The sequence below is a fragment of the Hordeum vulgare genome, chromosome 7H (assembly GCF_904849725.1).
Source record: "Hordeum vulgare subsp. vulgare chromosome 7H, MorexV3_pseudomolecules_assembly, whole genome shotgun sequence".
NCBI lineage: Eukaryota > Viridiplantae > Streptophyta > Magnoliopsida > Poales > Poaceae > Hordeum > Hordeum vulgare.
In genome coordinates, this window is record NC_058524.1 from 26172242 (window position 1) to 26244330 (window position 72089).

The 72089-nt window shown below is 42.6% G+C and overlaps 4 protein-coding genes across 6 annotated transcripts; 1 reads left to right on the forward strand and 3 right to left on the reverse strand.

Annotated features, from left to right (window-relative positions):
- The first annotated feature begins 13975 nt into the window (after positions 1-13975).
- On the forward strand, positions 13976-27112 carry LOC123408094 (ribosome production factor 1-like). Of its 3 annotated transcripts, none has more exons than XM_045101290.1 (13): positions 13976-14226; positions 14309-14397; positions 16332-16603; positions 16710-16790; positions 22462-22557; positions 22681-22764; positions 22849-22918; positions 22993-23075; positions 25332-25411; positions 25500-25598; positions 25944-26040; positions 26645-26734; positions 26833-27112. In XM_045101290.1, the coding sequence occupies exons 3-13, from the start codon at positions 16355-16357 to the stop codon at positions 26869-26871; spliced, it is 1068 nt and encodes a 355-aa protein (XP_044957225.1). In that variant the 5' UTR covers positions 13976-14226; positions 14309-14397; positions 16332-16354; the 3' UTR covers positions 26872-27112. The 3 variants fall into 3 exon arrangements, with proteins under 3 accessions (XP_044957225.1, XP_044957223.1, XP_044957226.1); XM_045101291.1 differs by having other exon boundaries at positions 13995-14226; positions 14318-14397; XM_045101288.1 differs by lacking the exon at positions 14309-14397 and having other exon boundaries at positions 13977-14226.
- A 5734-nt stretch (positions 27113-32846) lies between these two features.
- Positions 32847-34370, reverse strand: LOC123408093 (probable O-methyltransferase 2). Its single transcript, XM_045101287.1, has 2 exons — positions 33412-34370; positions 32847-33351 (listed from the first exon to the last, which is right to left on the reverse strand). The coding sequence occupies exons 1-2, from the start codon at positions 34216-34218 to the stop codon at positions 33052-33054; spliced, it is 1107 nt and encodes a 368-aa protein (XP_044957222.1). The 5' UTR covers positions 34219-34370; the 3' UTR covers positions 32847-33051.
- Positions 34371-44327: 9957 nt separating this feature from the next.
- LOC123408092 (probable O-methyltransferase 2) lies at positions 44328-45836 on the reverse strand. The gene is made up of 2 exons (XM_045101286.1): positions 44953-45836; positions 44328-44870 (listed from the first exon to the last, which is right to left on the reverse strand). Exons 1-2 carry the CDS (start codon positions 45760-45762, stop codon positions 44571-44573), a joined length of 1110 nt encoding a protein of 369 aa, XP_044957221.1. The 5' UTR covers positions 45763-45836; the 3' UTR covers positions 44328-44570.
- A 9406-nt stretch (positions 45837-55242) lies between these two features.
- On the reverse strand, positions 55243-56558 carry LOC123411022 (probable O-methyltransferase 2). Its single transcript, XM_045103937.1, has 2 exons — positions 55703-56558; positions 55243-55587 (listed from the first exon to the last, which is right to left on the reverse strand). The coding sequence occupies exons 1-2, from the start codon at positions 56507-56509 to the stop codon at positions 55288-55290; spliced, it is 1107 nt and encodes a 368-aa protein (XP_044959872.1). The 5' UTR covers positions 56510-56558; the 3' UTR covers positions 55243-55287.
- Between the last annotated feature and the right edge of the window lie 15531 nt (positions 56559-72089).

The window sequence follows — 72089 nt, forward strand, 5'->3', positions numbered from 1 at the left end:
GCAGGCAGGTCGGTGCACTATGCAGAGAGGCTAGGCGGAGATGAGAGGGAAAACGGGCAGTCCGGCAACAAGGTTTTAAACACCGAAAATGTCTGACGTTTGGCCGACTATAGTGTCGCTATAGGTTTCACGGTTCGGGTATCGAACGAACTCATATTGCGACGAAATTTGGCCGGCGGCCTACCTACACTAAAACAAGACCGCACGCCAACTTTCATCCCAATCCAAGAAAGTTTTATACACACTTTTAAAAACAATATTTTAATGATGCCACACGCACGTGCGAGTGTGGTTGGTCTCAAAACGGTCAACGGCAAAACAAAGAGAACCAGCAACTAATAATGGATGCAAGTTTTGAAAAAATGATGGCAACAAAGTGTCGATGCAATACAGATGATGCGAATGATGCGACGATGAATGCGACAAACAAATAGATCACACGGCGGCAACGAAATAAAAGGGGAATCTTCTGGAGCGTTGTTCTCGGGCTGTTACAATAAACTTCGAGAGGAGAGTGAGATTTTGACTTTATTTGCTCTTATTTGGTTTTAAATTTTTTGGTCTTTTGGATGACTTTATCCCGTTATCTGTGTTTGATCGTACGCTTTGCTTGGTTGATGCTACATTATTATCCTCTTAGCTATCTTTGTGATGATCATTCACTTATCTTGTTGGTGTCCTGTGCATTGCTATTCATTCCTATCTTGTATGCGCACCACCAATATGTATGGGACATGGAAGAGTGACCCATGATCCTAATCGATTGTGCATTTGCATTCAAATGCAAATTTTAAATAATGCACAAATTTAGGGGGAGCTCTTGCTTGTCACATACTTCTCAAAGAGTGGATGCTAATCATTGATTGTATCTTTTGTCAAAGCTTTGATCTATATGTTGTCACACTAGTAGAAAACAACGCTTTGGTTCACGCGAGAGAAGGGCTATAATCTCGGTTCTGTTATGAACCGGGACCAATGGGTGCATCAGTCCCGGATCTTGAGCCCAGGGCGCCAGACGGGTCCTGGTTCGTCTCACCCCTTTGGTCCCGGTTCCAGACAGGAATCGGGACTAATGGTCCTCGCTCCTGGCACAACGCCATTAGTCACGTTTCGTGTCTAAAACCGGGACAAAAGGTGAGTCTTCTGTCCCTTTTTCAATTTCGAGGTCATTTAGCTCAAAATAATCAGTAAATGCATGAAAAAAAACAAATGAAGTCAAAAAGGGTTGAAAATTGATGACGTGGCTTTGAATGGTGCATGTTGAACGCACAAAAAGTCTGTAGTTGAAATAAGTTCAAAAAGATGAAATCCCTTTGTAACACATGAGTTTTCGTCCGAAACCCTGATACTTCAAAAGAGATTGTCCATTTTGTACACGAAGTACATCCAGTTTTTTCCATAACCCTCTCAACTTTTTAGCACATGCTATGTAGGTGAAATGATAATACCATGCCAACTTTCAACAAATACAGAGTTCATTTGTAGTGCTTTTCAATTTCAAGGTCATTTAGCTCAAAATAATCACTAAATGCATGAAAAATACCTTATGAAGTCAGAAAGGGTTGAAAATTTATCATGTGGCTTTGAATGGTGCATGTTGAATGCACAAAAAGTCTAGGGTTGAAATAAGTTCAAACAAATGAAATCCCTTTGTAATAGATGAGTTTTCGTCCGAAATCGTGATATATACTTCAAAAGAGATTGTCCATTTTGTACACAAAGTGCATCCAGTTTTTGTCGTAACCCTCTCAACTTTTTAGCACATGATATGTGGGTGAAATGATGATACCATGGCAACTTTCAACCTATTCAGAGTTCATTTGTAGTGCTTTTCAATTTCAGGGTCATTTATATCAAAATAATCACTAAATGCATGAAAAATACGTAATGAAGTGAGAAAGAGTTGAAAATTGATGATGTGGCTTTGACTAGTGCATATTGAATGCACAAACAGTCTCGAGTTGAAATAAGTTCAAAAAATGAAATCCCTTTGTATCACATGAGTATTCGTCCTAAAACCCTCATACTTCAAAAAAGATTGTCCATTTTGTACACGAAGCACATCTAGATTTTGCCGTAACCCTCTCAATGTTTTAGCACATGATATGTGGGTGAAATGATGGTATCATGCCAACTTTCAACCTATTCAGAGTTCATTTGTCGTGTTTTTCAATGTTAGGGTCATTTAACCCAAAATAATCACTAAATGCATGAAAAATACCTGATGAAGTCATAAAGGGATGAAAATTGATGATGTGTCTTTGAATGCTGCATTTAAATCGCACAAAAAGTCTGGAGTTGAAATAAGTTCAAAAAATGAAATCCCTTTGTAACACATGAATTTTTGTCCGAAACCCCGATACTTCGAAAGAGATTGTCCATTTTGTACACGAAGTGCATCCAATTTTTGTCATAACCCTCTCAACTTTTTAGCACATGCTATGTGGTTGAAATGATGATACTATGCCAACTTTCAACCTATTCAGAGTTCGTTTTTAGTGCTTTTCAATTTCAGGGTCATTTAGCTCAAAAAAATCACTAAATGCATGAAAAATACCTAGTGAAGTCAGAAAGAGTTGAAAATTGATGATGTGTCTTTGAATGGTGCATGTTGAACGCACAAAAAGTCTGGAGTTGAAATAAGTTTTAAAAAATGAAATCCCTTTGTAACATATGAGTTTTCATCCGAAAGCACGATACTTTAAAAGAGATTGTCCATTTTTTACACGAAGTGCATCTAGTTTTTGGCGTAACCCTCTCAACATTGTAGCACATGCTATGTGGGTGAAATGATGATACCATGCCAACTTTCAACCTATTCAGAGTTCATTTGTAGTGCTTTTTAATTTCAAGGTCATTTAGCTGAAAATAATCACAAAATGCATGAAAAATACCTCATGAAGTCAGAAAGAGTTGAAATTGATGATGTGGCTTTGATTGGTGTATGTTGAACGCACAAAAAATCTGGAGTTGAAATAAGTTCAAAAAATGAAACCCCTTTGTAAGAGATGAGTTTTCGTCTCAAACCCTCATGCTTTGAAAGAGATTGTCTATTTTGTACACGAAGCATATCCAGTTTTTTCCGTAACCCTCTCAACGTTTTAGCACATCCTATGTGGGTGAAATGATGGTACCATGCCAACTTTCAACCTATTCAGAGTTCGTTTGTAGTGTTTTTTCAATTTTAGAGTCATTTAGCTTAAAATAATCACTAAATGCATGAAAAATAACTAATGAAGTGAGAAAGAGATGAATTAAAAATAATCAAAAAATGTTAACTAAAATGATCAAAGTATTTATTTGTTAAAAATAATGAACAAAAAAGAATCAACTAAAATATTAACTAAAAATAATCAACTAAAACATTAACTAAAAATAATGAACTAAAAAGAATCACTAAAATTATCAAAATAATTTTTTTAAAGAATGAACTAAAAAGAATATAGTAAAACATTAACTAAAAATAATCAACTAAAAAGAATCAAAAAATATTAACTAAAACTATTAAAGTATTTATTTGTTAAAAAAATGAACTAAAAATAATCAACTGAAATATTAACTAAAAATAATCAACCAAAACATTAACTAAAAAATGAGCTAAAAAGAATCAACTAAAATATTAACAAAAAATATCAAAGTATTTATTTGTTAAAAAAATAAACTAAAAAGAATCAAGTAAAAGTTAACTCAAAAGAGTCAAAAAAAATAACTAAAATTATCAAAATATTTTTTTTAAAGAATGAACTAAAAAGAATGAAGTAAAACATTAACTAAAAAGAATGAACTAAAAAGAACGAAAAAATATCAACTAAAAAGAATTTTCATAAAGTTTTTTAGTTAAAATCTTTAGTAGCAAACTTAAGTAATAGAAAAAATGCAACCTAATGGGTCACCACGGCATGCATACGACTAGAAAACCCTACACGCTAGTTGGGCTAGGATGGAGGCCCGCAGTAGGCCCAGTAGGCCCTCAGGTAGAGAGAGTGCTTTTAGGCCTGTAGGCATGTGTAAGAGAGGAGCTCGAGAGGGCTGGCGAAGCCGCGCTTATAAACAACTATCGACGCTTCTCACCTAGCGAGGTGGGACTAAACATCCACGCGCCCGAGGCCGTGCAAGCCGCAAGAGTTTAGTCTCGGTTGGTGGCCGCAACCGGGACTAAAGGCTTGCGGTTTCCGCCCTTTGCGCTCCTAAAAATGCGCTTTAGTCCCGGTTGGTGGCTGCAACCGGGACTAAAGGGTGGCCTTTAGCCCCGGTTGTAGCCACCAACGGGGACTAAAGGTGGGGCTATATTAGCGGGACTTTGCAGTTTTCCCAAATCCATTGCTTTCGATCTCCTCCTCTCCCCCGACGGCTCCAAGACCACATCGATGCCTCCACGCTGCCAGACCTCATCGTCGCGTCCCTGAGCCCTGCCCCGATGTCGTCCCCCGCTCCCCTCACTCGGCCCGCCCTACCCCGACGTCGTCGCCGTTGCTTGCCCTGACGTTGCCCTCGCCACGCCCTGCCCCGATGTCGCCCCGTGCGCTCCCCTCATCATCGGCCGACCCCTCCATCTCCATCGTTCGCAGCTCCCGGTGAGCTCCTCCATCTCCATCGCTTCCCGCGCGCTTCCCTCTAGATTTCGTTTTTGATATATTTGTTCGTATATTCCTTGCATAATCACCTATGCATGAGTCCTTTTAGAGATGAATGTACACTCTAAATTGTGTGTATATACATCCGTATTTAGTCCTTAAGTGAAACCTCTAAAGAGACTTATATTTACGAACAGAGGAAGTACTTTTGTGTACGAGTACAATACACAACAAGAATTATTTGGGTGAAATTTTGTATATGCTCGAATTTACTAGGTGTAATTATCTGAGGAATTTTTTGGCCAAATAAAAAACTTGGGGCAGCGGAAGAGAGACGTTGCATATAGGAAGAGAGGTACAACACATGTGGGCCTTATGATAACCTACAAAACAACTCAACGAAGAAGAGTGGTAACTAAGTATATATATGTTTGTGTCATAACTCATGACTATTTATACATGCATTTTAGAGAAAATTAAGCATTGTGTGGTTCAAAATAGTGTGTACATGAAGACTTGTCGAAATCATAAAAATATCATAGTATTTCAACTTTAATGTTGACTAAGCAATATAAACATGCTAGTGTGGTTACACAATTCACTTGTTAGATGTCTAGCTATTTCTTGCTTAATCAAGTAAAAAAGAGCAACTACAACAAGGGACAATGGCCAATCACATGCCCCATGTCCTAAGCCTTTTTCGATAGTGTTCGACATTACTTGAGGAGATTTTCCAATATGAGGTATTTAAAAGTCATCCAAGTGTATGAAATCCTAAAGATGCGTGTTAGATATGATTAGTGTAACTATAAGACCATGTATGCCCCCACAACAATTACTATGCATTTTGGTTTGTCCTTTATTTAAAGTTTTGATGCTCATAGCATCCTAGTACATATTTGTTTCTCTTCCTGCTGCTACCTAAATTAGAATTTGCAAACAAATCATCAACGACATATATTAATTTTAGATTTATTCTCTAAATAGTTTTAGAAATTGTTCTCAACGTCGATGATGCGTGTCATGCATCCTCGTCGTCGACTCGGTGGCGATAACCTGCTTGAGAGGCGCCATGTCCGGGACTGGGCTCCGCCGGGCTGGCACTGAGAGGTGCTACTTTCTGGGGTGCGCATCTTGGTGAGGAGCCAGGCTCCCGTCGTCGACTTGGAGCTTCTTTTGTGGCGGTCGCGTGAGCCACTTTTGGTGCGGACGCAGCCGACCCCCGAGGAGGAGGTACTTCGTCGTGTCAGGGAGGAGGACGAGCACGTCCATCACTACTTGGTTGCGTTGGACGCCAGGTTCTCCAATACCTGGCAGGTTCTTCAGGGATCTCACACGAGTTATGATCCTATGATGGTTCCTTCTCTGTGGGTGTCAACCGCCCGCGCCTCAGTATAACAGCAGCTCTTTGGGTGATCAGTTTGATGAGGAACCGCGAGTGAACTAGATTATACCAGAGATGTATTCGAGATTATATTTGATAATATTCAAGATTTATTAAGTTAATTATTGGTTGTAACTGAAAGAGAACCTTTTTGTCTCTTGAGATCTATTGCAGGACAAGCACTTTTGACTTTGTTGCTAGAAAAAATTAAGCTTCTTAGTGTCGGCAGGTCCATCATTGCATGATTTTTGTTTTTTTGTTGTTGTAGCCTTTAGGATGGGTTTTTATTTGTCCAATGTCAGTGATTTTTAATCTTATATAGAATTATGAACACAGGAAATAACGTGGTCTGATGACGATAGGATCTCCGTGTGCCATTTTTGCTGGGATAATAGGGGTATATGCGATCATTATCCTCACCTAGATAATGATACGTTATTCACCGTCAAGCTGACGGATGACTTCCCAATTATTACGGTATGTAAAGATGGCATGTATTTTTTGTTAGTCAAGTATGACGTGTGCTTCTTTTCTTTAGTTAACCTTTAATTTTCTTTTGTATAATTAGACTAGTGTGTTCCCTGCCATGCAAGATTTGCTGTCTTGGACAAGTTTCATTTTAAAGAGAAGGACAATACAGAGCCTAAGATAGCTCACCTAAGAACGGAGCATTTCACTTTTGTTGTCAAGGTAAAAAATAATGAAGATCACACATATTTTGGTTGTTCTAATTGAGAGCATTTTGCAAGGCATATGGGTTGAATGAGGACACGAACATTACCTTCGATCTTGGTACGTAATGATGATGTCCGTGATAATAATATAGAATTTTGGGTGCATGCTGAGGATGACTTGATTCCAGTTCTACCTCCAGGTGTGTTTTGTCAACATATTTGTTAGGTATTTTTTATTGATTATTGAAAAGTATCTTGTACTCACCCCAATTAAATTTCTTTATTTTCAGTTATTAGCTTATTTCCATGCTACAAGAACTACATGGGAGATAGTAGATCAGACCTACTACAGTTTTGGCTCCAACCTTACTTGGTTGGAGAAAAATCATCTCACCTCATTTATTCATGATGTTGACAATCATGCTAAAAATTACATGACTCGCAACATTTATCATCAATATGTGCCACTAGTGCACCAGTTGAACCCTCATAACATCACTTCAGACAACTTTATAAGATTTTTATACCATTGCGTCACTAATCCATCTTTTTTATACATTCTTCTTAAGCAAAACTAGTTTGCTAACTATATTATTATTACTAACAGGTACTCCCAAAGAGATCGTGCCTAAATGGATGTTTACCACCGATGATTTGGAAATGGTTAGCCTACGGCCAACCCCGATTAATTACCGTGGTAAATACATGATATCTCAAAGTGAAGACATTCTGAAATCAAAGGATGGAGAAAGTAATACAAGCATCCATGATACCATTTGGAGAGGAATCCTTGCGCATCCCACAAGTTGGAGATAGGTTGATCTGTGTTCTTCGATACGGAGATGTCAGAGTTCGCCTTTATTTTTATTTTTTTACCTAGGAGAGAGTAGTACTTAGTGTTTCAACCTTGTGATAACTTGGTCATTTGCTACTATGATAACAACTAGAATGATGAGGAGTTCATCTTTTTATGCTATTTTACCTAGAATGATGTAGAGTTTTTTAACTAGTATGTACAATGATGAGGAGTAATATAAGATGTCGTGTAATGCTTTATGTACGTACTAGCTAGCGTCTAGTTGACACCGACCGAAAACACCAACACGCATAAGGAACCAAAGATGATGGACACAAAAAGAAAAAGGGGGAACACAATATGAAACCCCTAATAAAACCCTCCAAAACCCCTAACCCCCCCTTTTTTTTAAAACGCAGCGCCCGGAGGTCCTGACGTGTGGTTGCCTTTGGGTCCTGGTTGGTGTTACCAACCGGACTAAACGTCCTCCTGCCTGGGCGCCCCGTAGCGGTCAGGTGGACCTCATTTGGACCCGGTTCGTAAGCCAACTAGGACTAAAGGTTTGGGCCTTTAGTCCCGATGGCTTTGTCCCGGTTGAAGAACCGGGACTAAAGGCCCTCTGGAACCGGGACTAAAGGCCCTCTGGAACCGGGACTAATGGCCCTTTTCCTACTAGTGCATCAATTGCCAAAAAGGGGGAGATTGAAAGCACAATTGCTCCCTAGGGTGGTTTTGATAATTGATCAAAACATATGCATCATTGGACTAATATGTTTTCCAAGTATATTTCGAAAAAATTCAAAAGATTCTATGTCTAAAGGCTTATGTGGAGAGGCCCCTTGATGCAAGAAAGGACCAATATTGGCTCAAGCTTCAAGATAAAAGACTCTTCATTTTATATTTGTATAAATCACTTTTAGTCCATAGGAAAGCCAATACTATTAAAAGGGGGTGAGGTAGTAAAATGAACTGATTGCTTAAAGTGCTCAAAGTTAGCCACCAAAATACTTAGTCATTTTCCCACATATCCATTCTGTCAAATTCCACATACTCAAATTCGGTGTCACCAACTTCCACATTTTGGACTCACGGAGTTTGACCTCAAACAGAATCCCTAGCCATTCCCACCAAATCGATGCAACCGAATCCGTATTGGTGCTACCGAGTTCAGTGTGACCAACATTTTGTTGCCTCGGTACACAAAATCGGAATTTTCGAGTTTGAGTGTCGGTGCCACCGAGTTTGGGCATCTGACTGTTAGCCACCTTTTCGGTGCCACCGAGTTGTGTATATCGGTCTTACCGAGATTCAAAAGTTCTGCCTTTTGTGCTAATTGGTACCATCGAGTTTATAACTTCGGTGCCACCGAGTTTGCCACTTTAGGTGTGCGGTTGGATTTTGTGTGTTGCCTATATATAGCCCTTCACCCACGTCTCATTCATGGGAGAAGCACTCAGAACACACACTTCATTGCGAGATCCATTTTCCGAGAGAGAACCACCTACTCATGTGTTGAGACCAAGATATTCCAATCCAACCATTTGAAACTTGATCTCTAGCCTCCCCGCACTACTTTCCACCAAATCAATCTCTTCTACACATGCATATTCTGTGAGAGAGTGATTTTGTGTTGAAGAGACTATCTTTAAAAGCACAAGAGCAAGGAGTTCATTGATCTACCACATCTATTACCTTTTGGAGGGTGGTGCCTCCTAGATTGGTTAGGTGTCGCTTGTGAGCCTCCTACTTAGTGTTGTGCAGTGAAACCAAGATGTTTGTAAGGTCAAGGAGATCGCCTACTTCGTGAAGATCTACCGTGAGTAAGGCTAGTCCTTCGTGGGCGGAAGCGGTGGTGGAATAGACAAGGCCGCTTCTTTGTGGACCCCTTATGGGTGGAGCCCTCCGTGGACTCTCGCAGCCGTTACCCTCCGTGGGTTGAAGTCTCCACTAACATGGACGTACGATAGCACCACCTATTGGAACCATGCCAAAAATCGCCGTGTCAACCTCATGCATTTGATCTCCCTACCTTACTCCTGTACTTTACACTTGCATGTTTTACTTTCCGCCGCTATACTCTTAGAACTACATGTGTAGGGTGTACTTGACTTGCTATAACTGCCGAAGTTGCCTCTCAACTAAAATTGGGAAAAGGCAATTTTTTTATCTTTTCAAGTAGTCTAATCACCCCCACTACACATACTTTCGATCCAACAAAAACAATGACCATTCAGTGACAAATATTGATGGTAACAAGTTGACATATTTCTTGTAGTGCAATCAAATAACATACATGTGGCTGATTTTTTCAATGTACCCAATGACAATGATAACTACCAAGGGAATAACACCCAAGGTAATGCTTTGCGAGATGAAATTGCAATGCAAATGTGGAATGAATTCCCACATAACTAACCCTTTGTAAGTTTGTGGATCTAATGGACTCTTTCTAACTCAACTGATTGATTGTCTTCAGTTTGTGTGTTAATTGGCTTTTACCTAAACAAATATGTATGCAAAAGGATGTCCCAAATTCAACTTGGCACAGGTTGCTGCCTTATTAAGAAAGAAAGGTCTTCTTGGTGCTAAAATGGATTCACCAAAGGTTACCAAAAAGAGTTCTCCAAAAGGTATTCTTGTTTGTCACTATGATTTCTTCATGTCACAAGTATTTTTATGCACATAGCCATTTGATCTGGATTTGAATTTTCCAAAAAAGATTATTAGCCTCGTGCTTTAATTGGCTTTTGTAGATGTGAAACAAAGAGCACAATGGATTTTAGGAATTGAAAAAGGTTTGGTGGAGATACTTATGAAGCAAGATACTCCTTACCACCGAGGGAAAAATGGAAGGAGCAAGGAAACTTGGAACGTTATGGTGACAAAATTCCATGCAAAACACAAACATGTGAAGTTATCAAAGCCTCAAATTCAAGATAAGGAGAAGGAGGTCAAAAGAGAATATAGGATGTTAAAAGAAGCTCGAAAGCAAAGCAGTGTTGGCTGGGATGACAAAAGATGTATGATAGAAGCTCACACCGACCTTTGGGACAATCTGTTGATTGTAAGTTCTTTAATTCCACCCTTAGATATGGCTACAGTTTTATACCAAGCTAATACTCATCTATTACTCTGGTTCTTTGTAGTCATATCCAAGTATGGGGAAATTCAAGAAGAAATCGTTTCCTCTCTTTGACTTGATAGGAGAACTCTATGATGGTAAGTTTACCAACTTCTATTGCTACCTCTTAACTCTTAACTCTGCCTATTGCTTGGTTACTTACATGCATTTTGTAGGGCACACAGCTGAGGGTACCTATAATTTCACATCCATTGCACAACCATCACAAATTGACGAAGACTTTAAAGATGAAATAGAGGTTGAGGAAATAAAAAAAAAGATGACTTGGAGATGATGAATCAAGTGCAACATGATGAAGATGACTTGCAAATGCTGGATCAAATGGATGTTGCACATAGGAAGGGGGATGTCAATGCAAGTGAAGAAGTGGGTCGTACAATGGCTGGTTCAGGAAAGATGCCCCAAGAGAAGCCCAAGAAGGAGAAGCCCAAGAACAGTGGATATGTGATTGCTGGAGCATTAGAGAAGTATATAGAGTTGAAGAAAAGGCAAGTAGATGATGAAGCTACATACTTGGCCAATGAAAAGGTAGAGGCAACAAAATTACATGATTTCTCTATCACCAAGTGCATGGATGTGTTGAAAACAATGAAGGATGTCACCCTTATCGAGAAGATCAAATCATTCAACGTCTTCAAGGATGCTGCAAACTGTGAGATTTTCATAAATGCCGCTCATGATGATAAAGAGACCGCTGTTATGTGGCTTCAGAGCCAGATGTCCCATGAGGCATGTTCAAGATTTGAGCTCTCAAGTGTTGACTATAATGCTTTGTTTTATTTCTAGATGACTTTCTGTTATATGTAATATGTGCTGGAACATACAAAGCTATTTAGTGATCCCCTGCATGAATTTAGCAAATATCTATACATTTACAGAACAAGTGATATATGTTTCCCTCAAAATAAAAAAAGCTACATATAGTGTCTTTAGCTTTCAAATTCCCCCTCTTAAAATTGTCTATAGCCAGGATACTTATTTCAAGTTTTAGAGGAATACTAGCTAGGCTACCACATCTTCTTGTGAGGACACAACATCTGCTCAGGTTTCAAAGTAGAGTACAGATACCTTATAGTAAACTTGCCAACCCTATTTTAGTTAAAAGTCTTAAAGTGTTTATCCAAATTTTCTGTTAATTGGACAACTGAGCATAAAGCTTTCTTAAAAGCCCTATTATTAATAACGTTTGTAAAGATTTTAAAATAACATTGATAAGGCAGATAAGCCTATACTATTGTAAACTATTTGCACTAGCAGATTTAGGTAACAAAGTTACAAATCCATAATTAAACCTAGCCAAATACAACTTGTTCTCATAGAAATCTTGAAAGAGAACTAAAAGATTACCCCCTGATAAGTCCCACAAGTGCTCATAAAACTCTACTGGTAGCTCATCTAATTTTTGCAAGGAGCTTTATTATGTTTCATACTGAAAACAACCACTCTAATTTCTTCTAGATAATTTTTTTGCAAGGGCTTTATTATCTTTGCAATAAAGCAATATTTTGAGTTATCTAGGATTACAATTCTGAAACGATTATTCTGCTTGCTTTGAACTTAAACATTGGCCACTGATTATGGTTGCGCAGATCATATATACCATTCTTGAGTGCAAAAATGGATTCACGAAAGATTACCAAAAGGACGACCATGACATCAAAAGAGCAACTCATCTCCATTACAACATCATTTCTCATCATTTCTTGGTTTGTAATAATACCCAGCCTTGGACGCAAACATCAACAAAGGGCAAGCTATTGTGTGACTATGTTGCATTATTATTGTTGCAAAAGTTTGTCGTGAATGTGATGTAGAATTATGTTGTTGATGTGATGATCTGCAAAATTAAGTCATGCAAAATTATGATGTTGCTATGATGCAAAGATCACATTTTTATTTTGATTATCCAATAATCTTTGTCCCAAAATTATGTTATGGTTGTGATAAAGTGTTGTTATGATAAGATACTGATTCCAAGGCATGTAGAATTATGTTGTTGCTGTGATGATCTACAAAGATCACATTATTATTTTGATTATCCAATAGTACAAAGACAATACCCACCTATGAACGTAGGGGATTTGAATGAATGGGAATGTGGGGGATTTGGATGAAAGGGGATGTGGGGGGATTTAAAGGGATTGGGTGAAGGCAAGCAAATCATCAAATCCCCTACAATTCCCAACCCCTGGTGGTTGGAAAAAAGCTTGTGCTGAACAAGGCCTTAATGATTTCGTTCACAAGTGTATTGAGGGGGATCATCCGAGCCCATCCCAAACGAAATCACTAATTAGCGAGCACACCTTTCAACGATTACTCTCACCTCCACAGATTGCGACAAGTGGCGTACTGCATGCGTGCCACTTGTCGCAACCTGGGAGTTTTCCCTTTTTTCATAGATTCGTATTTTCAATACGCTTCATCTCCTAAACCGTGCGTCCAAATCTCAAACCGTTTTCATCGTTGGCTTTCTCACGTCTAGATCTTCAAAACTACATCCCATGTTGATATGTTTTGACGAACATATTTTTCACGAAAAAACCGGACGGAAAAACCATGCCTCTCACGGAAAAAGAAAGAGAGCAGAAAACACGTTTTTTCCCTTTCGGGGAGAGGCACGGGCTGCCTCTCATGAAGTCAAAACCATGCCTTTCGTGGAAGCAAAACTGTGTCTCTCGTGAAAAAACAAACAAACAGAAAACACGTTTTTCCCCTTTCCGAAAGGCACGGGTGTGCCTCTTGCAAAGGCAAAACCGTGTCTTTTGCGGAAGCAAAACCGTGCCTCTCGCAAAAAAAAAGAAAACGCGTTTTTTCCCTTTCCGAAAGACACGGATGTGTCTCTCGCGAAGGCAAAACCGTGCCTTTCATGAAAACAAAACCGTGCCTCTCGCAAAAAAACAAAAAATGTGTTTTTCCCCTCCCCGAAAGGCACGGACGTGCCTCTCGCGAAGGCAAAACCATGTCTTTCGCGGAAGCAAAACCGTGCCTCTTGCAAAAAAAAAAAAACGCGTTTTCCATGCCTCTCACGAAGATAAAACCGTGCATCTCGCGGAAACATAACCGTGTCACTCGCAAAAAAAAGCAGAAACGTGTTAAAACACATTTTTTTCCAAAAAAAATCTATCCAAAAGTTACGAATGACTCGTGAAAAAATGAAACACCAATTTTTTTTACAGAAAACCATTTAAAAAAGACGAAAATGCGTGCGAAAAAATAAAAAACAAAATTCAAAGAAAATGTTCAAAACGTGTCAAGTAGCGACGCGCCGGAGCGATCGCTACGTTTCAAAAAAAAGCGCTGGATAACTAGCTGCTCCCCAACCCAAAACTCCGTAAAACCCCCAACTCTTCATTTGGTGGGCCGGTTTTAGACCGGATCAGCCCAGCCCCCGTAATCCCCCACGACCCCCACCCTCGTTTATCCTCCACCCGCCGCCACCGCCTCCATCCACATCGGCCGTAGCCGACGCCTCCATCCACATCCGCCGCTGACGCTGCTCGCCCGGCGGCTCCATCCTACGTCGACTCTCCTCGACACGAAGGCCAGCCCGGCGGTCTCCCCCCTCCCCCCATCGTGTGCTGCCTCAATCCCTACCGTCGCTGGACGCCCCTCCTCCGCAGGCCTCTTCCCCGGCGCCACAACCGGCATTATCTCCGGTAGTCCTCCACCTCATCCCCTTTTGTCCTCCTAGGTTTCACTGCCACGGTCTCAAGAAGATCTCACCATGGCTGCGGGCAGTCTTTACAGATGATTCTTTGGATTCCTCACCATGGCTGTACGCAAGAAGACGGAGAAAGCCTGCATTGTAGTTTCTGTCAGCGTATACTGTCAGTGTACACCTTTTCATAAACTGTCAGTGTATATGGTCAGTTCATTTGGTTAGCTAGTTCATGCTAAGTTCTTGGTCAGAAGCGAATGATAGTTCTGTTGATTACTGTACTTAGTTTGGTACTTTCTCTAGTTCCACTGTCATGTTCATGCTAGTTTGTGCAGACTTTTGTTTGGTGATCTTATATATTACTTTCGGGAGAAATAGTTTCATGCTAATTTATGAGTGAAGACACGGACTCGTTGTTGCTCGTCGTTTGATTTCTGGAGATGAGAAGTCACAAATTCCACTTATCTTCAGCTACAGAGGAACATGTGACATGTCTTCTCTCATAAACTTTGTCTTGTGTACTACCACTAGCATGTATATGTATACAGGGGGGTTTGGCTTAAAATTCGACAGTAAGATTAGCTTGTACTAAAAAAAGTTGTTCTACAGCTTTGTGAGGAGGGTAGGTATTTTAGCTCCTGAACATGCATGTTTATGTTTTATTTCTCTTTTGATTGCATGTTGACACATATCATGTTCCTTAATACTTGTTGACAATAATGATTAACTTAATTGCTGGTGCCAGAATTAGTTTGCAATCTTGCATCAAATTCATATAGAACTTTTGATAATATTTATAATCTCTGTTTCAAAGTGAGAGCATTTAGCTATGTGATGCTTTCGCTACCTTAGAGCTAATTTATCTATTTTGCATCATATTTTTTGTCATTGGCAGTACCATTTGCTATTAGCTATGTGATGCTTTCACAACCTTAGAGCTACAAGGTTACCCTTATAAAAAAAATGTGCATACGACCATTGTCCTTTAGCTATATGACCTTTGTCCTTCAGAATTTCTATTAGATGTTGAACATTGATCTGAGGGCTAAGGGTTGTTGGCCAGTTCTTTTATTATTAGACATTGGGGCAAGTTGCAACCGACAGGTGTTTTAATGTCCAAACATATATCGTGATCTGAATAAATATCAGAGTATATGTTCTTGCAGTATACGACATTGCTGTTTGTGTTAGCCAAGAGAGTGCTTTTCATTTGATTGTTCTTGCATAGTAATCCATATGCGTGCATTCCACGTGAGAAGGGCTGTTTTATATTGTCCATCTAGTCGACAACGACGACATAACCTACTTATTATAGTTGTATGTTATAGTTGCAGTGTATTCGTATGATTAGTATTTTTGCTCATTATTTCTTATCCAACCCATGCTTATTGGCAGATGAGTGAAATAGGCATGGTTGATGAGAAAGAACAATCTTTTTCCTATTGTTATCTTTGTCAAAGTGTTGAAATGTATGGAGCAGATTCCCACCTTTTCCAATGCTTCAACTCTTGCTTCTATCCTTTTCATTGTGCTTAGTGCATCCACACTCTTGTTACGGCACAAATATTGCGACTTGTGTATGTCAGTTTTCTTATTAGTTGTTATTATCTTTGTTATGCTTTCGCAATCGTCATTCCTTGTTTAGCCCATTTCTTACCTACGTAGCAAATTGCATGTGAAAGCTGTACTCATGTATTCATATTACTCTGCTTGTCGTGCTCTGTACGTGGAATACTCCAAAGTGCCTGCTGCTGAATTCATATTACTGTGCCAAACCAAACACTGTCAAGGGATCTGTTACCTTTATATAGCAGAACCAAACAAAACATGGTTTGTTGAGTCTGGAGCTGTTAAACTGGGTAATCTGTTTCCCTTTACCCTTACGTTACCACTCATGTAAACAAACACTTCCTTAGTGTGATTCTGTGAGCAGAAAATACGTATCAATATGTGCGTTTCTGTGGGCATAAAAAACCTGCATATATATGTTTGATTCTATGTGTAGAGAAATGCATGCATATATTTGTACGGTAGGCCATATGCATATGCATTTTTGGTGGTGGATTTGGCAACCAAACACCCTCTAAACCCATTCCCGTGCAGAACCTAGAACGGCGGCGAAGGCGATGGTGAGGGAGGACAGGAAGCGGAGGCAGCCCGACGATGAGGCGGCGGACGAGGACGAGAGGAGGGGGCGGAGGGATAAGAGGCCCAAGGAGGAGAAGTCGGCGCCGCCACTGCCGTCGGAGATCAGGAACAAGGAGAAGCGCAGCGAGGTGTACGCCAAGCTCAAGCGCGAGAAGAAGGCCCAGAAGCGCAGGCTAGGTCGTGAGCGTGGCCAGGCCGCCCAGCGTGCCGCCGAGCTCGGCGAGGAGGCAAGCGCCATCTCCCCCTCTTTCCCTCCCCAGAAACGAATTTCCCGTGGGGTGCGAGGCTCTAGATGGATTCTGACGGTCTTTTGGCGTGATTGGGTGTTTACAGGTGCCGGAGAAGCAGGTGCCCCGGACGATCGAGAACACAAGGGAGCCCGACGAGACCGTTTGCCGGCCTGACGACCAGGAGGTTCGTACAATGTCTTTCGTGCTATTTAATTGATAAATATAATCAGTGCGGGGGTCCCTAGTATTGAAATGATTGCAGATTTACACCTTACAAATAAATGGCTTGGCTAGTTAGAGTTCCAAACATCAAATCTAAGGGTGCTTATGCTATGTTCAGTTTATAAGAACAGTAGAACTAGTCCCTTCTTATTTCTGACTAGTAGAATGCCCGTGCGTCGCTACTGGCCTTCAATTTCTTGTTCTGATCACATCGTAGTATACCCCCATATTGTTGCACAAAAATCGATGAATATTTGGCCCTTGCCAATGACATCGCCTTGACCTTTGGTATTATGATGTATACATATAATTATTTGTATGCATCTCATTTGATGTGTATAACTCGATGGGTTTTTAGTTCGTTCCATCATAATTACGTTAGTTACTTTGTCAATTGAGAGATGACGAATGTGTTGAAGAAGAAGAAGAAAGACTTGGTTAAGCCATTGATATTAAATATAATATATGAACATCAATTATTAGCTTCAATTTTTCGTGAGGACGAACATGGAACTATATGGTTTGAGGGTCGTATCTTTGTGCCCAATGACCCAGAGCTCAGGAAGTTAATACTTTAGGAGGCCCACGATTCACCATACTCGACACACCCAGGCAACACACCAAGATCTATCTGGACTTGAAAGAAAGTTTCTGGTGGACAGGCATGAAGATGAAGTCAAGGACCTTCTGGAGAGGATCAAGAACTTGAAGACTTATGTGGCAACTTTGGAGGAGAAACTCGACCAAGGAAAAAACCTTTACCTAGATGATGACAAGGGTCCCTTCGTCAGCAACGATGATGACTACGAGGAGAGCACCACTGGAGGACGCACCACCATGGAGTTCTCAAGAGCACCCTTAGTCATGATCGCCATGTTATCTTTATTTTCTGGTTGATCGCTTGACCAAGGTAGCTCACTTCATTCCCATGAAGACCACCTATACCAATGCTAAGTTAGCCAAGATATATATGACCAGGATCGTATGCCTGCATGGAGTTCCGACGAGTATTGTACCAGATAGAGGAACACAATTTACCTCAAAGTTTTGGCATAAGTTACACGAAATTGTGTGTTGCGTGTATAGATACACAAATTACTCTGCGTAGGGCAAATTATCATCCCAGGTAGATCCATAGTCTAGCGCACAAGCTCTCAACATGTCCTCCAGAATCTGGTTGACTCTCTCGGTCTGTTCATCTGTCCATGGATGAAAAACTATACTGAACTCCAATCTTGTACCCAAAGTTCCATGTAACCGATGCCAAAACTTTGAGATAAATTGTGTTCCTCTATCTGATACAATGCTCCTCGGAACTCCATGCAAACATACAATCCTGGTCATATATATCTTGGCTAACATAACACTAGTATAGGTGGTCTTCACGGGAATGAAGTGAGCTATCTTGGTCAAGCGATCAACCAGAAAATAAAGATAATATGGCGGTCATAACTAAGGGCCCTCCTGAGAACTCCATGGTGGTGCGTCCTCCAGTGGTGCTCTCCCCGTAGTCATCATCGTTGCTCACGAAGGGGCCCTTGTCATCTTTTGGGTGAAGGTTTTCTCCTTGGTCCAGTTTCTCCTCTTGAGTTGCCACATAAGTCTTCATGTTCTTGATCCTCTCCAAAAGGTCCTTGACTTCATCTTCATGCTCGTCCATCAGAAACTTTTCTTCAAGTCCAGATACATCTTGGTGTTGCGTGGGTGTATCGGGTACGGTGGATCGCGGGCCTCCAGAAGTATTAACTTCCTGAGCTCTGGGTCATTGAGCACATAGATACGATCCTCAAACTATATAGTTCCGTGTTCATCCTCATGAAAACCTTTGGCTTTTTCGTTTTTAGTTCTTTCCATCATAATACAGTTTAAGTATAATCAAAACAGAACACAAAACCGAATGAAACAAAGTCGATGTCAGAATTATTCAGTGGCATATAAGAAAGCAATCAAAACAAAGATAACAACATCCTATACCCTAAAGCAAAGTAATCTCCCTTCTAAAAGATACTAATAACTACCAGATTGAAAACAAATCCTCGCATGCAACTATAATTGGCAACAAATTTCAATTTTAAGAAGGTGAATGAGTAGATCTCGTCGAGGTAGCATGCAAGGCACACAAACTTGACTTTGACATCGGTCTCACGGTGCCTCATGGGCAGAGGAAGCGGTTGTGTCGATCGCCATTGAAAGGCATGGCAGAGTCAAATGAACTATGACATTCTCACAACTAAAAATACAGTCTTTTCTCTTACTCATTTCACTTACTAAATGGCATAGAAGCAAAGTCCACTCATTGTTCAGATAACTTGGAAAACTAAATTCAGAAGTGTCTAATAAAAGGATGTAGAAAACACTATTCGCTACCCTTGATTGCATGTTGTTTACCGGAGAGGAAAAAAAAAGCAAAACATGATAGAATCTATGGAAGCAAGCAATAATCAAATGGATGGCCAAACGGTTGTTTTGGCAGTATAATGTTGCATGTCTATGGTTCCCAAAAAACATTTGCTCTGACATTATCACTTCACATGTTGGTTGTCAGATGCATAAGTATGACTTAACAGAATAATGACGAGTAATATCTTAAATTCTACAATATACAGTGCCATTAGAATTGTAACAGAACTAACTTGCATCCTAGAATCAGGAAAGGTCCCCACTAAAATTTGAATAACATAGGTTTAATTTTTTCTAATCAAGTTAAATCAATAAACACCCGAACCACATTGTAAATTCTAGAAATAGTTGTACTGCATCCAGTAAGCTAATAGGTCCTCACTAAAATTTGAATGACACAGGTTTAATTTTTTCTAATCAAGTTAAATCAATAAACACCCGAACCAAATTGTAAATTCTAGAAATAGTTGTATCGCATGGAGGAGCATGACCCACAATTTGGCCCACAAACGTTAAGAATCTATTACCGAATTGTTAATGGTTAAAATGAGTAGAGTGAAAACCTACAAGTATGGAGGCCTCCTTGCTTCTCCTTTTCTAGTGAAACCATTCAAAGTAGAGAAAGCATGAGGCGGAAGCTGCAGCTCCATTATTCTGCCTTTCAATTATAAAACATGACAATGCCATTAGCTATGTGAAGTTTTTAACTCAACAAACAAGAATAATTAATTACAACTCTGAACTCTACAGGATCATAACCTCTACAGCTGGTCAATAAAAGGACCAACTCTAAAGTCCATTACTGTGATTTGCATGTAGAAAGTGGTAAAAGAAAGGAAACATAAACATGGTTGATTCTTACCACAAAAAGTGTATCCGAAGCCTGCAGTTTTGAGCTAAGGAATGTTAGCACCAATGCTCGATTGATGTCATCCATGGAGTCACAAGAAATTGATGGTCTTCAGTTTAGCAATTCTTGTTTCCGAATCTGCAAGAACCCGACATATAGGTGGGGTAACAGAGCAGAGGACAATCAGTGTGGCGGCCGTTGCTGTGAAATTAATCAAAAGAGTCATCTCCGAAGGCACCGACGGCTACTACAGCTGGCACTTGCCATTGCTATCGTCGTAATCCAAGGAGGTAGATGCACCGAGAGGATCAGGAGGTGCAACATGTATAGCAAGATTTGTTGATTGCTGGTCACTCTTGCTGTGGGGTGGAGTGCGAGATGTTTGGATCGTGTTCGCTGCACTATACCCTGCTCAAACAAAAAATACAGGTCATTTTGTCATTCAAGGAGAGATAACAGAGAGAGGACGAAAGTGTCCGTCACAAAAAAATGGCTCTCCTAGCAAAATCTGTACAGAATTCTGTACATAATTCATCCAAGCACAATCAAGCACGCACGCACTAAGCACTGACGCATGCATCGCCCTGGCTTGCCCAGTTGTCATGCACCCTGGCTTCTCCGCCTTTGCGACACCTTCAAATACGAGAGGGAGAGGAGGGCCTACCTGGGTCGCTGCTGCCACTCGCAACATTTTGGCCGCCGCCCCTACATCTTGATCTACCACTTTGAGATTGATTCAACTCACCTCCCATCGGCAACGATGAACTTGGCGGCGGCGCATGGAGGCTTCGAGAGACATGCGGTAGAGAAGAGATAAGGTGGGAGAAGAGCAGAAGAGTGATGGGTGGACCTCATGGGGCACGTAGCGTGTGGAGGCGACGGTTTACGAGAGAGAAATCAGTCGGTTGATTTAGACGATTTCCCCATTGGTTTTCCCTTTTTTGGAGAAGTATGTCGTGGCGGGAGGATAACAAAAGGAAAACATGTGTTTACGTATCAGATTTCTTAAAATCCATTATTTGTTTCCTAAAGAAAATTGCACTGATGGAGGGATCGACTGATTTGATTAATTTAGGAAAGTTAAATCCGTGATTTTTTGTATGTTAGGAAAGTACTGATTTGTAAGGAAAGAGTGGAGAGGAAATAAATCAGTGGATTTTCTAAAGAAAATTGCACTATTGGAGGGATCAGTTGATTTGGTTAATTCCGGAAAGTAAGATCTGTGATCTTTTGTATGTTAGGAAAGTATTGATTTGTAAGGAAAGAGTGGAGAGGAAATAAACCGGTGGACAAGAAACCAGCGTGGAGGGGTGATGGTGGGAGGTGAGACGGGAAAAATCAGACAAATAGATGTTGGTGGCGAAAAAAATCGGACGAAGGTGGAAGGAGAGACGAAAATAAACCAGACGAAGGTGGGAGGAGAGACGACAATAAACCGGTGAACGCCGGCTACCAAACCTACCATCACGACGGCAGACTCCCCCTTGAGGAGTAGAGGTAGCATGACTAAATATGAGAGAGTAGGTATGGACATGAGGCTGGAGGGAGATATTTCCTTGTTTGATATGGTTGGGTGAAGTTAGGTGTGCATTTGGGTGGTTACCATTCGTTGACTGGGCTGCTTGCTTAGGGGATTGTTTTCAAGTTCAAGTGAAAGCAAACATTTGGGTGCTGGAGATTTTGATCAGAATTTGTGTTTTGGCTGCTGCAGTATTGTGCTTAATTCTTGTTATTAACTTGCACAATTTGAGTACACATGTCAGTTGTGTAACATTAACATGACACACATACTGCTTAATTGTATTTATGGTACTATTATTTTGCGATAGATACAGTACTTATGGATTTCCAGAATCTCTTCGGTAGTAGCATGCTAATAATACAGAATCTATTCTGTAGTATTCAGATTTTCAGTAATTTCACACTTATAATTATATATATTGGGTGAACGATTACAATAGTTCTAGTTAATTAACAGGTCCGAAGTTAGATTTGCAATGCTCGTGATGCTGTTGTACCGGGTGTCATTACGACCATTTTTTTATATGATACAATGTACACATTCACATTCCTCTGTTATTATCAATACGGTTATATTAACAGCTGCTTTTGTAGTTGTTGAATACTTCAATATCATTGTTTAGAACCAAAACCAGTATTTTCTGATCATCTTGTTGACTTCTTACCTCACTGTCAGTGAAAACAAACTGTGAAAGCATTAAGCGCTTCTTTTAGGTATGTTAGGACATGTTATTTAGACCACTACCACTGTCTTTATTCTGATGTATCTATAACGTAATTCTCTCCATGGACAAATGCTTATGTAGGCTAGAGTCAACTCTACCCCGTCTATGTATGCTCTAATAATAGTTCCTGTGTGCAGCTGTTTGCAGGGAATGATGCTGATGAGTTCAATGCAGTGCTTAAACAAGTAGTAACCCCGAAAGTATTGATCACCACATGCCGCTTCAATTCAGGCGTATGCATTTTTTACCTCCTCGTCACTGATTTTGTGCTCGATATTCTGAATCTGTGATAATTTGATAACTTGTACTAAGAATTTATCATCTGACGATGTATGTTCTGCTCCGTATGCTCGCAGAGGGGACCTGCTTTTATTAAGGAGTTAATGCAAGTGATTCCAAATGCTCAATATGTTAATAGAGGAACTTATGACCTCAAGAAAGTATGATTAGTTCTCATGTTATGTTCCTTTCATTTAGTCCAGTTATTCACGTCTTCATATCCATAGTAACACTGTTATTTTCAGATTGTGGAATATGCAAATAACAGAGAGTTCACTTCAGTCATGGTTGTCCACACAAATCGAAGGGAACCTGGTTAGAATTCATCATTTTGTTGTCTTTTTTAATATTCTTCTTTCTGACATCTCGTGTTGGCATTTGTGTAACAGATGCGCTGCTGATCATCAACCTACCTGAGGGCCCTACTGCACATTTTAAGCTATCCAAGCTCGTTCTGCGGAAGGATATAAAGGTACTATATCTGTACTTTTTATACTAATATTAGCACCATAGTTTTTAGTATCTTCTTTCATGTCAAGTTATTACATGTGTGTCTTCCATTTTTGATTGCTTGTGTGCATTTCCTTACTTGTGTCTTCTTTGCTGTGCATAGTACTTGAATAGAGGTTTATTAGTCAATGAACAAGATCTAGTGATTCTAGTCAACTAGTGAGCATAACTGCATACTCTCAATCTCTTTTCTTAGATAAATTGTTTGAGGTTTTACTGGAAATACCGAAATAAGGACCCATAAATTTGTGAAGAATTTGTTGAAGTGCTTTATTGTTATCACTTATTGACATCAGCAGTTATAATGACTGTGAGACCTAGTCTTGAGCATTTCTCTTCCGGTCTTCCCTCTACCTTCTTGCTATGAAACTACGAAGTATTATTAAACATCTATACCAATATAAAAAGACTCTTAAGGGGCAGATCCAACCAATCTCGGCCATCAAACCATGTCAATCCAACGACCTAGATTGCTCCAATGGCGAGCGCTCAACATGTTTAGCATGCCATTAATATCATATTGAATATCAATATCAGCATTAATCACACAATTAGCATGTAATTAGTATCCTACCTAATATCAACTTGTAAATAATATTCTACCAAATAACAACGTGCAATACTAGTGCTAACCAAGTATAACCATTTTTTGTAGTAACCTAGCATAATTATTCTCCAAAGGGAAAAATGCAGTAATGCTGTGCTCCGTGTGCTAAGCTGTCTACTCTTAAAAAAATAGTTGCTGTATGAAGGGCGGAACCTTTAATTTCTCCTCTCTAATAAGTATTGCGCATAAGGGCAAGCTAGTGCTAGTTGATTGTTGAAAGGACGCATCTTCTGTGCTGATAATCCCATATTGCTTTTATTTATATAATTGGCATAACTATTTGATGTGATCAAGCTGTCAATTGTGACCCCATAAGCAACCTCTATGTACTGCATAAAAGGACATAAAGCCTCTCCCTTCCTCTTCCTTATTTTAAAACCTGTGAGGCATTTTAGAAAATGTGAAGTGGCTTATCTTGTCAGATTGATTTTTTACAGCAAGATGGTTGTTTGCTTAGTGTTTTGTCTTTTATAGTGACTAAAGATCAATATATATGCTACTTCCTGCTTGCCCTAGGTTCTGTGAAGATCTTCACCTTGTTAGCTGCATATAAGAACATTGTTTTTGTTTTTAGGGATTTAGAAAAAAGTTTGGTATATATTACTCTTATTTCTACATCCTCTGATCCATATTAATTGTCGCTCATTTAGTACAAAGTTGTACTAAAATTAATGATCAGGGGAGTAATTTATTAGAAGGAAGGAACTGCATTATACTAGTATTCTCTGTGCTGGAAGGAGGATTGCTTTATATTATTCTCTGTTTTCTATGAGACTCCTGCTGTGTTCTAGTAAGGCAGAAATGTTAGAATCGACTGTGCAATGTTATTGTTAAGTCTTTGTTTGATTATTTCAAAAATAAGTCTTCAAATTTGATCACGGTTCAGATAGCACCAGCAGTTGGGAATTTCTGGTGTGTTCTAGTAAGGCAGAAATGTTAGAATCGACTGTGCAATGTTATTGTTAAGTCTTTGTTTGATTATTTCAAAAATAAGTCTTCAAATTTGCTCAGGGTTCAGATAGCACCAGTAGTTGGGAATGGTTATGTCATAAATACATATATTACGGTGCTTACCTTTTGAACTAAAGTTCATTGAACATAAAAAAAGTTAAGTTGCCATCATTTGATCATCCTACTTGTCTCTAGCTTTTCTCTTGTCTCTAGCCTCTCTAGTTTGTCTTAGACGTGTTACATTTGTCTACGCAAGACATATTTGCATATGTCAATGTTCGGTATGTCATGTCTGCTAGAGACTGGTCCATGTCTCTCGTCTGACATATCCATGTTACTTGTTTTAATTTTGCCATGCTTTACAGCATTTGATTTGTACTTATTGCAATGAAGGAGTTGGGCTCATCTGTTCATGGCTATGTAGATGATCTTCTAGATTGATGGGACGCTGAAAAGTGTAATAGCAGATAGGACATCTTGATATTCGCTTTCTGTAATCACGATATTTGTATTTTGATGTGCTCTTATTATACGACAATATGTGTTGTTGGGCATTTTGCAGTTTATCTGTATAGAAAGCTAGTTTACTTGAAACCTCCAGTACTGACCATTGAAGATAACCTTCATTTACCGTTTGGTTTATCTTTCTGTGTATGACAGAACCATGGGAACCCTACAAGTCATAAGCCAGAGTTGGTGTTGAACAATTTCACTACGCGGCTTGGTCATCGTGTTGGGAGGTGATTCGAGAGTATGCATTCCTTTCACAAAAGGACGACCTTATATTCATGTTCTTAACACGTCTACTTTCCCATCTTGTTTATTCAGGATGATACAATCTCTTTTCCCTCAAGACCCAAATTTCCGCGGCCGACGAGTTGTGACCTTCCATAACCAGCGAGACTATATATTCTTCCGTCATCACAGGTGAATATATATGAAAACACAATTAACTCAGAAGCACACTGCTAACAATTAGAGATGTGAAAATTTTGGTTTTCACGAGTTCATACAATAGTTTATATATTTGTATATCACATGTGTAAATGTGCAATGCAACCAGGCAGTAGCGTGTGTTACAAGGGTGTCACAAGTTTGTAATTCTGCATACTATTTTATCTAAAACTTCCCCGTCTAGAGCTACTCCTCAACCTAGAGTAGCTTAGTGTGGAAGTAAAATCAACCCTATATATGGGTGTCACAAGTCTGTAATTCTGCATACTTTTTTATCTTCAGCATTTGAAAATTAATGATCTGCAATTCTCACTATAGGTACATCTTTGAGGAGAAAGAAAAGAAAATTGTTTCAAAGGACAAGAAATCGAAGGGTGAAACCAAAACCGAGAAGCAAGTGAACTGTCGCCTTCAGGTACTTGAGATACACTACTACATACCAGAGTGTTTTTTTTTGTGTGTGATTGCAAGAATTTTCATTCACAGTACTGTAATTGACCAACCTTGAAAGGACCAAATCCTCGCAATCCTTCTTTGTTGCATATGTTTAGATAGTGATGGTTGTTTTCCAAAAAAAAAGTTCATACTAAGTGAAAAACCACAAGTTCATGTACTCCCTCTGTTTTTATTTACTCTGCATATTAGCTTTGATTGAAGTGAAACTTTATAAAATTTGACCAAGTTTGTAGCAAAGCAATATGAACATTTACAATAACAAATTTATATGATGTGAAAATATATGGAATGATGAATCTAATGGTATTATTTGGTGGTGTATATGTCAATGTATTTTTCTATAAACTTGTTGAAAGTATTTAAGGTTTGAGTTTATATAAACCTAATATGCGGAGTAAATAAAAATGGAGGGAGTACCTTGACTATCCTGCCCGTTACATGTTAGCGATGATGGTATTTGACTACTGCTGATGGAGTCCATTCTAGAATAGCAACCTTTTTCTACCTTGGCCGCTTTTATCAGTAAGCCTGAACTATTATTTGTGGCTTTGTTGATGATATAGGAATGCGGCCCTCGCTTCACACTCAAGCTGCTCACATTGCAACACGGGACCTTCGACACGAAAAGCGGGGAGTACGAGTGGGTTCACAAGGTACTACTATCATCATCATCATACATTCACCATTCCACTCTCCTCGCTGCATTATTAATCCCCGTGACATAACCCGGAACCTTGTTTGCAATTTGCAGCCTGACCTGGACACGAGCAGGAGAAGGTTTTTCCTGTGATTTGGCCCTGTGCTTTACCCACACACACGAAAAAAGTAACCTGTAGTAAGACGGATAATTGACTTCTAAAAGTTGAATTAACCAGTTAATATGTCCCTAGAAATAGGACATACCTAACCTGCCTGATAACAAGGGGTAATGCTTATTTTTGTTTCTCCATGTTGACTCAGGAGTTTCTAACAGTGTGACTGTGTTTCCTCCCTTCTCATGATATTCTTGCAGTGCATCTAGCTTTCTCGTTGAAGTTGATTTTGTGAGTTCAACGATGAGAATAAAACAAATATGTGTTTCCTACTCGCTTGTAGATATATCTTTCACACAATGCATTTGTATATAGTATCGTCCTCTCCCAAAACCACTGTGACAGGTGATATAAAAACGGATTTGCTACTTCTCATATAGATGAAAAATAGCCATGTCACATCTAAGTCTTTCACCATCCGATCAAAACGCTTTAATCAGGAGGCGGGAGCCTGCTGCTCGTCGCGGCCTCTTGCCTGCATATCGGAATTTGCTGTTCATTTCCAGAAGCTTACTTTTGTGCATTTCCAGAAGGGTACTTTTGTGGTTTTTTTTTAATTTGAGAGGGTGTCGTTTAAGAGAAACCTCGAGATCCGTGACACAACTGAAAGAAGATGAAAGCTGATCCAGTATATGCCCCCATTGTTTGATAAGCACTGAAAAGGGGCTCACTCGCCCAACACCCTTAGCTTAAAGGAAGTAAAAGGAGGAGAAAGATAGGAGCATCTGGTGCTTTGCCATGATGGAACTGAGTGCTTGGCCATGGCTATGGCTTTAGCGTTCCAGCTCACTGCAGAGCTTGTCATCAGTGACTGACATCGGCGAAGTTTTGAATCTGGAGCCGCGCTTGGACAGCCACAAAGGGCAGTGGCGCAGCGAGGAATAAAATGATGGGTGTGCACACTCCAAAATACAGTAATTGATTGGCTTGTTGTTTATTATGCTTGAGTTGTTTGAAATGATTATTTTGGCCAAATTTCTATATGGTAAAAAGAATACCTGAAAATTTTGGGTACTGACAAAGGGTATCGCATCGAACAATGGTGTGGCCGCCGCCATTTTATCCTTGTCGCAGAAAGCAGCACCATGATAGCAGTGCGGATGGGGTAGCCCAGGATGAGATTTCTCCCTTGCTTTCAGCTGGTTTAGCCGAGTGCCAAAGCTTTGTCCAGGCATCAGGAGGATGCTAGCTAGCTAGATGTACTACTACTTGCTGCTGCGTGTGAGGTTGCACGGGAACAGGGGGATACCAAACCTTTGCCCTGCGTGCTGCTCCAGCTCCACCACCACCAAGAAGAGAGCTAGTCCTCCTTGGTGGGGCAAGCCAACGTACGTACGTTGCCGCCGGCCGACGCTCAAATAAGGCCGTCGCATTCGCGTCCCCTGATGCTCCTTCTCTGCAGTGTCTCCCGATCCCGATGTCCAACGCCACGGGCAACTACGACGGCGGCGAGCACAACGGCCCCGCCAATGGCGGCGGCCACCACTGGCGGCAGCGGCAGCGGCACTGGCGGCCCCCGCAGCCGCACAGCAGCAGGGCTTACCGGTCCGGGGTGCTGCGGTGGGCGATGGCGGTGGTGTTCACGGTGCTGGCGGTGCTAGTCCTGGTGGCGGCCGTGGCGATTCTGCTGGTGGTGCTGGTGCTGCAGCCCCGGGCGCCGTACCTGGCCGTGCAGGCGGCGCGGCTGGGGGACCTGGTGTACGACCAGCAGGGGGTGCTGGACAAGGCGGAGCTGGAGCTGGACGTCCGGGCGGCCAACGTCAACGCCCACGCCGCCGTCGCCTTCTCGGAGCTGGAGCTGCGGCTGAGCTTCCACGACATGGTGATCGCCATCCTGCGCGCCGACCCCTTCGTGGTGCCGCCCAGGGGCGAGCGCCCGCTGGAGTACGCGGCGTCGTCGGCCGCCGTGCCGCTCGACGGCGCCGGGCGCGCCGCCATGGAGGGCGCGCTGAACCGCGGCGTGGTGCCGTTCCGGGTGAGCGGGCAGGCCAGGACGCGGTGGAAGGTCGGCGGGCTGGTCGCCGTCAAGTACTGGACGCGCATGGCTTGCCAGATCCGATTCTTCTGGCCCAACGGCACCGCGCTCGACTTCACCTGCAACTCCAAGTCTAGGACACGCTACTGACGTACGTCCATCGCCATCACCCATCACAGCGGCTACCTCTCCTTCTTTCCCAGCTCCAATCGGATCAACAACAAGACAGCCATTAACGCGCTTTCTTGCCTCTGCTAACTACGTACTGGATTTTTTTTCATGTATGTAATTATTTGGAAAACTAAAGAAATACATATATTTGTACAATTGTTCCATGACGTGCCTATAAGTAGTTTCATTTAGGGCACTCCTAGAGTAGAAAGTCAAAACATGGTCATTTGTTGTTACCTCAGCTGTATGAAGCAGGAGGGTCCAACAGATGAAAATCGTTAAAAGAGTGCCTACCATCTACTCCCTCAGTCTCAAAATAAATGACTTAAAAGTGACTCAAGTTTGTATTAAAGTTAGTATAAATTTAAGTTACTTTTGAGTCATTTATTTCGGAACGGAGGGGGTAGAACCGAAAGCCTCAAACGACCTTCCATACGCTCTAAGGCTTGTCTAGCTTGTTTCGAGGGAACTATGTCACTTTTAAGTTGGGCCTGTCTTTTTTAAGTTGTGGTTGTTTTTATTGTGCAAAATAAAAAAAGAAAAAATCTGAAAAAAAAAAGTTGGATCTAGGCTTCTGGCTACACATGAGAGTTTGTTTCTTTCTGCGAACCAACCCGTGATTGAATGGTTAGAGAGACTGGATATCTTCAGTCCATCAAGATTCAAATCCTGATGTTTGCATTTATTTCTGAATTTACTTCAGGATTTCCGGCGATGCGCATTCAGCGAGAGGAGATGTTTCGATGTGCATGTGTATATTCACAGGGATGCGTATATGCATGTGTATATAAACGCTTGAGTCCGTACGATGATAAAAAAAAGTTTGTTTCTTGCTTGTAACGTGTCGTGAGTGGGCTTGAATAGAGCTTGGCGAATGTTTGAGGCATCCCATGTATAGCTAGTGGGAAATGCTGTGATGTTTTAGTTCTCTTAATTTTGTTTCTTGGTGAAAAGAATTAGCAATTTTGAAAAATATTCATGATTATAAGAAAAATAGCAAATAAAAAAATGTTTGAAAAATTAAAATGTAAACGGATTTTGTAAAATGTTCATTATTACGTAAATATTAATAACACAAATTTGAAAAAGAAGTCATGATTTTAAAAAGTTGATGACTTCTTATAAATAGAAAAAAATCACAACTATTTTAAACGTGGACATGCAAATTGGCAGACAAACCTCATCCCGCCTTGCTCCCGCCTCGTCCTGGCACCATCCGTTCCCGTCCACGCATGCAGTGGAGGAGCCTGCACTGCCCGCCACGACCTCACACTCCTTGGCGCGCCCACCCGTTCCCGATTGAGTCCGGCACTGCCCGCCGCAGCGCATGCGTTTCCCGTCATGGCCGCGCGAACTCCCCCACCCCCGCCTCGCTCTTCTCTGGTGCCGCCCCACTTTGATTCGGGCTGCTGGTGGCCTGCTCCACCCTGCCCGTGGATGGCCTCACCTCGGCAGTGAAGGTCGAGCCGGCCGCAATTCGGACCGTCTGCGACAATTTCCGGCGTGTGGTGGCTGCTTCCGACATGCGGCGACGGATTCTGGTAAAGTTGTATAGTAGACATCAACGGCACGTTGCGGCAACATGCAGATCAAACGAGGGGTCGGAGGTTCATTTCAGCGATTTTGATTTGGAAACATTCTAGAAGGTTCCTAAACCGGTTGTTTTCCTTTTTTTCCTTTTATTTTTTATGTTTTTTCTTTATGTGTTTCCCTTTTTTCTAGTTTATTTTCTCTTTCAACATTTGTTTAGAAAATTGTAAAAATATTTGCATTTTCCTAATTTGTTCAAATTTTCAAGAAAGAAAACCTTCTTTTGAAAATGTGCTTAGAAATTCTCAAAAAGTTCAGAATTTCAAATATTATTAACTTTATTTTCAAAAAATATTTGAAAATTCAAATACATTAGACTTTCATAAATTGTTCATTTAGTTTCATAAAATGTTTGAAAATCCAATAAATTTTGTAATTCCCAATTTCATTTTTTTGCATTTCTTAATTTTTGTTCATAAATTCAAAAAATGTTAGGAGTTTCAAAAAATGTTCTTGTTAGCGAAATGTGTTCATAAATTAAACAAATATATCATGTTTTGTAAAATTTGTTTGCAAATTCAATATTAAAGGTATTTGACAAAAAAGTTGAGTTTGCAAAAAATGGTTCATAACTCTTAAAAAATCGCATTCTCAATTTTATTCCTGTTTCAAAATATTACTTGTAATTTTCAAGAAAAATCTCGTTTTGAATTTTGTTCCTATGTTTCCAAATTTTTTTTGACATTCCCAAAAATTGTTCAATATTTACAGAACTGAATAAGTATTCGGAATTTTGAAAGTAATCCAAAAAATAATTAAAAAAATCGAATCAGCTAATAATTATTATAATTCAACGCGTCTAATAATTCGTCACTTGGGCTTGGTATGCCTAGTGGCTTCAAACTCCCTTTATTGTGCATGAGGTCTGGTGTTTAATTCCCATACCCATCTCTTTTTTGACATTTTACTTCACACCAGGGCGTGTTTGGGCAGCATAGCCGATGTGGCGGCCCATTCGGGTGGTGCCCCTTGCCTAAATGAAAACATATGCCGGGCATGTGGACGACATATTTTTAGAAAAGACCATCCTACTATCCTTTATTATAAAAAGGTATGGAGAGATCTCCTTCTTTGATGTGTTTAGGGATTTGTACCAAAACAAAAGTGATAAGAAGACAATACTGAAAAAAAAAAATCCTCTTTGATCTATTCCAAGCTGTGTGCCGAGCTCCCACTCATGGGCGCACGACAACATGATACTTGCCAAACCATATGTACAAAACTGACAATCTTGGCAAACCACATGTTCGATGTTAATAATGTGCATCCAGGGGCCTCAGCTGCCAAGAGCTGCACTCGGTAAAGGGTACCTTTATCGAGTCCAGCCCCGTTGATGAGGGAGGCCAAGTTGGCCGACGGCACAGGGCCTCCAAATTTTTGGGGCCCCGGTCCAGCAAATAATACGTATATATATGTAGAGAAAAAAATGACAATGAACATGCACGTGCACATGTCGACAGCCCACTTAGCACTTCTGATTCTTTCGATTTGCAATCAACCAATATACATACATGTACATAGCCCAACAGCCTGGCAGTTACTAGTTTCCATGAGACCGTGACTCCCGCTTAGAACTCTCGATTCGCACGCAACAGTTTCGCTCGAGTTAACCATCGATCGTTAGAACATAGATCGAGGAGAGAGAGGTCTTGACTCTGTATTAGGGCGAGGATGGCTGCCGGCTACGTGAGCACGACAGACGTCAGGTCATACGTGCGTACGCGGCTGCTGGCCGTCCTTTCCCCATGGCAAAGTTTATACGGTGGCATGGTGCATCGTCCCTTGCCGTCGTTCTCAGCTTAAATTGTTCATAGGAGGCTGGATTTTATTTTACTAGTGTATTTTATTTTTTGTTGAACATTTTTTTTTTCATAATCTTACATCAAGGTAAAGCCTTATTTTATTTTATTAGCTATAAAGTCTTATTCATAGTGTAAGTTGATTCATGTTACTTGTGTATGTTTTAGAAAACAGGAAGAATCATCAATCATGTATCCCACAAGGAGGTGTGATCCCGGAGCTGAAAAGAGTTCGTATACGATAATTATACAGATATTATATTAAATAACACATGTTTGAAGTTATATAATAAAGTAGAAGTTTGCTTTACTTATAGGTTCTTTTTGGATATTTAGAGCCCTATTTTTGATTTTCGTCCCGGGCCCTCAAATTCCTGGAGACGGCCCTGATCGAGTCCAGTACTCACAAGAGCAGACAGAAGCGTCAAGATGGTATTTTTTAAAACATATAATAGATCGATTACATACGACAAACCATCTTTAGAAACATGATAGAAGATGCACACCAACTGGTTTATTACTTCCCAAAGCGAACATTGCACGAACGATAAAGCAATGGATTAAGTTGGGCACTTAAACTACTTACGGGCCATGCAACTTACATGCGCCTATACCACAATATCTTATGGATAGACCTCAATGATGCATCGAGCTCCTAATTTCTTCACAATTTTGTAGTCCGTGTACCCCGCTTTAATGAATAGTTTGCTCCAGTCATTTTCATCCCGTTGACGTCCTTTTGAGTTCACCATCATGAGCATATCCATAAGCAGTTGGGCTTCAAACATTATCGGCCCTAAGGAAGGTCCAACCACAATTTCAACGATTATTATCTTCCCTCCCTCCTCGCGGGAAGGAATGGCCTTCCTGCACTGAGCTAGGATTTTCACGCAATCCTCATCGCTCCAGAAGTGTAGCACAAGCTTCAAGAATATGCAAAGCATAAGAATTTAAGCATAATCTCTTGAATTGCTACTATCTACCTTGAGCATCACAGCCTGTGATGATGGGACGGAATGGAACAAATCACCTGCGACATAGGTGACGACACCATCCGCTGGGGCTTTGTCGACCACCTTCGGAAGGTCCAGCACAGTGCACTTAATGTGCGGGTAAGCCCTGATGATGGCTCTCGCCGTCGTACCATCGCCGCCGCCGCAGTCAGTCAATGAGTCCACCCCTTTAAAAAGGTCATGGCATTCCCGCATAACAGTGGCGATCCCGAGGTTGTCATGGGCAGCCAAGCCTTGAGTGACAACATCGTCCAGCTCTTTGTCAAGGAGCGGTGTTCTGTCATCACAGAGCGGCACGCCGAAGATGTCCTCGAATGGCGACGGCACTGGCGGCTCATGGTCTTTCCTGAACCAGCCGGCCAGCCCCATCGCCGCCTCCGTGTAATGCGGCGAGGTCACGCCGAGCACAAAATACTTCTGGCTGTGATGCTCATCCGCTACGACACCGTGCACCAGGATGCGGGACAACGGTGTGAGGCGGTAGATCGCCTCGGACTCGGAGTTGTTGTTGGCTGCGAAGACACCTGATGTGACGAGCACGCGCATGACCCGGCGGAGAAATGGCCTCTTAACCGGGGGAAGGGACAGCGCGGCCATCAGGTCGGGCAGCGAGGCCGCCCCGCCGAGGCGGTGGATGGCAGTCGGGATCTCGAGCTCGACGGCGCACCGGAGGGCCATGGAGGAGAGGTAGTAGAGGCTGTGGCGCCACAGGTCTGCCTGTGCCTGCAGCAGCTCAGCGTCTGTGGGAACCTCTATGGTCTGTGCCTGAGCCGCCATTGCTCCTCTCTTTCTGGTCACTCTGCCCTTTTGGGTTCAGTTCTGTACTTCTATGACGAGTGTGTAGTGCTATATATTGCTTGCTTTGAGAGCTCACTTGTGTCTATGCAAATGTTGATACATAGGTAGCATTAGCCGTGGTAGTTCAGCAACTGTTGAGGAGGAGCAGCGAACATATCCATGTCTGGATATCCGTGGAGGCAAAGGTGACAGCTAAAGTAAACCACGCGGCGCGCGTGCATAAATAAAATATGAATACGTAACTGTATATGGAACTCAATTCAGTCACACGCGACACACGAGAAAATAAACTATGAATATCAGTGTAATGATAGGCACTCATACACACACACAAGTGTTTCTTTGATGGACACACACAAGTTTGCAGAACAGGTGATTACAAACATCAAAAAGGTGATTACGGGGATTATTTGAGGAAAAAGTCCAAAACAAACCTTGAAGTGGTAGACGAAAGTTAAATCAAACCCTGAACTTTGAATCCCAAAAATTGACACTTCGAACTTACAATTCCGATCTATTTTAGACCTTAGATCTGTTCAGTACGTTCGGAATACTACAATCTCATCCGGGATTACGTACTACTCTCAGGGCTGAGAATTTGAGCCGGCCCACTTCACAAGAACAAGGTTTCATGAGTTTTAAAATGTTGACGCATTTCTAAATTGTTCGGAAGTTAAAAAAATGTTCTCTTTTTTTGGCAGATACTCAATTTCGTTTTTTTAAGTTTAGAATTTTGAAATTCTATTCACATTTTTTAAGACTGTCTGTGATATCTAAAAAATCACATTTGTCAGAAAACTTTTTCTAAACTTGAAAAATGGGAACAATGTTTAAAACCTAAACAAATGTGTAAAGACATGTTTGTGACATCTAAAAAAATATCACGAGTTTAGAAAAAGCTACATGGCATTTCAAGACTGTTCACGAGTTTTATAAAAAAATATCATGTAGTTTTATAAAAAATCATGTAGTTTTATAAAAAATATTGTCGTTAAGAAATGTAAAGCGTCTATTTGAAAAATAATTGCGTGTATTCAATTTTTTGGAAAACAAGTATCCAAAAAAATGTAATACAGTGTATTAAAAATATATTTGTGCTTAATATTTACTATGGTATTAAGAATAATTAGACATGTGTAAAAAAGAAAGCTGGTTACTGATAAAGAAACAAAACAAAAGTAAAAAAATATATGAAGAAAATCAAGAAAGAAACAAAAGAAACCGAAAGTATAACGAAGAAAGAAAAACCAGATAAAGTCGGCAAAAAATTAAAGTATAACGAAAGAAAATTCAGAGAAAAATCATGAAAATGAGACCAGCACGAGCGACTGCATTAATGCGTCCTTTTCTATTTAACGCTACAGGCGCCCGTTTGTATTCATTTTAGCAAACTCGCGCCTGCAGCGCCCTGTGTGGGCTGGGCCGTTACTTTATATTTTCACCCGTAAAAAACGATAGCGTTCGCTGGGATCGAACCAGCAACCTGACTTCATCTAACCTTTCATTTGGTTTTATTACTTCCTTCTCTTTTTTATTTTTAGATTTATCCTCTTCCTCTGTTTGCCCCTACATATATAGGATATTTTAAGAAATGAGCATCTTTCTTCGTAGCAGGATCAGGGAAAAAAATGGGAATAACAATTTCACTATATTTCTTATCGGGAACAAGGTCTATTACAAGAATATTTTTTTATCGGGACGATAACTCTGAAAAGCAATATTTCCTATCTTTTCTTTTAACTCAGGGGAAATACGGTCGGGCGGCGCTAATTCAAATCCCTCGGCCAAAAAGTTTTGTGTGTTATCTGTTTTCCTTCTTCCTTGTTTCTTCCTTCATCATTTTTTTACTTTCCTAAATGCCACAAATCTTTGAAATTGATGATTTGTTTTCTATAATTTGCTTACTATTTTTTCTAAAATAACTGTACATTGAGAAAAAAATTATGAAATATTTTTAAAGTTGATTTGTTTTCGAATTTCTATTTCTTTCCTATTTTATAAACATTTTTCAAAGTTTATGGAAAAACTAAACTCGATTAACTTTTTTCAAATTGATAACCTTTTTTAAAATTTGATGAAATTTTCTTCAAATTCGACGAAGAAAATAAATCTGATGATTTTTTTCAAATTTGATGAATTTTTTTAAGTTTATAAAAATAATTCAAATTCAATTTTTTTAAATTGATGAGCTTATTTCTAAAATAATATAAACTTTTTTTCAGATCTTTGAACTTTTTTCAAAATTGAAGAACGTTTTTAAAAATGGTGAACTGTTTTGAAAAAATTGACAATTTATTTTTGAATATTTTCTGAACTATTTTTGTAAATTGATTTTTTTTAAATCGTTGAACTTTTCTTGAATAGGGGTCAGTTTTGTTTTTGCATGTTTATTTACATTTTTCCGAAATCTGCGAAGTTCCTTTTCTTAATGAAAAATCATTGAACTAGCTAAGATAGTTTTTAAAGTTTTAGCGCTGCATTATGTCACTTGTGGCGGCATGCCTTAGTGGTTACTGAAAACATGTAAAGTAGTGCAGGTCGAAAGTTCGATTCTCGGCCGAAGGCCCTAACTAGGGACTCCTATTGGATGAACTAACCTTCTTATAGCAGACCCTGCACTGGGCGCGAGTCTATTTGATATATCTCGCAGAAAGCGATCGTGCATTCATCTTGGCTGAAGAATTTTTTTCTTCCCACAACGTAACTGGCAATTTCCAATTTCAACCTAGGTTGTGGTGGCATGCCTTAGTGGTTACTGAAAACATGTAAAGTAGTGCAGGTCGAAAGTTCGATTCTCGGCCGAAGGCCCTAACTAGGGACTCCTATTGGATGCGCTAACCTTCTTATAGCAGACCCTGCACTGGACGCGAGTCTATTTGATATATCTCGCAGAAAGCGAGCGTGCATTCATCTTGGCTGAAGAATTTTTTTCTTCCCACAACGTAACTGGCCTGTTTCATTATTTTTTTCATTTCCAATTTCAACCTAGGTTGTGGTCGGCCTAGAGGTTTGGTTCCTTTTTTTCGTTTTATTATATTATATGTTCTCCTTTTCTCTGTTTTCTTCACCGGTTTTCTTTTGTTTTTAGTTCTCATTTTGTTTTGCACCTGTTTTCTCTGTTTCTTCCATTTTTCTTTGTTTCTTTCTCGCTTTCTGGAAGTGTTTAGACTGAAAGTGTACATTATGTGTTGGAAAAACTAGACATGTGTTAAAGAAAGAAATAAAGGAAAAAAGGAAAGAAAACATAGAAAATCAATGCTAACCGGTGCAAAAATACCAAGAAACACAAAATGGAGAAGACGGTTGAAAATGATTAAAAAAACAAGAAAACGGCTTAAGAAACAAAGTAAAACAAAGAAAATGTAAGAAAAACAAGGAAATACAAAAATGAAAAGGAAGCCAGTCAAAAGCAAAGAAAAACCAACAACGACCGAGCGAAGTGAACATGCTAATATGAGCCAGCCCAGAAACAACACACGAGGAAATGTTTTCTTTCGTGGCGTAATACGTTTCGGTATGGGTGACACATTGCCCTGGTGCGTGCTAGTGTATTCATTGCTGGAGATGTGTTTAACTGCTCTGTGGTTAGAGCGTATGAATTTTCACTAAAACACGCATAGTTTGTATTTAGTAATGTTTTCTTGTCAGGTTTAACCCCCTTTTTCAATAAAACTAAAGGCGACGTCCGAGGGGTTTAAAATGTCATAATGTATTTAACTCCTTCAATAGATGAAGTTGCGTGTTGATATCGTTGCCTAGTTGAATCGGTCCTTGAATTAGGCAAACCATGTGTATATACTTCTATTTCATCAAGAGCCACGGGGAGGTTATACATTCAATAGACACATGTCATATGCTATGTGTGTTGCTCTAGTTGCCAAATGGATTGAATCCACTTTTTCGGATTTGGCTTAAACCTAATGCGAAAATAAACTAAGAGGATACTTGTCAAGCATAAATCCTAAATGCACTAGACACTGCAACGTGTATCAACAACGCGATCTACCAAGATGGACACAATACAGTTACTAACAAGCACAAGTAAGTTACACAAACTTACTTGAGCTATATCATACGACAAGTAGGTGAACGACACAAGATACTAGATCACACTATAGCACACGATATATCAAAAGCTGCAAGTGTGAACGTGTGGATATAAAGGATATGCTTGAATGATTAATCTTGTATAAGAAATAGCCAACACAATATAATGAGCACAAACAATATGCAATGTATGTATGCTCAAGTAACACAAGTAAACCACAAGTAAGGAGTTAGGGTTAAGGATAACCAAGGTCACTGAGACGAAGATGTATCCCGATGTTCACTTCCTTGGAGGGAAGCTAGTCACCGTTAGAGAGGTGGATGTTACCACGAAGGCACACCAACGCCACGAAGGCTCACCCTATTCTCCCTTTGAGATAACACCACGAAGGCGTTTCGCAACCACTAGTGGTAAGCCTTTTAGGTGGCTACCAAACCCTCACAAACTTTTCCGGGGGTAATCACACGGATTGATTCCTCTCCGAAGAACTCCTACCGCCTAGGAGTCTCCAACCTCCAAGAGTAACAAGATCACGGGGGAATGCTCAAAACTTGCTCAAATCTCAAATAGCTTGGGTTGAGAGAAGGAGAGGGAGACGATTTATCTTTTGATTGGAACAACTCTCAAAGGGGCTCACAAATGCTCTTGGGATCTAAGATTTGGTGTGAGCAAATGTATGTGGGGGTAGAAATGTGTTCTTATGAGGATATGGCCGTGTTGGGCACCCTCTCATGAAGTGGGAGGGGGTATATATAGTGGGGAGAGTAAAACAACCGTTGGGGACACTTTAAGTCACACAGGGGTCGGACATCCAACAGTTCACGGATGTCCGGGCGTCCACAAGGGGTCGGACGTCCGACAGGGGTCGGTCGTCCGAGGGCTATAAATACATCCGTAACCACTGTGGAGTTGAACAGGGACTGGACGTCCGGAGAAGGCCGGAAGTCCGAGTTATTCGACTCAAACTTCTCTCGTGCAAGATTCCGGATTTCCGAAAGGGGACGGACGTCCGGCCCTCGGACGTCCGGAGGGAGCCGGAAGTCCGAGTTATATGGCTCAAGTTCTTCTGGTGCAAAGCTCCGGATTTCCGAAGCTGGTCGGACGACCGGCCCTCGGACGTCCGGAGGGAGCCGGAAGTCCGAGTTATATGGCTCTGATTTCTCTGGTAAAGGATTCCGGATTTCCGAAGCAGGTCAGACGTCCGGAGGAGGCCGGATGTCCGAGGCACTGGTCCTGTTTTCTGATAACAGCAGAGCAGTGGAGATGTGGTATGAGCAGAACAGTGGCTATCTAGTTTGAGCAAGTTCATCACAAAACCTGTGATCCCCTCTTAATAGTGCGGGATCCCTAAAGACTCAAGAAATTATAAAAGGGGTACCGATGATCCATACTTGAGTGTATACTTTTATTCGCTGATCATCACTCCGCACCACTAACGTCAAAGGAACTGATGCCTTTGAGTTAGCCCTTTCACTTGAGCTTGATGTTGTTGTTCCTTCTTGGCTCAAGTTGAAAGCAAGACATGATGAAGTCTTCAAGTAACTCTCTCGTACACAATGTGGAAAGCCTAGCTTATGTATTCATCTTCATTTGTCCACCATGTGAACATCCACAAGAATCAAGCATGTAGTGCTCAGGAATGCTTATCTTGATCTTGTCCTTGTTAGCACATGAGCTTGTCCTTATCAACACATGATCATTCACAATAGCTTAAAGGAGATTAGTGATTAGTTATCTATATGTGTGTTGTCAACAACACCAAAACACGATTAAGGGCATGACTGCACTTTCAATGGTGATGTGCCTGAAAAGGGGACTCTTGTCGGATGGACTAATGATTATATTTGACGCATTTTTAGAGCTCATGTGGTACGTGTTCTCTTCAGATATCATGTCTCACTGAACAAAATATATGTCGAGCATGCATGATTATCATTTTTTACAATTTTCATTGTGAGCATTGATTTTTTTTTTACTTGTGTCTATAGGTGTTTTGGAGCAACCTAGAATCAAGCACCATGATGAAAAGGGCAAAGACATGTTCAATATGGAGTATTGATGACGCGAGTAGACTTAGGCAGTTGAGAGGTCAAAAAAGTGATATTGTTTTTTTGAATTACTCCAAATCAAGATCAAACAACACTCGCATGCTGACGTCCCTCTCTAGATTCCAACAAGCCCAAGACTGTCAAAATTCAAAATTGGAGTTCGTATGAATAAATAGAGACCAAAATACCGAAGATCTCCAAAGCGCAAGACGTTGTCTCGTACGACCACGCGGTCATTCAAGATGAAATCAAGTGTGTAAGTTGTCCTTCCATATGGGATTTTCACTGATTTTGTCCCCCTTTGTTTCCATGCTATCATTGTCCAATAAGTATGGGTTTGGGAGAGGATTAGACTTGTCTTGAGCCATTGGATGATCACATGTACGGATAAGAAATCAAGAGACCACTTATATACGCACCTCCAACCTTAGTCACCGTCATATTCATTACATCTATCCATAAGCCACTGACATTCATCGTCATTTCTGCTCTAGATCACCTCCATAGAGAGATGATGGGCCTTGCCAAGATGAGGTGCCCCCACCAATCGCACATGCCTTCGGGCCAGTGTAGTCTGCAACTCATCACGGGTGCTGCCACCATCGCCATCTCCACCTCTTGTGCTGTTTCAATCACAAACGCCGCCATGCTCCTCTCCTCCACCGGCTCCGTGCTGGCTTGTAACTTGCCTCCCCTTCATGATGTTTGAGTAGCTGTATTAGTTCTTGAGGATTTGAATGAACACTTGAATGATTAATACTTGATGATTAAATAAGCAATCCGACCATCCTCTTTTATACGTATTAAGTTGATTTGTCTCGTGGTGTTGTGAAGGGCACCCACACAACATTAGCTTCTTGTGGACTTGAGGGAATTAATATTGGTGTGAAGGCTGGTTGAGGAGGTTGGTTAGTAATGCTCCTAACACCCTTCGTCCCTGATCATTGTAATAGGGAATAACAGAGAACCCTAGAAGTTTATGTCATGTTCACGGGGAAACTCTAGAGTGGGGATGCATAATTTATTTGGCTCCGCCCACACGAGATCATATCGAGTGGATTAGCGGTACAAATCATCATCATACTTGTGGTGATTACTTTGAATCTCTCAAAAACGTTAACTATTCAAGCACCATTTCGCGTAGCTTAGGCTTCTTTAATTTTCTATTTTTTAATTTTCATATATAGTTTAGCTAAACTCCCTTTTCTATTTCGTCTTTCCAGCAACCGATTGAACTAGACTATTTTCAAACTTCGATTTGGGTGCGTATATAACTGTGCAAGTAAAAACATAGTTGCATGGTTTGTTTTTTTAGAAAAGGAGGATGACCCCCGGCCTCTGCATCAGGGAGATGCATGCGGCCATTTTATTAATTATTCTCGAGGACCTTACAAAGTATTACAACAATATGTCTGAATCCACCATCTTCGCATCATCTGTCGCTACTCCTATCCATATGATGAAGGGGTGCTAGCTGGGCCACATACCCAGATCACTTACCTAAGCCTAACATCAAAAGTTGGAAGCCCCAACAGATCCGGTCAAGCCATCTGCCACATACCGGGTCTAGGGCACAAAACCGATCTAACGCACTCGTGTGCTATCGCCGCCATCTTCCACCGGTCCGTCTTCAGAGCAAATATTGAGGCTTCTACCTTGTGTAGCCACTCTGCCATTGACGTCACCATGACGCCAGATAGCTACCTCCTCCTGCGTGAGTCCATCTCCACGCATCGGACGCCGAGTCCTCACAACGCCATGCCGCCGATATCCGCCGCCATCAATGTGTGAGATGAAGCACCGCTCCACCATTCCTCCAGCCAGCACTTGCTCCAAAACGATGCCCCCAGGAGGGAGGGCGATAAAACGCCATCATCGTCCGATCCAGGAAGACCCAGATCTAGGGTTTCCCTCGGAGCATCCAGAGCCTGATGACGCAAACAACAATGCCGTTGCTCCACCAGACGAGCGCCGCCGACGTCACAGCCTCCAAGATGTAGCAGGCCAAAATGCGCCGACATCGAACCGCCGCCACCTCCACCACCGCTTGAGCAGCCCCCGAGCAACGCCTTCAGGAAGGAACACGCCACCGCGGTGTCGTCGTCGCTTGGACCAAGGGGATCTGAGGTTTTCACCTGAGCTCCTGGGAGGGGTGGAAGGAAGGGGATCCTCTCCAAAGCCTCCAACAAGGGGAAGAACACCCAAAGGCGTTGCCTTCGGAGTGGCCGCCGCACCGGCCAAGGGACTCCCCCGGAACCCTTCCAACCACCGGATCTGCAGGGCCAGCACCCAAGAACAGCGAGAAGCCATCTGGGGCCGGATCCGCTGCAGATCGGAGTAGATCGGGGTCGACGAGAAGCAACACCATGGCCACCAGCATCCAGCGAGGACCGCCGCCGCAGCCGCCGCCACCCCCCGCGCCGTCCGGGTCAAAGAGGGATCCACCGACCGCGTACAGGGGCCAGCACCGCCTGCACCCGCCGGAGCACCGCCGCTAGCCCAGCGCCCGCCACCGCCTGCCGCGGGCCGCCGCCGTGCGCCCCACTCCCCGCCACCGCTCGCCGAGGCCTGCCCCCTCGCGTCCGATCGCGATCGCCACAAGCCACTGCCGTCAACCACCTAGATCCGCCGCCCGCGGAGGAAGGGGAGCCGGGAGAGGGAGTCCCCCGCCGCCGCCGTCTGCCACATGTGTTTTACCGGCGGCGTCACCCGGCGGCGGCGAGGAGGGGAGTGAGAGAGCGGCGGCGGCGCCTAGGGCTTGGGAGCCCCCGAGTCGCCCAGGGCCTGTTGCATGGTTTGTAATTCCTTCCTTTCCGCTTATCGTGGGTTCGACACGTACTTATCACGAAAGTGCTACAACAATGTTGTGTTCTTGCAGGACATCTTGGTTTCCTTCAGATCCAGCCCAGGTTTTGGCCACACTTGTTAGTCTGAAGAGTATTTTGTCCCCTGCCACACTTGTTAGTCTTGCAGACATCTTTTATTTGATCTTCCCACCTTTTTCACATAGTTAAGAACCAGCCCTGTGATTGCAAATGATGTGTTGCAGGGCTTCATGGACCAGTGTTGGCAATATAAGCCCTTCTAGTTAAAGAAATTCATTATGCTCATCAGCTTGGTGCACTTTTCATTGTGAACAAAGAACCCTACAAGGGCAAATAGGCCTACGAGGCTATCTCTGAGTGCACCAACGCTTATGGCATTTATTAGTACAAACATAAACACGCTAACCTTTTTCCTTATGCACTGAAGCTTGTACAGGATGGTCCTTTGCCGCTGAACTGCACCCCATTGTCGTTGGGTGACCATTAGCTTGTCAGGCATCCTAGGTCCTGAACGGACTTGCCATGATTTTCGTAACATGTACTCCCTCCATAAACTAATATAAGAGCATTTAGATGCACAACTACCACTCTTCCGACCATAGAACAACACTTTAGAAACCCATCTCTGGTCCTTCGCGGGTATCTAACGCTTTCACTCATCAGTTCAGATACTACTACGATTCTGTGTTTTCATTTTCGGTTTGTAATTTTTCTTCCCCCAGGGCGATATGTCCGAATTTCGGTCATTTAAAAAAAATTCGGCTGAAATTTGACCGGAATTTTACTGGAATTTGATCAAAATTTGACCAAAATCATTTTTTTCAGCCGATAGATACTTCTCGCCCCAGGCCGGGATAGCCGAAATTCAAAACACAGCTACGATTGCAATGGTGATATCTGAGACATTTGGACTATAAAAAAATTCAACTATTTCATCTGTTTTACCCGCTCCTATGTTATGGAGTATATGTTATCATTGGTGCATGTGTTGCACTGAGTTACCTGGAGATCCACATACGTCATCTTTCGCATTTACATTTCTCCTATTTCCACTTTATAATATTGCGGATTGCTAGCCAGGTGATTCACCGCATTGCAATATCCATTCATGCAGTTCAAAATTTTCCATTTAGCACGAAATAAACAATGATATTATTGATACAGAAATTAATAAATACGAGAACAATACTATATAAGCACGACAACAAACTACAAGCACACACCGTTGGAGCACACTAACATGACAAACACATACATATGCCAATATAAAGTGCTTTAATACTTTTCCGAGCGAACGCTGCATGGACCTTGAAGCAACTAATCTTTATACTTTAGCTACTTCAAGACCCGTGGAACATTCCCTAAGAAAAATAAGCACCTCCTTTATTTTTACCTTTAAAGCACAATATCTTACGGGTAGACCTCGATGACTGATCGGGCTCCCAATTTCTTCACAATTTTGTAGTCAGTGAATCCCGCCTTCTTAAATAACTCACACCAGTGATTTTCATCACGTTGACCCCCTCTCGTGTTCACCATCATGAGCATATCCATCAGGAGTTGGGCTTCAAACATTACTGGCCCTAAGGAAGGTCCAACCACAATCTCTATGATTATTACCTTTCCTCCCTCCTCCCGCGGAGGAATCGCCTTTCTGCACTGGGCTAGGATTTTCACGCAATCCTCATCGCTCCAAAAGTGTAGCACAAGCTACAGAAACAGGTAATAAATTTCAAAGAATGCAAGATAGAATGAGGGTCACTTTTATGAGTTGTAGTTTTTCATGTTATACCTTGAGCATCACCACTTGAGATGGTGGGACGGTGTGGAACAGGTCACCCGCGACATAGTTAATGACTCCATCAGCTGAGGCTTTTTCGACCACCTTTGGAAGGTCCAACACAGTGCACTTGATGTGCGGATAAGCCTTGACGAGGGCCCTCGCTGTCGTACCATCGCCGCCGCAGCAGTCGGTCAGGGAGTCAAGCCCCTTGAAGATGTCACCGCATTCGCGGAGTATGGTAGCGATCCCAAGGTTGTCGTGGGCAGCCAAACCTTGGTTGCAAACAGAGTCAAGCTCTTCATCGAGTAGGGCAGTTTTTTCATCAAAGAGTGGCACACCGAACTTCTCCTCGAAAGGTGACAACACTGGAAGTTCTGTGTCCTTCTTAAACCAGTCGGCCAGCCCCAACGCCGCCTCCGTGTAGTGCGGCGAGGTGACACCAAGAACAAAATACTTTTGGCTATGGTGCTCGTCCGCTAGGACGCCGTGCACCAGAACGCGGGACAGTGGGGTGAGGCGGTAGAGCTCCACCCCGTACTCGGAGCTGTTATCGGCTGCGAAGACACCCGAGTTGACGAGCACGCGCATGACCCGGCCGAGGAAAGACATCTTAACCGAGGGAAGGGACAGCGCGGCCATCAGGTCAGGCAGCGAGGCGACCCCGCCTAGGCGGTGGATCGCAGTCGGGATCTCGAGCTCGACGGCGCACCGGAGCGCCATGGAGGAGAGGTAGTAGAGGCTGTGGCGCCACAGGTCTGCCTGTGCCTGCAGCAGCTCAGCGTCCGCGGGAACCTCAATGGTCTCTGCCTGAGTGGCCATTGCTCTCTCTCCCTTTCTTGGTTTAATTATGTGATTGAATGTTTTGCTTTGAGAATTCCTTGGTGGGATTTTGCGTAGCATGAAAGTGTCTATATATAGCTGCTAGCTTACTAGTGTTGAGGAGCAGATCGTGTAAATATTTGGTTACCTCTGGAGGGAAAGGTGACGGTTCAAAAAACTCACACGCGACGCACGAGACTATAAAAAAAATGAATGTGGAAGTCTCTAGACGGCACCCCAAATCAGTCTCACGCGACACACGGCCCACTGTCCAGTTGTACTAGTAATGTGGCGTCAGAACAGTCATCATATCTTCATGAGGGACTCCAAAAAGAAAAAAAAAATCAGATCTCCATGAGTTAACGGGTCTGTTGAAGGAAGAGAGGTTTTCTTTCTAATCAGGCGCATTAGGAGAAGCGTATTGCTTTGTGGCTTTGATCCTGGCCGCCTGGTGAGGTCCCTGAACTTAGTGTAGACATGTTTGGTACTTTGGTGCTTTGGTTTATGAACTCTTTTTACTTCATGAATTAATGGGGTTGTTGATAGCTGACACTATCGATTGCCTGGGGAGTCTGATCTAGCAGACCTTATTTCTAGAACCTTGCAGAAAAAAGTATTGAAGACAACTGACACCTGCTGCGTGGCAATTGATATTCGCGATCCCACAAATCTCCATGATGGGTGTCTCATTTCTGTCCCGATTGTCCAGATCACCCACCCCCAGCATCGTCCCTGCCATTTCTGGCTGCCGACGACGTTTACGGCCCACCGAGAGGTACAACCGTAGAAATAGTTATGTGAGACAGAAGCTGAAAGCTACTGATCTTTACAAAAAAAACTTGTGACGTCCTCCCCCGGCATCTCTACCGTGAGCGACCGAGGGGCTAACCCAAGCCGCCGGAACCAAGATCTCTCCTTCCCCTCGGCGTCGCCGGCCTAGGCCGTCAAAGAAAGCTCGGTCGATGCTGGCGAATGCAGGGTCATCTCTCTCCCCTGCGTGGTGGGAATTGGCGCGGGCCAGTGCCCCGTCGTGGTAGTGCGGCGCTAGTCCAGGGCGGCGCAGCGCTAGGGCTGGCTCGACGACGGTGTGGGGCCTCGCACGGTGCACGAGGGTTGGTCGTGGCGGAGTTTCGGCCTGGGGCAACGACAACCTGCTGGGCTCTGCCCAGATCCGCCCGTGTGTGCACCCTGAGGGCCTCCTACTGCTACTCGAGGCACCGTCTTGGTCGCGGTGACCATGATTGCGACGGCAAGTGCTCGACATCTCGAAAGTAGTGGTTGGATGCGTCTGCAACCGTCATATTGGCAGATCATGCGTCAGCTAGATCTAGTGAATAGCAGGGGCGGGGGCGCGGGCTGCGATGTGGTGGCAGCGTGGACTCGTGTCCTTTGTCATGGTGGTGATGACATGGTCAGGGCAGCAACATGATGGGCTTTGACTGTGGCGGTGGCGGGCAGCCTAGGGCGGCGGTGCGGGTTTGTGGTGGTGCCAGTGGCGGGGAGGTGGCGGCGATCCTCTTTCTCCTGGGTCTAAGCCAAAGGTGGCATCAGACCTAGGGCCCATGCTCGGGTGAACCATGTCAGGGCCTGGGGTGTGTCGGAACTATAGTTCCTCGTTGGTGTGGTTGGGCATGGTTCGGGTGTTGTTCGCGAGCATTGAGGTCCCTCTCATCATGGGCAAGGTGGGTGTTTGTCGTGGTTTTTTCACGACAAATGTCCTCGTGAAAGTACTTAGGTGTGAGGCCATTGCAGCTAGGTGGTGGATTGAATGGGGTTGATTGAAATCGAGAGACGTGAGTTTACCTAGGTTCAGCCCCTTCGATGGAGATAAAAGACTACGTCCTACTTTTGGTGTTATTGATGATGATCTCGATTACAAGTCCGAGAGGAAAAGCCAGATAACACACATTGGACAATACACTTTGATGGGTCAAGACAGCTGGAAGGCTCAGGGGCTAGAGTTACTTTATCTTCCCCGAGTGGTGAAATTTTTTCTTGTGTCTTACAACTCTTGTTTTCTTATACTAACAATGCAGCTGAGTACGAAGCTCTCCTTCATGGACTTCGCATAGCCAAGGAGATAAATCTTAGTCGGGTCAGATGTTTGGGCGACGCGAGTTTACCCAGGTTTGACCCCTCCGATGGAGGTATAAGTCTAAGTCCTCCTTTTGGTGTTATTGATGATGATCTCAATTAAGCGTGCACAATTGTTAACCTAGATCTCGAGAGTTTTGCAACTTGTCCTTTCTACCTCAGGGGCTTCCCTTTATATATAGGTTGAAACCCTAAGATTACAACAGAGTCCGGATCGTACTACAACCCATGACATTCAACTTCTATCTTAGGTACGGGAGAGTTTTCCATGTCTTCCTTATTGAGCCGGTCAGCCGGGTGGTGGGCTATAAGCCGGCCTCCTCATCGTCGACCCGCCTTCTGGGTCTTCGTGTTTAGGGACCTTCAGCCCAAGTCATAGTCTAGCCGTGTTGTTCCCTGGACGGGTCAACCCGTGTGGTATATCCCCAAGAGTGTTCGTGGTGTTCGTGACATAGCTGCGTCGGCAGACGGATCCATGCCGGTGACCATGGATGTGGCGTCAAGCGAGCTCTCCTTGGCCAAAGGCTAGGGCTTGCTCGTCGGTGGCCGTCCATAGTCATTGCGTCATGTCCCCCTTGGTCCAAATATTGTCGATTGAGTCATGCCCCCCGTTGTGTGTGGCTTCTCCGTCTGCAGGGCCATGATATCACCATATCCAAATACTAACATACAAGTTTGCATATTTCAATCTTCATTTTTCTTGCGAAGGACATAAGATACAATCCGATTGCTGGAGAACAAAGCTGGTTGTAAGTTTTATTAACTCAGTGCATCGCCGCATTTGCACGGAAATGATACACGCAACAAATAAAAATGAAAGCAAGATATACTGAAATAATAACAAAGCTTCCAAATATTTTGGAGAGGGGCTGGAGTTTTGCAAAATTCTGTACACACGAAGGAGATAACTTTCAGTTTTTAAATTCGTCAATTTTCAGCTCCAATTCATGTTGAACTTCACCTAAAGTAGATAAACATTAAAGTCCAATAATTTCAAGTAAGCAACGTAGTCATGGGCAACTAGGAGTGCGTGAATTTTGTTAAATATATTAAACTCGCCTAGTGACTCTAATCTACAGTAAATGTTGTTTGAGTAGCAACATAGAAGAAGTTAATCGGTCCCAAACAATGCATGAATAGTAAAAAAAATCACAATACCCTAATTTAGTTTTTTTTTGGCTGAGAGGTGCTTAGATGTTCAAATGAGTTGAAATTTGGCACGGACCTCATGCACTAACAAAACATTCATGCGAAACATTCTGAATTTTTGAATTTTGCTAGTATTTCTTTTGATTTTATTGTTCATGTGTGTGAGCAAATGAGTTCGGGAGCCCGTCTCGGAAAATAGGTACTTCTCATACGATATGACAAGGAAACAGTAACTGAAAAGAATAAGAACCTGTGATGGTGCGATAATGATAGGAGAGGAGCGGTCCAGCTCATAAAAAGAAATTCATTGATCGTCACACAATCATGCACACGACAAACGCATCCCACATCTTTTGGTGATTCACAAGAGACTGCAAAAGTTTCTCAAAAAAAAAAGAAGGAAAATAATGGAATTATTTTCTCTCTCTAGAAACATCTGAGGAATTTCCACCACACAAGTCTGATGGAAGTCGATCATCTCAAGTTCTCAACATGCACCCGCAAAAGTGAAAATCAAATGAAAAATGAAAACATGGTCCCATCAAGCTCAAAGCTAGGCATATATTTTCTTGAAGAACAAGAGTTATACAATCCACACGAGCGGAACCTATTCAAGATTAAGAACTACCGCAAGAAGCAACATAGAAGAAGTTAACGTCATGGTGTCACAACCTTCATGGAGGCCGAGCGGAGAAAGCTGAGGAGCGACCTGAAAATAAAGCAAAAGAAGGAAGACCGATTGGCGTGAGTTCTCTGGACCGCCAAAGGAGATGTCAGGCCGGCGTCGAGTATCATGCAACCTAGCCAAGCATGCATCAATATTTTTTAACAATATGTATCGAAATGTTTCTGTCTTTTTGGAGTGGATTTTTGGCACGCAGGTGCTGGGGCACCAACCTCATTTTTGTCGTGGCTTTAGATTTTCAATCTTTCATATCCTTGAACAAGAGTCCAAATTAAGTTTCTTTTGCATATTTGTGTTTCTTGTGATGTGGGCTTTCAAATAAGATTTATTTTGGACACGTCTTGATGAATTTTTGCAACATTCTTAAGTTTCAACAGCTGAAACTTGATACGATCGAACGAGAAAATCGCAAGTTTTAAAAGCTAAAACTTAAAACTTGGTGTGACCTCGTTCAGAGTTCAACGAATTTGCAGACCGTGAGGAAAACCGGCCGGGCACGGCTGGGCTGCATGCCACCTCACCTCTGAGTTTCCGTTGGCTTTCTCCTACATGCTTGTTTCTCCTTTCTCCCCCATTCTCTAACAATATTGCTCTTCACTTTCTCTATATCCTGTGTGCCGTAGAGAAACTTTCATGTATATGATTCACTATATTAATAGAGAGAGCATATTTGTCTTACACACAATCAAGTAGAGACCTAGGCTACCATTTCAAATAAACGTAGAGCTTCAGCGATCGATGGATGCATGATAAGATGACCAGGTGATGTTGGTACCACCACCACTCCATGTAGGTACCCATCCGTCTTTGCCTACTCAAGTGTTCCACCGATAACAGACTGCAACCCTGGTATCCTCCACCCCTTCCGACAACTCCCATGGCGGATACCACCCTAGCAAGTATTTGACCAATGTTCTTACCATTTTTTTACATTCTTGTTGTTTACTTTGAAGGAAATTCGATGGATTCGGTAGAGGAGTACTTCTATGTTGTGTTCATGGATTATCTTCGTCAAACAAGGATGAAAATATTGATGAACATGAGGAGGAGCATGTTCTCAATGACAAGGGTTGAACAAAGGGACCTTGAGTGCTGAATCGGATCAGGGGACAAATCCATATGATGTTGTATGATGACTACTTTGCCCCTAGTGTGCTATTGTAACCTTATTTCCACCACCGATTTCCTATGCAGCAACATGTGTTGGGAAACCAAGGTATCACAGCCTATGATGATTACATCAAGCTAAATAAGGATCTCGCTCTATATATTAGGTTCTTTGGTTACCAAAAGTGCATGACTACTATGAGTATGCTTGCCGATGGGACGACCACAAAATCGTGGGTCGAGTATCTTCGGATCGCTGAAAGCACATGCCTCCAAGCCACAATCCGATTTGATGTTGTTGTAGTCAAATTTTTTGGACCGGAGTACTTTAGAACCAAATGTCGCAGAAACAACAAAGCTCATGACACTTGAAGAATCAGGATGCTTTCACGGTATGTTCGATCCATGGATTGCATGCACTGAAAATCAAATAACTGCCGATATGCATGACAATATAAATACCAGGCCATTGCAAAAAGCTCACGATTCTTCTTGAAGCAGTTGCATCGCAAGACCATTCGATTTTACATTCTTTCATTGACATGCACGAGTCTCATAATGACATCAATGTGATGAAGTGATCTCCGTTAATTGTTTGCAAGGTTGTGTACAGAAGAATCTCTTGCGTGCAACTATACCATCAATGGTAAAAATTATAACATGGGTTAATATCTTTGTGATAGTATCTATCCTCCGTGGGTGCCCTTCGGCAGTACCATCTTTGAGAAAAGGGGTGAAAAGATGTCTTTTCGCCCTAAAACAAGAAGGTGCTATAAAGAACGTGGATAGGTCATTCAAAGTGATCCAAGCCCATTTTTCCAAAAAAATAATAATTTGGACCTACTAAACTGTGGGATCCAGAAACATTGTGGGGATGATGAAAACTTGTGTGATCATGCATAGCTTGCATGTGGAGAATGAGGGTGAGGGAGTTCGCCAAGGTCTGGAATTTCAAGAGATGAGTGATCCTATCCAGCTTCCAGAGCAGAATCAGGCGATGTTCGATGATCTTTTCCAAATGCACCAGCAGGTTTGCCATCGAGAAACTCATGAGTTGTTCCAGAATGATTTATATGACCAACTGTGGGTGTTTCATATGGACACCTATGACTTGTGTCCGTATTTGTTGAATTCAAATTTGAACTATTTTATTTCAAAACTTTCTGTTTGGATTGTAGTATTTATATTTGAATTATTGTTGCAGTCCTTCATTTATCAAATATTTGTTCTATTTATATTTGATTATTTTCAGTGCTGCATGCATAGGAACAAAAATAAGTGAGCGGATATTTGTTGCCTGTCAACTTGTCCATGGCCATCCTTTCTCATTGCTTGTTGAGGGCCCTCCAAAGGTGCATTAATCCAGACAGTTTGAAAACCAAATTGGTGGCCCTGTTGGGGTAAATATGCTCGTAATGAATTTATTTCTAATACACCACATGGTCCATGCTGAGGTGCAAAAATTCACCCACATCATCCTGCAGACCTAGCTGAAGAAAGCCGCCTTAATCTAGTACACCTCAGGAAAGGTTTTGGGGGCACCACCCATTGCCCCAAACCTCCCTAAACCAGCTCCACATCAACTCGGCTGAGAGAAAATAAAAGAGTATATGGTTCGGTCCTCCTCCTAGTGACACACATGATACTACCCATTGCCAGGACCAATACATTTTAGCACTTGTTATCCCGAGGGCATCCTACAATGGATTAGCTACCAAAGAAATATCTTAATCCGGGGTGGGAGCCGCACCTTCTAAAGCTCCATTAACTCGGTTAGTCCACCTCCCTATGCAAAATAGTATATGTGGATTTGATAGAGAATCTACCTAGGGGCCATAACCGCCATGTGGATACATCCATCAAACCTGACATCACGATGCCCGACATGGCTAATGATATTCATATCCACTCGGTGAGCTCAAGGGGGACAAAGATGTGGTGGAACGAGGTGTTCCTTCCCGCGTCGACCACCGCAAATGACATGGACATAGCCGGCAGCTGCTCAGCAAATGCCAACAACAAAGGGAATTGTTCACAAAATAGCTAATCAAGCCATAAATCAACCTGAAATAGGGTGTATGTACCTCTCCCACAGTCACAGATGTCCCCTGAAAGAAATAAGGCTTGAGAGATTGGATGGCTTTCTAGAACTACAAGCCCTTAGTCCTAGGACACATGACAAAACATTGGCACTGAAGATATTTGGCCTCCCCTTTCATAATCCTCCAAATCCAATTGGTCATTGTGCACAGGTTCATAGGACGAGTAGAGATGATGTCGAGCCCCCTGCTCTTATGGAGTGCAAATGCCTTTTCATTTGTACATATGCTATTTCTTTTATCATCCCCCCTTGCTAAAAAAAATTGTCTGATATTTGCCAATGTTCGCATGTGCTCCATTAGGAAATATGTACAAACCCAATGCAAACATCGGGATGCTAGATGTTGAGGAGATAATGAGCATTGCTTTTCCAACCTTAGACACGAACCTACCTTGTGAGGGATGAATCTTGTGTTTCACCCTCTCTACAACTAGTCTAAAATCTTTCACGAGGATATCACTAACTGGAAGAGCTAGATAGGGTATGGGGAATGAACTTATGTGGCAGTTGAGGAGGTTGGCAATGTTTGACCTCTCCTAGTCAGAATAACACATCACCAATACCTCACTCTATGTGAAATTAAAAGACAAACTCGTCTCTTTGGAAACAAAGCAAGAGGAACTTTAAGTTTATTACATGCAACAAAGTTCCTTCAACGATAAGGAATGTGTTGTTCGCATACTGCAAGTATGGGACTCCACATCCCGCAGTCAAATGAGCTAGAACACTACACAGATACCCAGCATTCCTCGCCACATCCATAATGTCCACAAGGTTACCTACAATGAGATGAAACAAGAGTGGTGATAAGGGGTCACCCTGCCTCACCCTTGTTGTTAGTAAACATGTTAACAATTTGGACTGTATAGTTTCAGTCAGTTTTCCTATTGGACTGCTTTTGGATGGGATGAAATAGACTAATACCCTAAATTAATTTAGTTTGGTTTGGGTTTTACCTATTATTGGATTGGATTGGTATGGTCGGGTCAGAGATTGACTGGTCTCAAATGGTTTCGATCCATGGATGGAAACCAAATCGTTAGACCACTCCTGCAGCTTGTGGTTGTAGAAGAGCACATCCATGAGGTTATCCATGAACCCATCCACGAAGGAGTTGCAGGCTTGCATCCTAGCGTGAGCATCTCGTCTATCCAGGCACCTGCTGGAGACCCACGACCTCGCTCTGCAGCCGCTTATGTACGCTGCCGCCAGCGCCATACTGTCACCGGAGTATGGAGAGATGTGTAGGTCTAGAGCACGATCTTGTCCTGCCTCGGCTACTTCTTTTGCTGCTGCAGAGGCACCGCCTCATGGACAACTAGCTCGCATCGGCTACTTTGGCTACCTCTGCTGCATCTACCAGGGTGGTCGAGACGGGAACGTCCGCCTAGTTCGCCCACGTTTTGTGTGCACATGTCCGTAGTTTGAAACTTCAGGCTCAAACCAATTTTAAGGAATGGATTGGACTGGTTTGGCTCAAAAACAAAAACAATTTGGTTTGGTTTGGATCATAGCACCTATAGTTTGGATTGGTTTGGTTTTATAGGTGGACTTGTACATGTATAGGGTTATTTTGTCCCGGGGCCGAATCCAACTTTATTGATTTTATCGCCGCTTCCACCTTGACCACGGAGAATGCTGCCAGCAGGCTCATTAGGCCACTTCCAATGCATTGGTGCTAAGATGAGGTGCTAAGCATATTAAATAGTTTAGCAACTAAAGTCCTCAATGCATAGTTGCTTAGCTTATTGTAGCTAAGCCTTCTTATTCAATGCTTTTGCAATTAAAGTTGTTCATGCATTGGTGCATTTCTTTTATTTAATTGTTTTACCTAGGTTCACGCGCTTAGCATTGTTTCTTTCTGGGATCACCACACTCATCTCTCTCCTATTAATTAGCTTGTCACATCAGATTTTTTTGTCTATGTGATAGCCTTAGCATCTGTACAAGGTGGAGCATTGGGAGTAGCCTTAAATATCCTCGTAGCAATCGCCCAGGTATTATCTTAGCATACCAACCATTCCCAATCATGTTTTTCCTTAAACGAAGAGCCTCCTCGTCGACTTGTACTTTCTAGTTTTTGCATTTAATTTGAAGTAAAATAAAATCCATTATTGATATTAAAAGATAATGTGTCAACAGTACATAATATGCATGCCAAGTAACAAGAAAGCATTGTTGGATGTTTGAAAGCACACCGACATGGTAAAGACTAAACAAAAAAACACACACACACACACACACAGTGCTTTAGTACTTCTCTAAATGAACCTTGCATGGACCTTATGGAAGCTAATTCCAACGCTTGAGCTACTATATAAGATGCATGAAGCTATCCATTTAGAAAAGCAAACACCTCTCTTTATTCATATCCTTAGAGCACAACATCTTATGGGTAGACCTCGATAACGCATCGAGCTCCCAGTTTCTTCACAATTTTATAGTCTTTGAACCCTGCTTCCATGAATAGCTTGCGCCAGTCATTTTCACTCCGTTGGACCCCTCTTGTTGTCACCATCATGAGCATATCCATCAGGAGTTGGGCTTCAAACATTATTGGCCCTAAGGATGGTCCAATCACAATGTCTATGATAATTATCTTTCCTCCCTCGTCGTGCGGAGGAATGGCCTTCTTGCACTGGGTTAAGATTTTCACGCAATCCTCATCGCTCCAAAAGTGTAGCACAAGCTGCAACAACAGGTAAAGTTCAAAGAATGAAAGATGGATATGCGTGCCTTCTACGAGTTGTAACTTGTAAGATCGAAATGTAAGAATTTCCCATGGTTTGCCATGTTAGATATACCTTAAGCATGACGGCTTGAGAAGATGGGACGGTGTGGAACAGGTCACCCGCTACATAGTTAACGACACCATCCTTTGGGGCTTTGTCGATCACCTTCGGAAGGTCCAACACGGTGCACTTGATGTGCGGATAAGCCTTGACGAGGGCCCTCGCCGTCGTACCATCGCCACCGCAGCAGTCAGTCAGGGACTCGAGCCCCTTGAAGATGTCGCCGCACTCCCGCAATATGGTGGCGATCCCCAAGTTGTCATGGGCAGCCAACCCTTCATTGGCAACGGCGTCAAACTCTTCGTCCATGAGGGGTGTTCTCTCATCAAAGACAGGTGCGCCATGCATGTCCTCGAAGGGAGACGGCACTGGTGGCTCAAGATCCTTCTTGAACCAGTCCGCCAGCCCCAGCGCAGCCTCTGCGCAATGCGGCGCGGTCACGGCGAGCACGAAATACTTTTGGCTGTGGTGCTCATCCGTGACACCGTCCACCAGGATGCGGGACAGCGGGGTGAGGCGGTAGAGCTCCCCGCCGGACTCGGAGTCTTTGTCCGCTGCGAAGACGCCCGACGTGACGAGCACGCGCATGAGCCGGTGGAGGAACGGCATCTTCACCGATGGAAGGGACAACGCGGCCATCAGGTCGGCGAGCAAGGCCACGCCGCCGAGGCGGTGGATGGTGGTGGGGATCTGAAGCTGGACGGCGCAGCGGAGCCCCATGGAGGACAGGTAGTAGAGGCTGTGGCGCCACAGGTCAGCCTGTGCCTGCAGCAGCTCAGCGTCCGTGGGCACCTCAATGGTGTCAGCCTGAGCCGCCATCGCTCTCCCTCGCCGTTCTCCGTTCCGGTCGGTGATGAGTGTGTGGTTTCTATATGTGATAGCATCAGTGCTTAAATAGGCCACACACCGACACAAACCGGCTGTGAAGTTCTCCATCTCAAATGAATAGGTATAGCTCAAACCAGTCACACGCGGCACACGAGATAATAAAATATGAATATGCAGCCAGGTGTATATGTTTCGAGGTCCACTCTCCCAGTTGTGGTCATGTAGCGCAACATCGACCATGGAATCTTTGTTTTGATGAATTTATGGGCTTGTTGGCACGCACTGCTGATTGCCAGGACAGTTTGATCTAGCAGATTCATCTAGAATTGCAAAGATATTATAAATTATAAGAAATATCTGAAGACAGACATGCATGGCATTACACTATCCCCACAAAAGGAAAAAAAAAGGCACCAGTAACATTAGGCGTGTCAACTGTTGATGCACAGTTAAAATCACAAACCGCTTCTTCGCACATTAATTAACCTCCATTATGGGTGTGTCGCCTAATTCGGCATCACATTCTACAGACAGGGAAACCCCAAAGGTGTGAAACTTGGTTGTGATGATCCGTTCTATTTTCAGATAATAATACAGTAAAAAAGTACACTACAAACTGCATAAAATAAGTGAATCTATACTTTAAAATATATCTATATATATTCATATGTAGTTTATAATAAAATTTTAAAAATATATATTTATTTAAGAACGGAGGAAGTATATAACTGCATGAAGAAGTAACTACGTACTCCCTCCGTTCCTAAATATAAGTTTTTTAAGATATTTTACTAGGAGTCTACGTACGGAGCAAAATGAGTGAATCTACGCTCTAAAGTATGTCTATATACATCCGCATGTAGTCCACTAATGAAACATCTTTAAAGACTTATATTTAGGAACGAAGGGAGTACATGGTAAACCATTCTTACCCTGAATAAGATATGGCGTTCACTAATTTTTCAAGAAAACGCAGGATATTAAGATCAAGATAATGTAAAAAGGAAAACGGACACCGGCCAATGATTTGCAACAGATATGACATTCACTAATAGTCTGCTGTTATGTTGAAGGTGAAGCAGGGCAAAGCTGGTAATGCATGATCAGCGGTGTGCAGTGAGTTACAAACGCCATGTACCATTATGATATTGCTTTCACCTTCCGTAATTTTCTATATATATTTTTTAGAAAAGCAGGATGACCCCGGCCTCTGCATCAGAGAGATGCATGCGGCCATTGTATTGATTATTCTCGAGGACCTTACAAACTAGAACAACAATATGTCTGAATCCGTCATCTTGGCAACACCTGCCGCTACCTTATCCATATGATGAAGGGGTGCAAGCCAGGCCAATATACCCAGACCTCTTACCTAAGCCTAACATCTAAAGCCGGAGACCCCGACCGAGCCATCTACCGGGTCCGGGGCACAAACGGTCTGACTCACTCACATGTGTCGTCGTCGCCATCTTTCATTGGTCCATCTTCAGAGCATATTGAGGTGTCAACCTTATCAGGTCCTCCGTCATCAACGCCACCACGACGCCAAACAACGACCACCACCTATGCGAGCCTTGGAAGGTCTTCCGCCATGGACGCCACCACGACGCCAAACGACGACCTCCACCTAAGCGAGTCCATCTCCAAGCAACATACATAGATCCATGCTAGGATAGGTTCACACCACCACTGTCGCCCACCACCCATAAGCGCCACCCAACCCCAAGGTTTCGTAAGCGCCGCCTTCAAGAAGGTAACGGCGCCGTGAGCGCCGCCGCCGCCCAACAAAGTTACGATTTTCGCCCGGGAGACCTAGGGGAAGGGGAAGTGAGGAGATCAATCCATACCGACGCCTCCAAGGAGGGGAACGGCGCCCAAGGCGTCGCCGTCGGCGCGGCCGGCCATGGCCGGCCAGGGATTTCATCCGAACTAGATCCCCGCCACCAGCAGCGCCTCCTGTACAGAACCAGCGACCAAGGGAAGCGCGGCCCGACCAGGCTGGCCCACACGCCGAACAGAGGACGAGGGGAGGCACCAGATCGCGCACATCAACCATTGCAGAAGCTGCCGCCAATGACCACCGGGATCCCATCGCCCGTACAGCCAGGATGCCAGCTCCACCGCCCGTACAACTGCTCGCCAGAGCCTGCCGTGCCTCTCCAAAAGGAGCCGCCGCTCCAGATCCGGGACTCCCCACGCAGAGCTAGGGCAGCCGAGATCCCGCCGCCACCATCCTTGGCGCCCCGGGCTTGCCCGGCGGCTGCCTCAGGCGGCGGCGAGGAGGTGGGACGAGGTGGGGAGGGGGCCGAGGCGGCGTGGCTAGGGTTCCCTCGCCGCCTTCCCATACACATGTGCTTGTGGCCAATCGGAATATTTCAAGTACCAACTTCGTCGGGTTTTGGCTTAGGGCATCTTCAACGATGACGGTTGGGACTCGCCACAAGATCAATCACATCAAATTACAATGAAACATGCGTGCGTCAAACGTTAGCCAAATATCCCTTGTCGTGCCCACTTTTTTATCTTTTTATTTCCCATTTTCTTCACCTCGCGGTTACAAAAGACTCACGGCCGGTCTCCCCTAAATCTTGACTAGTCATCTGTTGTGCTTCTTCTGACCTTGACTTACTGTAGAGTCACGACTGGTCGATCCAAACTCGTAGTGGATTATTTCTAACACTAACTTCTAAATAGACACATTATTTGTCTGCAAACAGATGGGTGGGATCAGTCCGTGGGCACTGATACAATGTCTTCTATTGATGTGCACGTCACGGTTGAGCAGTGAGAGGTGATTTCCGGCGTGGTGGATTTTTGATTAGATAGACGGATTGGATGTCCGGACTCTCTCAAAAGACCCCCAAATTTCATTCTAGTTTCGGAGAGTTTGGATGCCCGGACACATCTTCGGACACTCTCAGGTCTAGTTTACGGACTAAGAGCATGGTTAATAGTATAGCCAACTGCTGGCTATAAGCCATCTTATAGCGTACTTTATAGCTAGCTTGTACAACAGTTAGCTACAAAAGAGTACTACTTTTATCATATATGGCTCACCTTTTATTCTCACAAAACACCTAGGAGCACGTGCTAGAGGTGTCTCTTCACGAAGAGTCCGCTTCTCTTCTCTCTCCTCTTCTCTCTCATCCAACTTAGCAAAAATATAATATTTTAATCCTTACAGCCTGCTGACTGTACCTTATTGTACTTGCTCTAAAACCGTAATTGGGCTTAGTGCTTCGATTGCGCCTTACGACTAAGACTAGTAGGTAAATGCCTCTTATTCAACCAATGAAGGAGGGTTGGGATTTTATTTGTTTTGTTTAGGATTGGCAAGAGGATGGCGGCCTCAGCTTGAAAGCTATTAGAGAATGCGCACCACTACAGGGACGTGAGAAAAATTCATTGTAGGTAGTATCAAAGGGATGGGGCATTACGGGTGTTAGCGACGAAGGGATTGTTTGCAAAAGGATAGTATGTCCGGGCTCTTGCAAAGAACATATAGGGGCAGTCTCACATATTTTCTGAAGGAATGGAATCAGATTCTAGGAGGGCAAATGGTTAGGTAATGCCACACTCTGAAACAATATCCAACACTATACAATATTTTTATTCACAAGAGTAAGACTATCGTCACGGTATTGGAATGCTTTCCTCTGAATGTGACATTCAGAAGATATTTAATAGCCCCAGACTTGCATCGTGGATTTTTTTTTTGATTAATCGTCTCGCCATGGTGCATTTATCATGCAGAGCTGATGAATTTCGTTGAAATTTAAAAGCAAGTGGCAAATTCTCGGTGTATTCTATGTATAGAGCTTTGATCCAATCTGATGTGTCAGTTGATAATATTAAAAAGATTTGAAAGATGAAGAGACCGCTTAAGAATAAGATCTTTGCATGGTATCTTCGTCGAGGATTCATTCTTATCAAGAATAATCCTATTAAGAGAATTTGGCATGGAATTATGCAAAGTGTGTTTTGGCATCGCGACGAAACAATAAAATATTTGTTCTTTCAATACAAATTAGCTCGTTATATATGGCCAGTCATCCAACTTCAAGCTTATATCTGCCATGTAGTGTTGCTAACATTTTTGATAACTCGCTAGATGGGATTGATCACAAGTTAGAGTTTTAATCAGGGTTGAAGAGTTTGTCGTTATTTGGTTGTTTTCATTATATACAAATGATAAGGTTTTTAAGAATAAAAGTACTTCTCTTATGCAGGTTATCTACATGTGTACATATACGCTTCATTTACGATCATTTCTCTACAATGTGTTGAGAATCAAGACTCGTTTACGACGTGTGTACACGCTTCAAGCATATGGCTAGGGATACTTTATACAACATGAATAACATTAGGATCATAGGATTGGCCGTCCTACATTTTAGGCGTCATACAAACTGATGATTTCTTGAATTTTGCTTTTTTTCATTCTGGACTAGATTTGATTGTGTGCATTTTAATTATGCAGAGACCGTGTGTAACTTTAAACTTTTAAATAATAAAACACTGTATGAAAAAAAAATGGATTCGAACTTTCATGTACAATATATTTTTTGCGGGTAATGTTCAATAATTTAAGTCAACTGATGTATATGTCATCAATGACATAACTCATAAGTGTATATCATATCCATATTACGGATTACCAGACGTGCACATCGCAGACAGGAATTTTTTTAATAAGAATTCATGGTCTCATTTAGCACACGCAGGAAGTCTTAGCAAAGACACACTCGCGGTCTCTGCTCCAAGATGATGGTAATGGTATTTATATTTTTCCCAAGGATTATTGTTAAAGAATCTGCCTCTGGGACCTCGATTTCATTATAAAAGGAAGGTTGGTCGGTTAATTAACGGAACACGCGCTAAAACTGTTACAACATCCCACACAGGGCAAAACCGGCCGACCTCGCCATCCACACGGAGATAAACAAACGTCATAGAGAAGAACAACAATGTCAAAGTCATCACCAAAAGCCACCATCATCACTCCTCCACGAGCCAGCAACTTCGACTTCACCATCGACTTCCAGAAACGAAGACCTCTTCAGTACAAACACCCGAACCCATGTCGGTCCATGCCAAACAATCGAATGCTGGTGCAGGCGCCAGACAGCTCCGACCGAGAAGACCATCAAAAGACAAGAAAAATGGGTAGAGTTGGTGCCAACCAACACTTCCATGGCGACCACCAGCCACTTGTCATCACACTACTAGAAAAAAGGCTGTTAGTGGCGCACCTATTTTATTTATTAATAGCGCACTATAGGTGCGTCACTATTATCACGCCACTATTAATAAATAGTAATGGTACACACCTGGTGCGCCATTGTTAATCTACATAACAGTGGCGCACCACCTCGTGCGCTATTACTAGGCCCAAAAGTGCGCCACTGCTGTGGGTTACTAATGGCACACTTTTAGATGGTGCGCCACTACTATGAATATTAGGAATTTTTTTTTGCTTTTCTGATATTTGCACAGGTTACAAAATACATTACATCACAGAATATAAACAACACAACATATAAACCGCAGATTTATCGAATACAATAGAAGATTAGTCTTCGAATACAATTCATCATAGTGATACATATATAAGTGATGTAGAAGTAAGTGATACATATTCTATACAATAGTTTCATAAAATATCATCACATCATCCCGAAAATAGCGATACATAGTGATGTAGAAGTAATCATCATAGTCAATGAGACATCATATAACAAAAGTTGGTCACTAGTCATAATCACAACTCCTCCTCCTCATCATCGTCAACTCTAACACATTGTAGCACATCATCACATCATCTCGGAAATAGTTAATAATCATCATAGTCATTACCACCAATACTATTTAATACATTGTAGCACATCATCACATTAACACATTGTAGCACATCATCACATTGTAGCACATAATAACACATTGTACCTAGGACCTACTCCTCTGCTTAAGTAGAATATCATAAAACAAGATAGGCCCTGACTCTCCATTATGGAGAATGGAGATCATCTTGTCTTCAATTCTTGGCCTACGCACAATGTTGCTTCCAAGTAGCTCTCTACGATTGACCATACATTTTTTCCAATCTTTGATTGTCATGACTTCATCGGTTTTAGAAATCTGGTATGGACAGGAGTGATGCAGATACCTAGGCTGACCTGGGCGTATCATCATAACATGAACGCGACATCTTGGCAACATCAGATGAGGCACACAATCTTCCGGGATTTTCTGTTGAAAAACATAATATTAGCTTTGTAGCTAGCAATGTAGTTTAGTTTTACAAGAATTTATGCAAAAAATGCATGGATGTCGTAATAGTAGAAAATCTTATCATGAAATCTCCATGCATGTTACCGTAGTTCACCACGTGCACTAGTGACACATATTAACCATAATGTTGGGGAGTTTGCTGATAGGTATTGTAATTCTCAAGATCATTGATAAATTGGACAAGATGATGTTTCTCCTTACAAGTTAATTCTGCTTCATCATTGTAGTAATAGGTTCTGTCTACCATTTTTCGTACATTTTTTGAAGAACGAAAATAAGCTGTCAATGGAAATAAGTTGTCAACTATTTTTAAATAAACAATATAAATTACTTAATAAATGTGGTTGAGAAACTCACATAATGGTAGAACTGGAGGCGTCTGCACATCGACCCAGATGTCGATATTACCTTCAATTTCATCTTCCAGACGAATATCAAAGGTGATAAGCATATTAGACTCAAATGCATAAGCCTTGCATGGTGCTACCCAAGTTTTGCATTCAAAAAAGGAGTAGCTGTCTGCATTGTACAATTTTACGGCAAAAGTATAACCATGCTCGGTCCTCAAGTGAACTATCTTTACCTCCATATTTATTTCAGTACTGAAACCAATCTTATCCAACACATAATGTCTTGCATTACAGGGATACGCTAATAGAATAGTAAAAAAACAAAAATTATAAGTTGAAGCAAAAGAAGTCATGCTTAATTACGAAAAAGACTTGTCGTTATGACTTACTGTATCCACTTCGAAGTCCTCATCCAGCATGATGCTGAAGCGCCTATCATCAACTAGGTAAGGCGTGTCGTAAAGGCCGCGCTTGTCTTGATAGTATTCACACATAATGAATTCCTCTTCGTCATCAAACATTTCCTAAAACAGAGAAAATTTGGGCATGACATTTACTAAAAAGTGAACATATGGAGCGCCTGAAATTTGCCGGAACGGAAATGAATCAACATTCCGGCAAAACATTAAGTTGACCAAACCTCAGAAATACAAGCAAAGCTACCAAACATGAAGATCACTCTTTCGGTGCAAGGGAAGTATCAAAAAGGAAAAGCATGAATGAACAAGAATAAAGAACATCAACATTTTACTTTCATCTTTGTCAGATAATAATTGGTTCGGATTTTATTTCGCACGGCAAGCACCCTAGGCATATTTAGGAATTACTTAAAGGTTCTAACACAAATATTTATGCACAATATGTTACTTGCCTACTGTTTGGAGATTACAACACCATAATATGTTCCTCCCAGAACACTACATGAAGCAATCTCTTCCCAAATTCCGTTGCTAAGCATATGCAAATATTACCCTCAAATGCATCAAAAGAGTGTGGCGCTTTCTGTTCGGAGATATGTTCCTCCCAGAATACTAAACGAAGCAATTTCTTCTTGATAAGAGGATATAGCTATTACACTGTAATGAAGATGAAGCTCAACATCACCAATTTGAGCACCCGATCCAAAATCTAGCTTCAGCACAACAAACACTCACCATACCTAGCCCTACGAACTTGGAGGGTTAACATAAACAGTCATTTCGAACCTACTTCTCGCCCAATCAAACAAATCCTACAAGAGGCAGCGAGCCGCGGCTGGAACACCGGCACAAACCGCGGACTGATTTCAAGAGCCGAACCATAGACCCGAAGCTGCATGCGTATGGCTGGGTAAACCCTAGGGGAACGAAGGAGGCGTGAAGGGAGGGAGGGGGCGAGAGGGGAGAACCTCGCGGCCGGAGGAGGAGAGCGCGGCGGAGGCGGAGGGGGAGGCGGCGGCCTTGTCGTCCCCCATCATCGGGGGTCGGTCCGCGCGCGGTGGCCGACGCGGGTCGTCGCGACCGATCGCCGACCCAAGGCACGAGGGGAGGGGAGAGGAGACAAGACGCTCTTTTTCCCCCTTCTTCTTCTTTTCCGTTGTCAAAAATATCTAGCTGCTCTCAGGTTACCAATGGCGCATCTCCTAATAATGCGCCATTGGTAACCAGGGTCACTAATGGTGCACCTGGTGTGTGGTGCGCCATTAGTAGTTTTGAAAAAAAATTGGAAAAAAATTGTTAGTAGTGGCGCACCGTGGGTGTGGTGCGTCATTACTAGTTAACTGGCTCACTTTCCCCTGGTGCGGCACTGCTAAGTCTGGAAAGGGTGTGGGGCAGGACAAAAACTAGTAATGGCGCACCGCACACCAGGTGCGCCATTAGTAATATGGCCAATAATGACACACCTGTATCTGGTGCGCCATTAATGTCCATATTAGCTATAGCCGTTTTTCTAGTAGTGTCATGACCACCTAGCACTCCAAGGCAGCTCCAACTCCTAGATGGCATGGCGAGACGTAGACGGGACCTGTCGAGCACGTGGGGGAAGAACTGACAAACGAAGCGCTGTTGCGACCCTGAACCGCTGGCCATCATCATTGTTGCAAAACTGGACATCACACCATCACATTGCCGGGTGAGCGACTAGCACATGGAGAGCACGAACGAGAACCAAAGGTCTTCCAAACGACACCCCAAAGAGGGAAGCGACGATGCCGACGCCGTCGTCCTACCCGACCGGAGTAGATGCTTTCACCCGAAGAACTGAATCCGACCTTGTGTATGGGTTGAACACTACGAGGACACCTTCAATAAGGTGCAACGGCATCCGCGGCCACCACCACCATCAGCCGGCAAGCTTTCGCCCGAAGCACCGCCCAACACCACACCCCCGCACACCCTGCCTCCGCTAGCCCGCACACCTCCCGCGAAGCCGCTGCGCCCCAGCTGCCCGACAAGAAGCATCAACATCCTGGATCTGCACTACAATACCCACGCAGTCGGTCGCCGTCAGCAACCAGGGGGCACGCACCATGCAAGCGCAGCCTTGCTCGCCACCCTGCCGCACGATCCCGGCCGGAACTGGAGGGCAGAGGTGAGTACCCGAGGCCACCTCCACAGGATCACGCGAGAGGCCCGCTAGTTCCATAGGAGCACGCCTTTGGGGGTTCGTCGTACCGTGCTTGGGTAGACGTCGATTGCCAGAACAGAGCAGAACAAGGTGAAGCCTCCTCCACAACAGAATGCGTGGTCGTGAAGGAGCTTCCCACCACCACCATTTGCCGGGTGGGCTTAGCCCACCGGCATCTTCCGGCGACGACGAGGGGGAAGGAGGTGCATAGAGGGGCCGGTGGTGGGGGCGGGCTAGGGTTCCACCCGAGCCGCCGCACGAGCGACCCGGGCTTGGAGGCTGGTTTGTTGTTATTGTTATACGTATTAGCAAGGATAAGTTGCAATGTACTCATCTTGGAGAATTCATGTTTATTTTACTTTAAAATGGAAAAGGACAAGATGCAAGTTTCACTGAGGGCATGACAATGATAAGAGATGAGTGGAGCCATCACAAATCACATTGTTATGTAGTTGTTTCACAAAGCTCTACGGCTCCTTCTCCCCGAGGGCTAGGGCCACTTCACCGATGCTTCCTTCCTTGCCCGTTGTGTCGGTTGCTGATGTGGGTGAGCCCGTTGTCGTGAGTCTGGCTCTAGTGTTGTAGATCATGCCCGAGCTACAGAGGATGTATGAGGGTACGGTTTCATCGTTGTCAACGGAGTATCCAAATGTGGACTCGCTTGTTCCTTTAGTCGTGGCTTAGGCACCCAATGCTCCCCTGGAGCCTACCCGGGCGTCACCAGATGAGGAGTGTGTTGGTAGTGTTGTTGTCGTTCCTATGGTCGATGATGGCATGTCTGTGGTGATTCCGAGGAGCCTCTTGATTGACGACAACTACACAAAGAAACTCAATGAGTTTTAAGATTTTCTTGACAAATGGTGCCCGATCAATTTGGCTCTGACAAGGCAAGTGGTTTTATCGTGAAGGGGAAAGCAAGCAGGTCCAAATCAAAGAGGAACAAATGTAAGAAGGGTGACAGCATCAGGAAGACTTCCGCGATTTCATGATGAAGCGTGCCCAGCTTTTGTCATTGTTTGTGTCCTCGTCACGAGTTTCGTTGTGTTGCACAAGTGTCGAGGTTTGTGGTGCGTTTGGAGGGTCGTTGGTGCGGTTATGGTGTTTCGTGCTTTGTGAGTAGTCTGCTTCAGAGTGTTTGTACGGGTTTTCGTCGGTTTTTTATAAGTTAACTCGGCAACTATCTTTTTGTTAATTAATCGACGAGGCAAATATTTCGTCTCCATTCCAAAAAACAAAAAAAATTGTGTCCGGAAGGAGAACATCGGAATAACCATCATCAGTTTTTCTATCTCTAATACTTCAAAAGAATGTAAAGTTTCTATGTTTAACTTTTATTCACACCATCCATTCATCCAAACTTTCATGTATGATAATCAATCACTTTAATATACTTACCTTCTGAATCGATTTCACTTTAATTTACTTACATAACTTTTTATCAAAATATAAGGTAAACAATCATATTAATATGAACAAGGAAATCATAAGCGAACTTACGAGAATATTATATCCCGTTGCCACATACGGGCATTGTCCTACTGAACAACTAATGCATAAGATTTTTAAAGATTAGTATGTATTTGATTGTTTGGGCTATATTGCATAGTATTCAATATTTTGAATGCAATGCTTTATGATTGGACAAAATAGATAAAGCATGGCAAAAACAAGGAGAGACAAAAGAAACAGTCATGTTTTTGTAGTTGTTTCGGTTTCATGTTGATTGGACACTGATGGATAAAATCTCCTTTGATTTCTATTTCACTGGCACAAAATTAACAAGAAAAACTTCAATATACATACTCCATACGTTCCAAAATTCTTGTCTTAAATTTGTCTACATATGAATGGATCTAGTCACGTTTTAGTATTTAGATACATCCATTTCTAGACAAACTTAAGACATGAATTTTGGAATGGAGAGAGTATATAATACTTCAAGCTAGAAACCGTCATAAGACAGGGGTCAGTAGTGAAAAACGGATCATTAGTCCTGGTTCAAGAGGGCCTTTAGTCCCAGTTTTCCAACCGAAACTAAACAACCGGGACAAAAGGTTGAAACTTTTAGTCCCGTTTGTCTTACGAACCGGGTCTGAAGGTGCTCCACGTGGCCGTTGTGGGGCTCCAGGGGGCGGGGACCTTTTGTCCCGGTTGGTGACACCAACCGGAACTAAAAGGTTGGCCACGTGTCAGTAGCTGTCAGGCGCTGTTTTTTCAGAGGAGGTATTTCACTGACACCAACCGGAACTAGTTTTGCTTAAGAACAATGCATAAAAAAGATGGATTAGTGATGCAATGGTAAAAAAAATCTTACAAAGTAGTCTCAAGTGATATTATAAGGGCTCAACTGGTGCACTAGTGGCACATATCCATGATAAACGTTGTCAGTCATGTAATTTTTAGCGTGATAGTCAACATCATAAATAAATGAGATGAGATGATTTTTCTCCAACCAAGTAAGCTCGAACCCATAACTGCAGTAGGTACGATCTATTATCTGTCGTGTAGTTCTTGTAGCACGGAAATAAGCTTATAATTGAAAATAAAGAAATTTAATCGGGATGAGTACCGGATGCTTTTCAATAATCAATATAAATTACCTCACAAATCTGTTGTCAAACGCGTCTGGAGGTAGAACTGGAATCAAGTCATCCTCCGCATGCACCCAAATTTCTATATTATTATCACGAACATCATCATTACCAAGATCAAGTTAATGTTTATGTCTTGATTCAACCCATATGCCTTGTAAAATGCTCTCCTATTAGAACAACCAAAATATGTAGAATCTTAATCATTTGTTACCTTGACAACAAAAGTGAAATGCTCTGTTCTTAGGTGAGCTATCTTAGGCTCTTTATTGTCCTTTTCTTTTAAGTGAAACTTGTCCAAGACAACAAATCTTGTATGGCAGGGAACGCACTAGTCGAATTGTACAAAAGAAAATTAAAGGTTAATTAAAGAGAAAAATCACACTTCATACTTGACTAACAAAAAATACATTCCGTCTTTACATACCGTAATAATCTTAAAGGCATCTATTAGCTTGACGGTGAAGGATGTACCGTTGTCTAGGTAAGGGATCCTATCATCGTCGGACCACCCCATTTCCTGTGTTCATGACTCTATATAAGATTAAAAATCATAAACATTGGACAAATGAAAACCTATCCTAAAGGCTACAACAACAAAAAATAAAAATCATGCAATGACGGACCTGCCAGACACTAAGGAGATTAATTTTTTCTAGCAACAAAGTCAAAAGCGCTTGTCCTCCAATAGATCTCAACAGGCAAAAAGGTTCTCTTTCAGTTACAACCAATAATCCACTTAATACATCTCGTATATTATCGAATATAATCTCGAATACATCTCGAGTATAATCTAGTCCACTCGCGGTTGACGATCAAACTAATCACCCAAAGAGTTGTCGCTGTACTGAGGCACCGGCGGTGGACACCCATAGAGAAGGAATCATCACAAGATTATAGCTCGGGTGAGATCCCTAAAGAACCTTCCAGGTATTGGAGAACCTGGCGTCCAACGCAACCAAGTAGTGACGGACGTGCTCCTCCTCCTCCCTGAAACGGCGACGTACCTCCTCCTCGGGGACCGGCTGCCTCCGCACCGAAAGTGGCCCACGCGATCGCCACCAAAGAAACTCCGGTTCGATGATGGAAACCCGGTTCCTCACCAAGATGTGTGCCCCGGAAGGTAGCACCTTCAAGTGCCAGCCGGCGGAGCCCAGTCCCGGACATGGCGCCTTCTCAAGCAGGTTGTCGCCACCGAGTCGGGGATGAGGATGCGGGAGGGCTATCGTCGACGTTGAGAACAAATTCTACAACTATTTAAATTCCTACTATTCAATAAACTTTTCACCAAAAAATGAACCAGTACATCCACTACATTGAAATACACTTAAATATGAAAATGAGGAAATTTACTATTAGACCGAGGGAGCTGTCAAGACATGATTCTTTTTTCCTAATGGCAGTTGTTGTGGTCAATTGTTTTTATTCTTTCATCTGTAAGATAATTAAGAAACTGAATGATGTGTCTACTGAGATGATACCTGCTGATACATGCATTTTTGAATCGTAGATTTTGTTGTGTCACTGTGAAGACACAGTGACTTGCCTTAAAATTAAATTCAACTTCTACCTACACATCCACAATGATTTGCCCTCCGATTGAATGATGCAGAGTAAGTATCGAATCAAGAGTAAAAAGGAAAACATAGAGTAAATAGCAGGTCTGGTTTGTCAAGGACAATTTTTCAAAAAATTGTCCAGTTCAACTCTTTTACCATTTGCAATGCCTGGTGCGAGTGAACATGTGTCACCCTATGTTTTATTCCATTAAATCACGTAGGGAAAAGGTCGTGTAAGTTTGGATTATTTATTTGTAGCAAGACTGGTTGACACCACCCCAAAATATTCATGTCAACACCACCTACAACAGGACAGTCAATTTCCTATACGCCCAATAAGTTAAAGAAGTATGTTTCTTGATTCCTAATGGTGTGATCCTATATGTCCATTGATGGACTGTAAATAGTGCTGATGAATATGATTTTAAGAAAAAAAGAAAGAAAATGCTAGTACACTAGTAAATAAACATACATAAAACCCCTAGCTAGCAAGGAAATAGTACAGTGCAAATGTAATGAAGCTATCCATGAGAATGTGCTAGTTACAGCCCCTGGACAGCTAGTACAAAATAGCATAATTGTAATGAAGCGATCCATCAGAATCATACATACAGAGCAGTGTGTAGAGTTTCAGTTTCAGAGTTGGACTTGGTTTATATATCAAGTTTCATGCATCTCTCGCTCTCATATTGTCCCGGTGTTCATGTATTGTTTGATGCTGTTTGAGCTTGGCTTGGTTGATTTGGTGATGGAGGGCCTGATGATATCTCCTATTTTTTCTTTATGCTGACATAATTGACCGATGAATTGGTATTGCACATTTTTATCATTGCAGTATGTAGTATTTTTCACTTGGTTTTCTAGTACAAGTGGACATGTTGGCCATCAGTACTTTCTGTAGTAAGAAAACATTTAGGGTGCACAAACCCTGTTACTTGTGACAAATTGGATTTACCTCTAAACTGTTATTATTGTCATGTTTTTGGTCGAATAAAGACACTAGGATTTATCCTTCCTTGGTTGAGACACAAAAGTATTATTATTCAGATTATTAGACGGTGAAATCAAAACTTGTATGACATTTCACATGAGTTTGAGAACACAAAAGTATTATTATTCCCATGAATTACGCAAGAACAACATATATGGGTGCGGATTTTATTTACATCCGGTATTTTATTTGGTAATGAAAACAAAGATTTTTTAGGGCAAAATGAAAGCAATGAAAATGCTAGTAAAAGTAGAGGCCGGCGACGGAGGCTCACCGTGGGAGGAGGCGGCAGAGTCGATGGAGGCCGACCGGTGGTGTCTGGGTCGAGTCGCGGGGTCGGGGGAGGAGCGGCGACAGTGACGTCGGGGTCAGAGACGAGAGGAGAGGCGACGGCGGCACAGGGGTTATAGACGAGGAGCGGCGACGGCGGCGTCGGGGTTGGGGGAGTGAAGACGGCGGCGATCCAGCAGCCTGGCGGCGTCGTGGGTGGAGAGGAAGATTGGCGTCACGGGAGTGGAGAGGAAGATTGACGAGGGAGGGCCGCGAAGGTTATATACCCCGACCCTTTAGTCCCGGTTGGTGGCCACAACCGGGACTAAAGGAACCTTTAGTCCCGGATGAAACCACGAACAGGGACTAAAGGATTGGGATCCCGTGCTTCTGCTGGCCAAATTTAACCTTTAGCCCCGATTGGAGGCTCCGAATGGGACTAAAGGTTTGGTCTCCCTCCATTTGCACTCGCGGAATTTCACCTTTAGTCTCGGTTGGTGGCTCGCACCGGGACTAAAGGACTAAAGGTATCCTTTAGTCTCGGTTGGTGGCTCCAATCGGGACTAAAGGTATCCTTTAGTTCTGGTTGGAGCCACATCCCAGAACTAAAGGGTTGGTGCTGGCACGGACAAGGAGGGGTGGAAGTTTAGCCCCACCTCACCTGGTGAAGGTCGCTCGCAGCGGTTTATAAGCCCCACTACGACTATCATCCCGAGCTTCACTCTAAAGCAGGTAGTAAATGCCTAAATTTTATATCTATCCTGTTGGGCCTACTAGCTACGCGGGCGTGCATACTGTCCCATGTGTAAATGGGTTTCTAGTCGTATGCACGCCGTGGTTCCTTAGTACGCGGGCATTTTTTTAATTTTTTGCTATTAAAGTATTTAACAAAAAATACTTTATGAAAATTCT

Bases quoted from the DNA above. Each gene is read 5' to 3' on its own strand.
- LOC123408094 (XM_045101290.1), top strand. From the start codon at position 16,355: ATGGTGAGGGAGGACAGGAAGCGGAGGCAGCCCGACGATGAGGCGGCG. The intron at 22,558-22,680 runs GTATGCATTTTT...GTATGCTCGCAG, and splicing joins CATGCCGCTTCAATTCAGGC to AGGGGACCTGCTTTTATTAA. The intron at 22,765-22,848 runs GTATGATTAGTT...TGTTATTTTCAG, and splicing joins GAACTTATGACCTCAAGAAA to ATTGTGGAATATGCAAATAA.
- LOC123408093 (XM_045101287.1), bottom strand. From the start codon at position 34,218: ATGGCGGCTCAGGCACAGACCATAGAGGTTCCCACAGACGCTGAGCTG. The intron at 33,352-33,411 runs GTAGATAGTAGC...ATATTCTTGAAG, and splicing joins CACAGGCTGTGATGCTCAAG to CTTGTGCTACACTTCTGGAG.
- LOC123408092 (XM_045101286.1), bottom strand. From the start codon at position 45,762: ATGGCCACTCAGGCAGAGACCATTGAGGTTCCCGCGGACGCTGAGCTG. The intron at 44,871-44,952 runs GTATAACATGAA...CTGTTTCTGTAG, and splicing joins CTCAAGTGGTGATGCTCAAG to CTTGTGCTACACTTTTGGAG.
- LOC123411022 (XM_045103937.1), bottom strand. From the start codon at position 56,509: ATGGCGGCTCAGGCTGACACCATTGAGGTGCCCACGGACGCTGAGCTG. The intron at 55,588-55,702 runs GTATATCTAACA...CTGTTGTTGCAG, and splicing joins CTCAAGCCGTCATGCTTAAG to CTTGTGCTACACTTTTGGAG.